General features: G+C 35.4%; 3 protein-coding genes, 2 long non-coding RNA genes and 1 other non-coding gene across 9 annotated transcripts in view; 3 read left to right on the top strand and 3 right to left on the bottom strand.

Moving 5' to 3' along the window:
- Positions 1–6942: 6942 nt before the first annotated feature.
- Positions 6943–7698, bottom strand: LOC114188316 (uncharacterized mitochondrial protein AtMg00810-like). Its single transcript, XM_028076914.1, has one exon. It carries the CDS (start codon positions 7696–7698, stop codon positions 6943–6945), a length of 756 nt encoding a protein of 251 aa, XP_027932715.1.
- Positions 7699–20662: 12964 nt separating this feature from the next.
- Positions 20663–23090, top strand: LOC114191670 (endochitinase A). Its single transcript, XM_028081008.1, has 2 exons — positions 20663–21934; positions 22046–23090. Exon 1 carries the CDS (start codon positions 20778–20780, stop codon positions 21900–21902), a length of 1125 nt encoding a protein of 374 aa, XP_027936809.1. The 5' UTR covers positions 20663–20777; the 3' UTR covers positions 21903–21934; positions 22046–23090.
- Positions 22416–22494, top strand: LOC114165704. Its single transcript, XR_003599760.1, has one exon. It is a non-coding gene; the product is annotated as a small nucleolar RNA Z122 (small nucleolar RNA).
- Positions 23091–26357: 3267 nt separating the features above from the next.
- LOC114174574 lies at positions 26358–32111 on the bottom strand. 2 transcript variants are annotated; one of them, XM_028059411.1, is made up of 3 exons: positions 31800–32111; positions 28003–28177; positions 26358–26604 (listed from the first exon to the last, which is right to left on the bottom strand). In XM_028059411.1, exons 1-3 carry the CDS (start codon positions 32014–32016, stop codon positions 26580–26582), a joined length of 417 nt encoding a protein of 138 aa, XP_027915212.1. In that variant the 5' UTR covers positions 32017–32111; the 3' UTR covers positions 26358–26579. The 2 variants fall into 2 exon arrangements, with proteins under 2 accessions (XP_027915212.1, XP_027915216.1); XM_028059415.1 differs by having other exon boundaries at positions 28013–28177; positions 31800–32107.
- A 5635-nt stretch (positions 32112–37746) lies between these two features.
- On the top strand, positions 37747–41750 carry LOC114169561. 2 transcript variants are annotated; one of them, XR_003601046.1, is made up of 3 exons: positions 37749–39417; positions 39506–40615; positions 41277–41745. It is a non-coding gene; the product is annotated as an uncharacterized LOC114169561 (long non-coding RNA). The 2 variants fall into 2 exon arrangements; XR_003601017.1 differs by having other exon boundaries at positions 37747–39417; positions 39506–41750.
- Positions 41751–71192: 29442 nt separating this feature from the next.
- The window catches only part of LOC114163880, a 1937-nt gene continuing 1040 nt past the window's right edge, over positions 71193–72089 (bottom strand). The window contains exons 1-4 of one of the 2 annotated variants that reach the window (XR_003599537.1): positions 72028–72089; positions 71841–71957; positions 71413–71490; positions 71193–71318 (exon numbers count right to left, since the gene is read on the bottom strand). The exon at positions 72028–72089 is cut by the window's right edge and continues 1040 nt beyond it. This is a non-coding gene — a long non-coding RNA (uncharacterized LOC114163880). Of the gene's footprint in view, positions 71491–71840; positions 71958–72027 lie in introns of both variants that reach the window. The other variant, XR_003599493.1, reaches the window with a different exon arrangement.

Below are 72089 nucleotides of genomic sequence, written 5' to 3'. Positions count from 1 at the left end.
ATATCATTTTATGTTTTTGTTATAACATTTTAATAAACTTTTGACTTTGAAAAGTGACTAAAATTATCAAAATAAATTCAATCCCAAGAAATTTCGAAAACCTACCAGATGAATTAGGTTAGGACTAAAATAGTTGTTTAAATTAAATTAAACTATTGTCGTTGGTGGCCAAAATTAACTTAAGTAGATCTATTCTATAAAATAGTAATAATATTTAAAAAATAAATGTAGTAATTTTATATATATATATATATATATATATATATTATAATTTATACATCAACTTAATTAGTATATCTACAATTAAATTAATTTAATTAATATGATATCAATTATATTTTTTTAAATTTATTTTATAAAGCAAGTTTGGTTGTAATTTATTTAAAATATTAACTAAGTTAACAACAATTTATTAAGTGGAATCAATATAACCAAACTAAGATAAGACAACTCATTTAACAATTTCACAACTTCAAATTCATTAAAAAAAATGAAAACAAAAGATCAAATATCAATTAAAGCTACCTACCTCTAATGCGAGATTATTTTAGCAAATAGAATGAAGGTTAACCACACACTAACATTATACAAAAAAATTCAAATTACTTTATGTCCATTGAATAAATTTTAATTTTAATTTTAATATATATATATATATATATATATATATATATATATATATATATATATATATATATTTGTATATGAGAAAATTAACAATATATGAAAAAAATATGTATCCACAAATAGAAAGCTTTATATTGGAAGTGATATTCTTTTTATATATGCACATTAATCATATTTAGTATGTTTTTTTTTTTTTTAAACAAATACTACTCCAACAAAATTTTGGTTTTACTATTTTATTTTTAACAAGTAAAATGTATTTGTTATCCGTAACGTCCCATTTAATAATTAAATTTTAATTAAATGAAAGCGTCACACAATATAATATAATGAGCAAAGATTCGGAGTATTAACATCACTCCATATAATTATCCAAAAATATTCAGAGGAAACCAAGGCACACCAAAATGCTAATACAAAACAAAGTACAAGGATCGACAGTAAACGATTAATACTAAAAAACAGGATGATACATGGGTCATGGCCCTAAAAGAAAGCTGGAATCCAACCCAGAGAGGCTAAGCAGCGGAATCATCATTTCCATGTTGACCACGAGTAGTTCTCACATCTGCCCACATAAATGAATTGATGATCATCGCAAAGAGAGAAGACCACACACATACAACCAAACAAGCAAAGGGTAAGCTAGAGTAGAAAATAGTTTATTATACAGTTGCATACATCTTCATAATCCAAAATGCACATGTCAACCAATCATGTTATGACCCACACAATACACTAAGACTCGAGACACGACTCATCCGGATACATATAATTAGTCATATTCAACGGATGCTTGCACTTGTGGTGGCCTTCCCTACTCTACCGAGCTAATTGTTACAATATTTCTTTCTTCCACACGCAAGGTTAACCCTTAAAGTGTTTCAGGCCTTATGCTACTCTCACCACTTGAGTCAGTGCGTTCTATGTGAGATTAACTGACTCTTTAGAGTGTTAGGATGCAATCCTTACCTTGAATCTTTACTAAATTATATAAATGGGGCACCACCATGAATTCCCACTAACAAGGGTCATGGAATTACGTCCCGACCAACTGAGGCACCACCATGAGGTCTCACCTAGAGGCTCATGGAATTACGCCCTAACCACATACAAATCATATTTCACCACCCAAGTATGTAATTGTCACGCATACAAATCTCATGCCAACATTTATAACCAACCTTCATTTATATTCCATACCAAAACCATACCAAACTCATCATTTTTAGCCCATGAACCATTTCATACATGCAACATGCCCAAATCATGTTAAACTCATCCATCACAGGCCATAAATCATCTCACTCATACATAATCACCCAATTCATGCTTTAAAAGTATAATCAATCCAAACATATGGCCAACATCCAAGAACAGAGAAACAACAGAACAAGCACACTCCTCGCCCAACTCCTCACTCAGGCAGAAAGGTCTCACTCAGGCAGAAAGGTCTCGCTCAGGCGAGAAGGTCTCTGGCTCAGGCGAGCTCCTTTCGCCTAGGCGAGGGCTCGAAGAAAGGAATAATAGCGTTGTCATGTACTCTCGCTTAGGCGAGACCTCCTCGCTTGAACGAGATGGACTCTCGCTCGAAACAGGAGCTCGTCACCTGAGCGATAGCTCGCACAAACAACTTGGGCGAGTGACTGTTAATCTCGCTTAGGAGAGACAAGCTCGCTTGGGCGAGAAAACCAGAACCATCCATTGTTCGCTTATGCACAATTCAACCCTTTAACCACACCAATCACACAATCCATATTCATACCATCATAACTTCACTCAGGCATACAACATCACGAAAAGGCAACATAACTCATCAAATATGTCTTAAAACGCGAAATCCTAACTTCCTTTACCCAAAAAGAGCTAGCAAACTACTTCGACACCTAAGCCCACAAATACAACAGCTCCAAGAGCAGATTTAAGAGCTGAAAATATTGACCAAGACAAAAAAACAAGGTTAAACCCATGAATCTTTGTTGACTTACGAAAATAGAGTTGAAGGAAAGAGTATAAGGGCTGGTGGTCAACTTATGTGGAGTGGAACGAGCTTGTGCGAACTTGACAATGGCAGAGATCAAAACCCTAGCAGAGCAAGTGGTAGAAAAATCTAAGAAGAGGGGAGGCTGTTTTCTAAAAAATGAGAAGAATGAGTAGGGTTAGGGCAGTTTAGGGTCCTTGGTTCCCTTTGGGCTAACCCTAAGCTCAACTGATTTAGGGCAGCCCCTTTAAAATTAGGGTAGAATGAATAGTGGGCCTTACATTATCAAAAGTTAGTACTATATAATCAAAATCTGTAATATATTACAATATTAAAGCATATTATTACTATTTGAATCTTAAACCAGTAAAAATGCTAATATTAGTATTTATTACCATCATATTGATTTTATTAAGAAAATTATTTTTATTTTATTTTATTTTTTAAACAATAAAAATATATAAATGAATAATATATATAAATAAAATGGTGGGATGGTGAGAAACTTTCCTAAATTTAATATAAATAACATATCAATATAATTTAAAAATATATATATAAAAAATAAAAATAATTTTTTTAGGGAGTTATGACTTCCCCATGTCATATAACCAAGTACTCAATTAATTATTGTTGTAGATTTGCAAATTCATCAATGTAAAGTCTCAATTAATTTGTTGATGTTCTCACTTTTAACCAAAATACAGTTTAATTAAAAGTGAGAACTTTTAGATTATCCATAATAAATTCAACCAAAATACAATCTTAATCAAATTTTACTATACCTAATCATGTCTATTCTTTTATCTTCTCATCAAATAAAAAACTTAATTAATCAAAGTAAAGTCTTGACTAATTTTAGTTTGAGTAAATAGCTTTAACCAAAGTAAAGTCTCAATTATTGGCAAAAACTCATTTAATCACACGAAAGTTTCTAAATAAAATCTAAGTAAAGTCTCAATTAAACTTAAAAACCTTTGAACTCATATGATCAACATGCACATAGATATAAAATCATTACTTTTTACATGATTCAAAGATAAAAGACATAGATGAATGAACAACACAACAATAATGAAAAGAACAAAGAAATTACTTCGTTCTAACCTCAGAATTCATAACGAAATTACAATGGAACCAACTAAGAAGTTTAGAACTCTATAAAAAGCAAAAGTAAAATAAAAAGTGAAGAAGAAAGTAGAGAGAGAGAGAGAGAACGAAATTAGGCCCCCTAAGGGTTCCTACACTCCGAAGTGTCAAGCTTTTTCCTTTGCTTTCCCTTGGTCTCTTTATATAGGCCTTGATTGGAATTGAATCTTATATTTTCTATTGCTAAAATCTCTCAAATATCTTTTAAATTAAAGATAAAGATAAATATTATTATAAAAATCTTAATACAACATGTATCTTAATATACATTTCAACATGTATCTTAATATACAATGTTATTGGAGACATAATGAATATCAAATACAACATATATCTTAATATACATTTGAACATTGAGACTAAACTTCATTGATAAATATTTAAACATATGATTGTTTGTCTTTATTGCTTATGGTTATGTAAATAAGATGTTCAAAGGTTCATCATGATTCAATTAGTTATCAAATTCAACTCTAATTTGTTAGTTGTTATATTGAAGATATTTCAAAAGTCAATTTATACCCATTTGAACCACAAAAGATCAATTTATTTTAGTTTGGATTTAAATTTGTCTTCAAATCAAACCATTTTCAACCCTATAATACTTTTATGCTTGGTTGAAATCACTTTTTGTCTAAAACCAAACCATGAATAACCCCAATAGAAATAATCTGCAAACATTTGGTGGTTTGTGTCAAAATAGGCAAGAAAGCAATTCATGTTGCATGAATGAAGCTTTGGACAAGGTTTATGAATCCCATCACTACCGCACGGTGAAATAATGGACTTTTGTGGCTATGGTATTCCTATATGCTCACATTCCCTATCTTCAATAAGCTCTTCCTCATTCATATTTACATGAAAGTCAAATTAGGTGAATTCCAATTAAAAAATGGAATTTATCCATAAATACAGTCCAATAAACCTAAGATTGAAGGTGTTAAATATGAATATAAATATGCTTACCATATCCTATAAACATATACCCATTTGTTAAATTTTATTAAACTTGTTTTGAACAACCAAATTTTCTTATAGTTATCTCTAACCTTTAATATAGTCTTTTCAACTTTGCTTAGTTCCATTGGCACAAAATTACTGTTTCAAAAGCAACATGAAAACAAGTTTGCCTTCATTATTGCAATTGTAAATCCAATATATCTCTATTTACATAAACCTTTTTTCAACATCACAATATTGTGCTTGCCTAATTTGTATTGAAGGATCTTAAAAACAATATTGCCTTGTACTATTGCCATTTATGTTGTATTCACTTAGAAGGAAACACTATTACAATGGATGGAATGACGAGTGACATTTTTGTTCATTTCCACGGATTTGCGAGTGAGAGTGAGTAACGATTTGCAGGATTAATGGAAGATATAATCTTCGTTCAGGGGAGAAGAGTTGTGGGTTAATATTGTAGATGGTGGGTGGTATCACAAAATTACCCTACACAAGTATGCATAATTTCATGTTGTAGATGTTGTCTTTTTGGTTTGCAACGGTCGTCGAAGTGGGTGTTTGTTGTGGTGAGAGGCAAAGTAGCACCGTATGTTGGTTTGAAGAAAGAGGACAAGGAAGGTGTTGAAGGTGACGTCGTATTCGATGGAGTGGGCGATGTAGTCTGTTTTGACGACTTGTTCATTAGGCTCATGGCATCAACGATCACCCGCCGGGGAGGGATAGGTTGGAGAGGCCGAATTTGGTGCGGTCAAAAATGAGGACAATGTTGTTTGGAGGAGCTGCATGTCCATGGCAGAGAAGTTGTCACTAGTTGTAGCTGTTGGAGATGATGACACAATGTTCATGCTCTTTCTCAAACATATGTTGTTAATGTTTTCTTTTACGAATTTATTAGTTACAATGACAATTTTGTAATCTTTACTTTTTATGTATTAAAACATTTTTTTTGTCTATCACATCCATCAAATAATTCACAAATTTTCACAAACTTTACCTTCAAATCCACTCACTTTCATCTCCAAATGCCTTATAATAAACAACACAAACATTACCTTCAAATCCCCTTAAATTCATCCACTCACCCTCCTTCAAATTCATCTTTCAAAGTGAACACAAACTTAGAACCAAGTAACGAATATCTTTTGATAGACATGATACCTAAATATGTATAACATATTTCTTCTTAGTTAAACATTGTGAGAGCAACAACTAGGGGTCCATCATATCTTATATTGAGCTTAAGTGCAATATCTTGAAGCATTATGGTCAATCCTCGAGTGGGGAGATGGAATGTATAAGTCTCATATCTCCATTTCTCCACCAAAGTGGTTACCGAATAGTAATCCACATTTATATGCTTTATTTTTTTCAATTTCAACAAATTCAGCTTGCCCTAATATGGGAACTTCTAAGGGATGTCAGTTTAACACTAATAAGTGGTTAAGAAATAATATGTTGCCACTACTAGAAGAAACTGTATGGGAAAAAACTTTACACCCTTGTAGGGCATATGTCTTAAGTTTAAATACAAGTGTGTTAATGCCTGACAAAGCATGCAACAAAGTACACATCAAATTCATAACTTTTGAAATTAACAGGGGTCTAAAACCCAAAAAATACTGAAAACTAATTATTGACATTACAAGGTTTCTGTTATAACTCAGTATATGCGTAAAAAATCAAGTGTTTATTCAAGTATGAAGGCATTGGCTTTTATAGCCTACAGACTCAAAAACAAAATAACAGACTTAATGTTGTTACTGCAGCATTATAGGAGGCCTAAAATAAGGAAACAAATTGACCTGGTACATCCTATAAAATAGGAATAGTTATTGACACGTAAAACATAAAGTAACTGACACTAACAATCCCTCCCTAAAGCTTAGCTTACTTCATCAACCTTGAATACTCCAAGCATGCTTCTGATTTTTTCAAATTGATCAAGTTTCTAAGCTTTGGTCATGACATCAACGATCTGTTCTTTTGTACTGCAGAATCTTAATCTAACTATCTGATCATTAACTAAATCTCTGAGGAAATGAAACCTCACTGCAATGTTTACTTCTGCCATGAAAGACATGATTCTTGGATAGTTGAATAGTAGAATTGTTGTCACAAAGAATCTCGGTGGGTTTTTGTTCTTCTCTTCCAATATGTTACAGAATTCTTTTGAGCCAGATACATTGACATGCACAATGTGCTACAACAATGTATTCGGCCTAAGTGGTAGAGAGGCTTACCACTGGCTGTTTCTTTGAAGCCCATGATATAGCTGCAGTTCCCATCATAAACACTGATCCGGAAGTGCTTCTTCTATCATCTGGATCTCCTACATAGTTGCTATCATTGTAGGTTGTGAAATTTATCTTTCTTCCTTTTTGATAAAAGAAACCGTGTTCAATGGTTCCTTTGAGATACCTAAAGATACGTTTAATTACTGCCCAATGGGACTCTTTAGGATTGGCCATGTATCTACTAATGACACTGACTCCAAACATCAAGTCTGGTCTTGTAACTGTCAAGTACATAAGGCTGCCAATGGCTTGTTTGAATTGTGTAGCATCGACTGGACTTCCTGTTTCATCCTTAGATAGAATTGTTCCTGGTACAATGGGATTCTTGATGGGGTTGCTATTTAACATGCTAAATCGTGCAAGAATTTCACGTGCATAGCGCCTTTGACAGATAAAAATTCCTGCTTCGTTTTGTATTACCTCAATGCCAAGGAAGTATTTCATTTTGCCCAAGTTTGTCATATCAAATTCTAGCTGCATCGAATGTTTGAATTCTTCGCAAATATCTTTGTTGCTCCCAGTAAAAATTAGATCATCTACATACAAGTTAAAAATTAAAATATTGTTTCTAACCTTTTTGTGTGAACAAGGTGTGTTCACTGGAGCAACATTCAAATTGTTCTTTAACAAAGTACGCTTCAATCTTGTTGTACCAGGCTCTTGGGGCCTGTTTGAGTCCATATAGGGCTTTTTTTAGTTTGTAAACTTGTCTCTCGCGGTCTTGCTTGATATATCCAGCGGGTTGGTAAACATAGATTTCTTCCTAAATTTCACCATGCAAGAACACACTTTTAACATCAAGTTGGAAGACTTCCCATGCATTTTGAGCAGCCACAACTAACAATACTCTTACTGTATCGAGCCTAGCAACAGGAGTAAAAATCTCTGTGTAGTTAATTCCATGTTTCTGAGCGTAACCTTTGGCTACCAATCTGTCTTTATGCTTTTCAATCTCGCCTTTTTCATTTAACTTTGTTTTGAAAATCCACTTCACTCCAATGGGTATAACTCCATCAGGTGGATCCACTAGTACCCACGTGTTGTTTCTTTCAATTGCTTGTATTTCCGTATCCATCTCCTCTCGCCATTTCGAACTAGTTTTGGCTTCTTCAAATGTGAGAGGATCTGCAGAATCAGTCAACATCATTGCCAGTAGATCCTCCTCCTCTTCTACGAAGAGATTAGTCTCATAATCTCCCAACCATGAAGGTTGTCGATGAGTCCTTGTCGCCCTCCCTTGAACTAGAGTATTTGTGAAATCTGATTGTTGCGACTCTGTGGTTGCCATATGTGGAGGTGTAAGCTCTACATTTTCACTTTCTTCTCCATGTTGAGATGTGACCACTACATTATCATCTTCTTCTTCTTCTTGGCTACTTTCGTCTTCATTTTGGCCATTCATATTAAGAGCAGTAGGCGTAGATTCTGCTCTTTCTTCTTCCCAATTCCAGCTTTTGTCTTCTTCAAATATCATGTCCTTGCTGATAATAATCTTTTTGGTAATCGGATAAAAAAGTTTATAGGCTTTTGTTTCATCACTCACACCTAAGAGGACACATTGATGACTTTTATCATCTAGCTTGCTTCGTCTTTGATCAGGAACGTGAACATGGGCAATGCATCCAAATACCCTGAAGTAGTCAACCCGTGGTTTGAGTCCAGTCCACATCTCCTCTAGAGTTCCATGATCTATGGCAGTGGTAGGACTCTTGTTTTGCACATGAATACACCATTTGACAACCTCAGGCCAGAAGGATTTTGGTATTTGTTTTTCATAAAGCACTGCTCTTACAGAGTTCATGATGGTGCGATTTTTGCGGTCTGCAACTCTATTCTGTTGAGGGGGTGTAGGCAGCTCTCAATTGCCTGGAAATACCTTGCTATTTGCAGAAGTCTGAAAATTCCTTAGACATGAATTCTCCACCCCTGTCTGTTTTTAGGCAAGCTATGAACGATCCAGTTTCTTTTTTAACACATGCTTTGAAGCTCCTGAAGCCGTTGAATGTTTCGAATTTCTCATTTAAAAAGTAAACACATGCTTTACGAGAGTAATCATCAACAAAGCTTAGTATATACCTTTTATTGTTGTTTGAAGCAGGAGAAATGGGACCACACAAATCAGCATGCACCAATTGGAGTTTAGTGAATGCACGCCAAGAGCTTTGCTTTGGTATAACATTTTTGTGTTGCTTGCCAACGAGACACGTAGTGCACGTAGTCGTAGGAATTTTTAGTGAAGGTAAACCAACCACCATTTGCTTATTGGCAAGTGTGGTAAGTCCTTTGAAATTGAGATGCCCGAATCTTTTATGCCATAGTTATGTCTCCTTTTCTACAATGGTGTCTTCAATTTGAAAACACTTAGAGTGTTGAGAGCTCATTGAAGCGTGAAACATGCAATTTCCTTTCATGGTAGTGCAGATGACTAAGCTTTTGTCGGGATGAAATATCTTGCATGTATTATGTTTAATCAGAATGGTGAGACCATGTGCTTGAAGTTGACCGAGACTAAGAAGATTGGTCTTGAGTTCCGGCACATAATATACATCTGAAATGACATAAGCCACGTTATTGATGTGTACCTGAATGCTTCCCTTTGCAGCTACTTTCAATGTAGTTTCATTGCCAAGCTTGACAGTCTTATTGAGTCCTTCTTCATGGATTTTAGTGAACCAGAGCTAATTTCCAGTCATATGGTTACTGCATCCAGAGTCAAGAAACCAGTCTTCCACTTGACCAAACTGGATTACCTCTTCATATGCAACCAATCGAATCTCCTCTTTGTCTTCCACTGCTTCTCCAAAAGTTGCATAATGAACTTGCTTATGTGCTCCAGGACACTCATACTGATAATGACCAAGCTTGTGACATTGAAAGCACTCAACAAGCACTTTGTTAAAAAATTGTCGTCAACAGCCTCTTCCACGTCCGTGACTGCCTCTTAGGGATGTCAACGGGGCGGATAGGGTACGGGTAATAGCTCCCCCGTACCCTACCCGCTAGATAAATATTTGCCCCGTACCCGTACCCATATCTGTCGGGTATCCGTTATGCAGGTACCCGTCTATTTTCTTCATACCCGCGGATATCCATGGGTACCCACGGATATTTACAAAATTATTTAAAAAATAAATATTTAATCATAAATTCAAATAAAATAAAATAAAATACATCACTGTCATAAATTTTAAATAAATTTTAAACTAAATCAAGTCCATACAAGTCCAAATAATTATAAAAATAAATATAAAATGACGTTCAACACAATGGAGATTCTTTAATTAATGTTTTGATCAACAAGTTCACTCTCTCCGATTGATTCCTGAAAAATAATCAAATAATAAACCTCTGTCACGTGTCAAGTATTCTTATTTTGATTTCATCATTTGACAACAAGCATACCATAAACGCCATTATCTATATATGGTTTGATGTATATGCTAGGCTTGGCAAAATGGGCCAGACCTGACGGGTCGACCCGTCAACCCGCTCAAAAAAAGTCGAGCCGGGACAGAAATTATAACCCGTTAGCCCACTCCAACCCGGCCCGCTCAGCCTGGCAGCCCGTCGGGCCAGCCCGTGAATTCAAGCGGGCCAACCCGCAGCCCGTTTACAATTTAAAAAATTGGACTACATCAGTGGGCTGCATTTGTTTTATTTGTCACCAGCAGCAACATCATTCTCTCGAACCCTCTCGAACACTCACACCAACATTCTCGAACTCATACCAACACTCTCGTCTCCCACCACCACCACTGCGAAAAAGTGAACCCGCCAATGACCACCCACTACGAGCAGCGACCACCTGTGAGCAGCGACCACCACTGTGAGCAACAACTGCCACCGCGAACAACAACAACCATCGCGACACCATGCGACACGATGGAGAGCGAGATCGGAAAAGGAGGCGCGCATCGACAACAACCACCACCTCGACGCAAGGGAGAACGGGATCGTGATTGGAGACGCACAGCGGCAGCAACCACCACACTTCCCTTCCATCACTCTTCCTTTCTTTCTACTTTGAGAACCCTTCTTCCCACTACGAAAGGTTGTTGATTTCTGGTGGTTGTGTTCTGGTTGTGATGTATTGTAGGGTTAGGGTTTCTACTGATTGGGGTTTTCTGTATTGGGGATTTTATAGATCTGAAATTTTGCACATTGAAATTTTTTAGGTTGGGGGTTTTACATATTGGGATTTTTACATGTTCTCATCCTTTTTCTGTGAAAATCCTCTGCACGGTGCACTTCATCTCCATTTTTTATGCGATCGGAAACATAGAAAGAAAAAAAAATTAAAAATGGTGGGTCGGCCCGTTAGCCCGCCAACCCGTCTGGTTGCGGGACGGGTTCTATTATTCAACCCGTTTCCAGGTAGCGGGCCAACCCGGCCCGACCCATTTTGGACGGGTTAGTAACGGGTCGGGTCAAAACGGGCTGGGTTGACCCGTTTTGCCATCCTTAGTATATGCCCAATTTCAAAGAATGAGAAGAGAAAAATGTCAAGGGATGTACTTGGAAGAAGACAACGTACCAATACTTGAAGTTGGAAGAATGAAGACAGAAGACAAGATGTGTAGCTTATAAAAAATTAGGACAAAATGTTTTTACTAATATATATATATATATATATATATATATATATATATAAGGGTATTTTTCTGAATTAAAGTTTAGCGGGTATAGGTATCCACGGGTACAGATACTATGATACCCGTACCTGCTCCGTTAATATGCGGGTATCAAAAATACTCGTACCCACGGGTCGTACCCACGGGTAGCAGGTATCCATTTTTAATATCTATTTCCTACCCATTGCGAGTTTTATCCGCAGATACCCACGGGTAGTGGCAGATCTTGACCAAGAGTTTTGGAGGGGCCATAATAATATAATTTTTTGATCATTTGATTAGACCATTAGTATAACACTTTAAAAAATGTCTCTTCTATAAAACAATTGGATCGTTAGATTGGATTATTAGTATAATGCTTTAAATACTTTAAAAGATGTGAAGAAATATAATTTAACTTGTTTTCATCTTTACGTGTAGCTTCCTTTTACTACTTCTACAAAATAAATTCATTATTTTATTCTTCATCGATATGCTTTTTTTAAAATATATTAAAAAATAATTTATCATAATCTAATAAAATATTGAGAGACATAAGTATTAGAAGAAAAATATATTATAATCAAGTCACAATTAAAAATCGGTTATAAAAAAACACATAATACATTATTTTTTTTCTTCTATAATAATAAAAAATAAGTATACAAAAGGCTCATGAGATAAAAAATAATTTTAATAACTATTAAAATAATATTTCATCATCAAATAAGACAAGAGAGAGTTATATTTTTTTTTCTTCGAGAAATGAAGGAAACAAATGAGAAATGAGAGTGAGAGATGTGTCTAACTTCAATTTTCTTCAAAAAAAAAACATATGATAGTGAGAGATGAGTACAATTTTGTTAAAATTTTAAAAGGCAATGACAGAAGAAAATAAAAAATATTTTAATAAATGTTTGATTTAATTACTCTTTTGATTATTGTTTTCAAAAATATAAGTTGATCTTCCAATTTTAGTTTCAATTTAGTGACAATTTGATATTTTTAGACGAAAACAGATACTAGAAGACTAATTAAACCTAAATATATTTTTATTTTTTATTATTTATTAACATTAACTATTGTATTTTATAAAATAAATAAAGAGACACAATTTAATTATCATCAATTTCTAAAATATACTATTTATAGTTTTAAAATTTTCAAAATTTTTAAAAATTAAAAAAATGGATATATAATTTTAAAAAAATCAAAAAATATTTGGGGCCCCCTCCTTGCTCCTATGAGGCTCCGCCTCTGCCCACAGGTACGGATATTTTTGACATTCCTAGCCACGACCACGATTGGACTGGAACGATCATCATGTGTCACCTTTAATACTTGTTCTTCTGGTTGAGCGTGCTGCATCCACTGTTCATGCACTAGTAGGCTGCCATGGAGTTCGTCAAGACTTAGGGTACTCAAGTCATTAGACTCCTCAATAGCACACACTACATAGTTGAATTTTGTGGTTAGAGATATGAGAATCTTACTGACCACGGTGCTGGAGTTCATAGTTTCACCATTAGACTTCATTTTATTGACAATACTAAGTGTACGCCCTATATAGCTATCAACCTACTCGCCATCCTTCATGGTTAGGAGTTCAAACTCACGTTGTAGTGCTTGCAGTTGAGCACGTTTCACTCTTGTTGAACCTTGATATTTCTGCTGCATAGATCTCCATATGGCCTGTGATGTGCTTTTATTCATCATTGTCTCAAGAATTTCTCGATCGATAAATTGGAAAAGAAAGTTCTTAACCTTCAGACCTTTAAGACGTGCCTCTGTTTCAACTTTCTGTTGTGCCTCAGTTGGTGTGATACCAAACGTTGGTATGCCATCTTCCACAAGCTACCACAGTTCCTTGCTTTGTAGAAAATTTTCCATAGTCATGGACCGAAAATCGTAGTGCCCATCAAATCTTGGGATGGCAGGTTGAACAAATTTTTCTGCAGTAGACATGACTGTACACTCACAATTTTCACTTGATGCTTAGCTCACATTGTATCAGGCCCCTTGATGTTTAGCTCACACCATATCAAGTCCCTTGCGGAGCTCTGATACCAATTGTTATAACTCGTAATCAAGTGTTTATTCAAGTGTGAAGGCATTGGCTTTTATAGCCTACATACTCAAAAACACTAACAGTTTCAAACTCAAGGTTACTGCAGCATTATAGGAGGCCTAAAATAAGAAAACAAATTGACCAAGTACATCCTATAAAATAGGAATAGTTATTGACACGTAAAAACACTAACAGTTTCAAACTCAAGAAGTAAATGAGATTTTAAAAATCTTCAATCCATCTTCAAGTCAATATAACAATTTTATTGCGTAGTTTCCAACTTAAGGTACGTACTAATATATATAATATGAGTGCGAAATTCATGTGAAAATTTTCGTGTTTGTGGCCAACAGAGAACTTTGCCCAAAGAACCTGCTCAAATAATAACGTCAACCCAAAAAAATAAGCACCACCAAAACATCTAATACATAACAAACTTCATCCTTGTTGCTGCTTGATGCTCAAGATCATTGTGGAGACTAAAACTTCAAAAATGCAAATAACACTAATAAAAATATGGATTAATATTACTCAAAATAAAATACTGTCTTATAAACTATTTTCAATCTAAATTTTATATTTATAATACTTTTTGATACCATTAAAAAGTCACACACACACACACACACACACACACACACACACACACACACACACACACACACACACACACACACACACACACACACACACACACACACACACACACACACACACACACACACACACACACACACACACACACACACACACACACACACACACACACACACACACACACACACACACACACACACACACACACACACACACACACACACACACACACACACACACACACACACACACACACACACACACACACACACACACACACACACACACACACACACACACACACACACACACACACACACACACACACACACACACACACACACACACACACACACACACACACACACACACACACACACACACACACACACACACACACACACACACACACACACACACACACACACACACACACACACACACACACACACACACACACACACACACACACACACACACACACACACACACACACACACACACACACACACACACACACACACACACACACACACACACACACACACACACCACACACACACACACACATATATATATATACCATAATAATAACATTATTATTTGTGATTTAGTATATTCGTCACATAAATAATACATAATTACTTTAAAATCATGTTAATATAAATTAATAAAATTATTTGAAATGTTAAAGGTTTATATTAAAATGTTGATCTAAGTTATTATATAATAAATTAAACTTTTGATGGTTATTACTAATTTAAATTATACTTTAAGTTTTTTAATATCAATAATTAATATTAGTAATTTAAATACATGTGAATAAAAGTTTAAATTAAATTAGATTATTATTTTACAACTATATTTATTAATAACACATTTAATGATCTATATAAATTATCAATATAAAAAATTTTCTAATTCATATTCTTATTAATAATTTTAAATTTTATAGAAAAATAAATATTAAAAATATATTAAAGAACTAAAAAAATAAAGATTATTATGGTCACACATAGGAATGTCAACAATGGGATAGGTAGGGTACAAGTAGTAGCTCCTTCGTACCATACCCGCTTGATAAATATCCGTCATGCACCCATATCCATATCCGTCGGGTATCCGTTATGCGGGTACCCACATAATTTTCTAATATTCATGGGTACCCGCAAGTATTTAAAAAAAATAAAAATAAATATTTAACAACATATTTTAATCGTAAATTCAAATAAAATACAATATATAACATTCATAAATTTTAAATAAAGTTCAAATAACCCCATTTAAATAATGTTGAATGATAGTTTTAAAAAAATGATTTTTTTAGAACTAATTGATAAAAAAATAATACATTCAAAATTAATATATTAATATTTTAATCATGTTTTTTACATTTTTTTAATTTAAATTAGAATATAATAAATATAAATATCTACATATAAAAATACTATAATATCTATATCCACTCTATTAATACGTGAGTATCAAAAATAACTGTAATCATAAATATATCCGTATCCGTTATCGGCATGCACCAATCTAAATACATCCTAGTCATACTTTCTAATCTTACAAAGAATGATTCTAAATGTACTCTAACATCAATCAAATCGTAAAAGACGTGTTAGAACAAAATTTAGTGTCTTTATTATGGTTTTAATTATTTTATCCATAAAATTTTACTTTTTCTGCTTTTATGTTGTATTTTTAATATTCTTCTTAATGATTATTGACTCTAAATAATACTATTTGACTAAATGACACGAATAGTATGTACAACTATTAAGCTTCACGAAAATAAATATATCATTTAAGTTAATTGATAAAAAAATCCAACAACTTCTTTTATCCACAAACTTAAAAAAAAAAAAAAGTCTTTTATATTTTTTCCCAGTTTTCGGCCACTTTTTAAATCCAAACACCACGATTATGCACCGAATATGATAGAGTTGAATTCATTGATACAAAGATTAGAAAATGTAACGTTACAGTTAAATAGATAAAATTAATTTAAATAAAATGTGACATATATAAAAATATTCAGAATACGGAAATTTGAAATATGACGTACACAGTATCCCAACATATTCATAACAAAAGGAAGAGGCTCCACATGGCCTAAACGAAGTACAGAGTCTCGTCAAGAACGAGAGAAATTACTACTACTAAACTCCAAAAGTTGTGGCCCCCAAAGTGAGCCCGATAGTCGTCCAAGATTCATCAAACTGCAACATCTCTATTATTATTACCACTGCCAAAGGTTCTGACATCTGCTCACATCAATAAGGTTGATGATCATCGCAAAGAGAAAACCACACATAATCATACAAATAAGCAAAGGGTAAGCTAGTGAAAAAGTCCTCATATCATACACTCAACATACAATTACATATTCAAGCATAAATATTGGGAAACCACACATGATATACCAAACCATTTAAAATTTCCAATACTAGACTATCCGAATACGCTTAATGAGGTACCACCACGAGACAGTGAAATTATGTCCTAGCAGTGAGGCGTCAACACGAGGCCTTCGCAGAATTACATCCTTACAAGAGGCACCACCACATGGCCTTCGTGGAATTATGTCCCGGCCTTGAGGCACCACCACATTACCCTCGTGGAATTACGTCCTAATCTTGAGGCACCATTGTGAACTCTCACCTCGAGGTTCATGGAATTAGGTCCAATAGCTAAGGCACCACCATGAACTCCCCCTAAAAAGGCCCACAGAATTATGTCCATATGATGAGGCACCACCACAAGCCCCGCTACAAGGGTCATGGGATTACGTCCTACGCAAACCTTACTCATACATTATCAACCAATCATGAAGTTCCTATGCATACCATTAACATGTCATTTAGTATACATGACCAACCATCAATCATATCTCATGCCAAGCTCATTACCAATTCATTAGTTCCCACCCATAACATACATAGTACATGTATATCCACCCCCTTTATATAATAAATCAATGAACCAGCCAATCAAACAACCAACAACATTCATGAAACGAAGCTAGGTCTCGCTTAAGCTGGGAGTCCTCGCAAGCGAGAGGAGTGCTCTCGCCCAAGCTGCAGAATCTCGCTTAGGCGAGACTGCAACAGTGGCCCTGGAGAATTTCGCGAGCTCTCGCTTAGGCAAGGTTGTGTCGCCTGAGCGAGACAGTTCGTCACTAAAAAACATAGCCTCCTGCCTGGGCGAGCGCTCGAGCAGAAAACTGGGCGAGTTCCTGCTATTCTCACCTAGGCAAGACGAGCTCGCTTGGGTGAGAATATCAGTTCTCTCCCACTATTCCACGCGCGTTCAACCAGGAACTCATTCACCACAACACCCAACGCATTTTCACAGTATCATAAGCAATACACTATCACCAGAAACATGTAACAAAACCAAAAGCATGCAAAGAGCGAATTAAAACATGAATCCTAGCTTCCCTTACCCGGAACTAGCTAGAAAGAGGGTTCAACTCCAATAGCGGGATGCAACAGTTCCAGGGACTGATGGGCAAGCTGGAACAGAAAAACGGAACGAGTGTTAACACAAACTCACAACGAAAACCTAGCTAGAAAAGTGAACAACGAACGGAAACAAAGGGGTGTATGAGTCGTAGAGTACTTACACGAATCAAGAAGATGAACTGAGCTCACTTGATTGAGATTGGGTAAATCCTAGCAGAGCTCTGGAGAGGGGTTAGGGACTTGACGACTGCGTTTTCTCCAAATGAAGAAAATGGATTAGACTAGGACAGACTTAGGGTCTGGTTCCTTTCTTGGGCCAGCCCTAGGCCCAACCAACTTTGGAATAATCCTTAAGGATTTAGGCATTGGACCAACTTTGAAACAACCCTTAAATATTTAGGCACAAAAATAATTGGACCTTACAGACAAAAACAATTAAAGTAGAAAAAGAATCTTAGCAAATTTAAGAAAAGATATAGGTATCTCAATTAACTTGTCATAAATATATTTTGTATTTTAATCTTGTGATATTCCCGATATAGATTATAGATTTTGACCATTTTAATAAACTAGTTTGTTATAAATTATACCAGTGGAAACGCGCACAAGTGTTTCTCTTTATTTTTAATTTTAAAAATAAATATCAACAACTTTTTAAATTTTATTGTATATTTTTTTATTTATTTTGTAGATAATTATTTTATTAAAAATATTTATTTTAGTTTTAAAACAATTAATTTAAAAGATAAATTAAATGAATAAAACAGTTTAATCAATAAAAACAGTTACTTAAAAATAAAAATATAAAACAATTGTTTTAATTAAAAAATATATTATTTATTAAAGGATAAAATTAAAAATAGAAATATGGACACTAAAATAAAATATTCTTTTCTATACATACATAGATATATAGATAATTTAAAAAAGAAAAACTTATTTTAATTTAAAAATAATTAATTTAAAAGATAAATTAAATGAATAAAAGAGTTAAATCTATTAAAAATAATAAAATAATTATTTTATTTTTAAAAAACAGTTATTTAGAAAAGGATAAATTAGAAATAAAAATATGAACACCATAATGAAATATCTCTTTTTATATATCACATAAATAAACATTAAGTATGTATTTTTAAAATATGTATGATATTATTTTAATAAATGTATAATGATATTATAATTTTATTAAATTAATATACATGATAAATTTATATTTATCGAGAATAAAGTGGGAGAAATGAAGAAAAGAAAAAAAAATAATAGTAGATGAATAGAAAAAAAAAGTAAAAAACAAAACATAATTATTAGGACAATTTTGTAAAAAACATGTAAAAATATCTGTTATTTTTAGAGAAATGATAAATAATTTATTATAGAAACTAAAATAGGAATAATAATTATGAAGAAAAGAAAATTTATTTTTATATATAGTTATAGAATATGAATATATATATATATATATATATATATATAATTCTATTAAAATATAAGTAATTAATATTATTAATATAAATTTAGATTAATAATGATATATTTATTTTATATAATAAATATGTTTATGATAAATTATTATATTTAGTATTAGTAATAATAATAAATCACATTTAATAATAACAATAAATTTATAATGTTATACTATATTTACCCATATATTTATAATACTATTTATAAATTAATAATAAATTACATTTACTAATAACAATGAATTTATAATGTTATACTATATTTATCCATATATTTCTAATACTATTTATAAATTTAATATATATTGAATATTTTTTAAATATTAATTTTCTAATTAATACTAGATTTATAAATTTATTATCAATAATAAATTTAAATTAATAATAACAGCCAATCACATTTTCTTTTCAATTAACAATAATTAAATCATTATTTTTAACATATCATAATAATAAAAGTGTTAAATTTGATATTGTTAATCCGCATCGAAAATAATTTATATTCAAACCTATCATTGTTTATTTTTTATTATATTATGCTACAATTATGTTGAAATAATTATTCATAATTATTATTGCTCAGAAATATATATGCTGTCAAATCTTTAGTAATACTAAAAGTAGAAATTAAATATTAACCTTTAGTATTTTAAATATTTTATTTAATTTAAAATTAACATGAGTATAAGATACTTGTAAATTATTAATATATATATATATATATATATATATATATATATATAATATTATTTATGAACTGAAAATATTTTCTAATATTTTAAGACTTTATACATGATTTTCTATTACAAAAAATATATTAGATATAACTTTTAATATTATATTAATTTATTACATATAAGGAAACGGGCTTAAGAGGATAAGACCAGTGGGACACGGTTTCGAAATCAAAATTGACTCATCAAACAAAACATCAGATAAGCATGAACCTCAAAAATACAACAAAATTTCTACAAATAAATAATAAATAAATAGGTTCATTTATGTAAAGAAAGAGAATGTGTCATTGGGTTATTTATTTATTTTTTAATTTGCATTTCATAAAAAAAAAAAATTCCAACCGAGTCTCGTGCTGCAAATGTGGAAGATTTTGTTTTAAAAACATAATTGCACCAGAAAATTGAAGATTTTTATAATACTGAATTCATAAAATATATATAATAAAATTTTTTTTTCTGATATTTTGTAGAAATGATCCAGCTAATAGTGTATTATAAAAAGAGAGACTTAACTATTAATTTTGTAACAGAAAAAAAAAAAAGGTTAAGAGACAAGTATGGAATAATGATGAAGTGAAATTTTTAATTTTTTTGTTGAAAAGGAGAGAGAGAGAGAAAAGAGGGAGACACGTGGCCCTAGTTTCCATGTAGGCTGAGAGAACTGTTATATATGCGTCTTCTTCTGCCACCCACCATTGCTAACCTTAACCTTAACCTGCACCAACACACTCTCTTCTTCTTCTTCGCTACTTTCTTCATTCATTCTGCAACTTCTCTCAAAAACAAACACACCGTTGCATGATCCTCTCACAATGGCTTCCGCCTGCGTCAACAACATTGCAATCTCGCCGGAAACAACCTTCCTCGACCTTCCTCCCTGGCTCTCACCACGCGGATCCGAACCCGAACCGGACTTCGAGTTCCCCCTCGATCCCCCCGCCACCATGCTCCCCGCCGACCAGCTCTTCTCCGACGGCAAACTAGTCCCTCTTCACCTCAAAACCCCCACTATCACAACCACCACCACCACCTTTCAAACCCTAACCCTAACCAACGCCGCAACAACAACAATCTCCCCACAAACTCCCAAATCCCCTTCTTCCACAGCCACCACTACGCCTACCGACCCCTATGTCTTCTCCCCCAAAGCCCCACGCTGTTCTTCCCGCTGGAAAGACCTCCTCGGGCTCAAAAAACTCTACCACACTACCACCCCTACCAAACCCTCCCCCTCCACCACTTCCAAATCCCTAAAAAACCTCCTTCACCGCAAAACGGCGTCGTCTTCTACCACCTCCGAAAACGCGCCACTTCTTACCAACTCCTGTGACGCCGAATCCCTCTCAATCTCCTCTCGTCTATCTCTCTCATCCTCCTCGTCCAGCCACGACCACGACGACCTCCCTCGCCTCTCGCTTGACTCTGAAAAATCAAACCCTAACCCCAATATGACCTCAAACGTAAACCCTAACCTCAGTCAGATCTCGATCCACCGAAACCCTAACCCTAGAATCCGATTAGTCAAACCTCGCGCCGGGTCCTTTGACTCCAACAAAACCGTTTTGGATCAGCCTTCCCGCCCTGGGAGGAGTCCGATCCGGAGAGAACCGGAAACGGTTGGGTGTAGGGGGGTTTCCGTGGACAGCCCTAGAATGAACTCTTCGGGGAAAATCGTGTTCCAGAGCTTGGAACGAAGCTCGAGTTCTCCCAGCACGTTCAACGGTGGGCCCCGCTTCAAGCACCGTGGCATGGAACGTTCTTATTCAGCTAACGTCAGAGTCACGCCCGTTCTCAACGTCCCCGTTTGCTCCCTCCGCGGCGCGTCTAAATCCGGTTCTGTTTTCGGGTTCGGGCAACTGTTTTCTTCTCCGCAGAAGAAAGAAACGACGGGGAGTAACAGGGGGCATCACCAAAGTGGTAGGAGTAATCGGAATTGACGTAAATACCCTTCTTTAGAGCAAGATAAAGGGTAACATATTATTGACTAGGCTTTTTTTTGTTTTTTTTTCACCTTTTTGCCACTTGATCAATCCATCTCTCTGTTCTGTTTTTATCTAATCCCGGAATGGAAATATTGCAGGAAGAAGCACGGTGTTGATTTGGGGGTTTGGTTGGTTCATTTAATTTGATTTTGTTAAAGTTTTAGGTTGATTAATGTAAATACGCGAGGTGGGGTTGGATGGATTTTTAGATGCCCTTTGTTGTTTTCTCATCATGATGATAATTGATAAAAGATCCGTTACTGTGTCTGAAACAGTGAGCTCTTTGGTTGTTCACGGCGTTGTTATTTTTTTTTTTTTTAAATTCATAGTGGGAAAGTAGAAAGTGATTTTTTTTATTAGTATTGATTAAAATGTTTCGAGATCTGTGGGGATAACATGTTAAGTTTATCTCGTGTCTGTTTGTAGGTTTTGTTTTGTGGTTATTGTTTTTTTTATGTTGTGAAGGGTTTTGGGAAATGATGCCAAAAATTCAAACAGAGGCGCCAGCTCTGCTGAATTATTATTTGCACGTCAGTCTGATCCCAAACCTTATTACAATGAAGTTTTAATTAAAACTTAAGTGACCAATTATGGTCTATTTTTAATCTATGATGTGTGGTTTACATGGATATATTGTATTTTATTTTTCTGGGATGGGATTAGTTTGGGGCTGGTCCACACACCTGAAGCTGATGAGTGTGTGACCTTTATGGAAGATTCAATAGGGTGGGGACAGGGTTGTTTTCTCTCCTTTTAATTTTTTAATCAAGATGTGTATTTTGATCTTGGAGATGGGATGAGTTTCCCAGAAGGGATTATGATCCTTGAATGAATAATCTAACACGATTTCACTATTAAATTTGCCGTTTGTGTGCGTCCGAGATATTGATGGAGGGGTGGAACAGAAGAGCCTGAAATTGGGTGATCTATGTTTGTTGTCCGTCAGGGTTTTATGGTTTGTTGGATGAAGTTGTTTGTGCACTTGATGATGGATCCATTGGATGAAAAGATCTGAGTGATGGAGGTGATGGGGTCCGTTGGTAATTAGATATGGTAGGACCATTTCCTGTTTGTTAGAAGCAATTTGATATTTGGTATAAGCAAAGTGCATAATTGAGGGAAGGGATATGTTGAAAAGTTGAATGGCTTTGGACCCCTTCCCCTTTTCCATCCTTTATGGTGATAGTAATGGTTCTATTTCCGTGGTACTATCACGGGTCTTGGGGATTAAACTCCTAATTAGATTGGACCCTCTGTCGGTTTAGTTGCCTTGGTTCATGATCCATTTATTCCCATTTCCAAATCCCAAACTTCATCCCTTTTTTTTTCATATATTTATCTATATCTTTACACACGCATCATGTACCCCACTAGTACCAAGCTGCGATCAAACAAACAACTCTTCAGCAACGGCAACGAAAAGTGCACCAACCAAGGAGATATAAAATAATGATGCTTCCATTTTTGTTTTGTTTTTCTAGTAGTTAGGAACAGGCTAAAATCACGTGGCTAACATGTTGCCATACTCGGGCTATATTAGCCACCATAAAAGCCAAAACCCATGTGAAGAGAGCGTGGTCATTTTTAATTCTCTGAATAAATAAAGTAAAATGAATCTTGTATCGTGTCTGCATCACTGTAGACTGTCTCTGTAATGGAGGAGGAATGAGTAAAGCGATGAAAGGTTATTAATTGGGGATGTTTTACTTTCAAAATTGAAGGAAAAAGAATTGTTGATGTGATAATAATTCAATGTTATTAATCGGAGGAAACAATAGATCTGAGTTTGTTTTTCACAAAATTCAGTTGTGGAAGTGGTGTCCCATCTTTCACCTGAGCGCATGCTCTGGGGTCTGGGGTTCTGTATACTGTGAACTATTGATTCGACATTTTCTCATTCCAGCCGTAGCATAGCATGCTATATCTATTACACCCCAAATAAATAAATAATTCTCATTTCAACAAAGAAATGAAAAACATAATGTATGATTACTGCTATTTTGCTTTTGATGTTCATGAAAATAAACATCTTTATTAATCGATAATTATCGAAGGAATTAAAATCTAATTTGAAAGATAATGATAAAAATGTTACATGAGAAAGTTGAGACATAAAATTAATGATGATGATATTTTAATTATTTTTCTAACTTATTTTTAATTTATTATAAGATATTTATTTTAAATTTTTTAGTGATGTAATATAATAATTTAATGGTGAATGATGGGTTAAAAGTGGATTAGGTATTATTATCATCAACTAATATTGACAGGTAGGGGGTGCATCGGAGCAATTTATTGCATCCTATAGTGTGTAGAAATGAAGAAAAGCGCGAAAACCTGAAAACCCTACCTAGGCAGTATCGCAGGCATGAGGAGCCATCTTGCTCACCTTTTCTTTTTCTTTTTATATATTTATAGGCTTTTTCGTCCATACTCGGATTTTGATGCATCTGATATGATATATGGGTGAGCTGTGTTGACCAGTCCTAAGCTAGTAGTCCCCATTATAATACCACATTTGTTCCCATTAGAGTTTGGGCTTTGTGACAACGTGAAAATGGATGCACCTACCAACACTTCTTTTTATAGTGATGCTGCCGGTGTCTGTTTACTGTGTCCCAATGCAGCATCGCAAGGCTACTTGTGTCTTTTCACATGTGCAGGGAAGTGCATGTGGTTGTAATTTCAGTAGTATTCCCTAAATCCAAATAACTCTAGATTCTTGCCATATTTTGCTAGTTTATTCGTATTCTTAATTAATTTCATTACGAAGCCAGGTCAGGATTGTGTGACGTGACTTATAATAGTTTGGTTTTTTTGGTTAGTGAGCTCAACTTTATCATTACTTTCTTCTCTCTTTTGCTTTATATGGAGATGAGGATGGATAGGTGCAATCATTTCTATCTTGCGAGGTAAATCAGCTGAAAAGCAACCTCATTAATTACATTAATTAAATACTACTAGACCTAGTAGTAGTATTATTGAATAGGAGGGAGGGGGTGAGTGTATTTAAAGCATGATCTCCTCCCTCTGATTTTCTGTGTCTCATAAAGAAAACAATATGTTTGTTGAATAATAAGGGAGCCTGCAAAAGGCTGATGGGAGAGTTTTGGGGCATCAAAGAGAGAACGTGCTTATGTACAGTTGGGTCTCTGCACAGATTCCCCCTCATCCAATCCCTTTTACCCTATCATATGCATCACTGCCAACCCCAACCCCAACCCCCCCTCCCCCCCTCCCTCCCCTCTCTCTTGCATAGGGAGTGGGTCACTGGGTCAGTGCACAAAAGGGATGAGAAAAGGAGGGTGCTGTTGCTAAAATGCTAACGGCTAAAAAGTGTGAGAATCTAAAGTTGAGGAGGGCAGACACAAATAACAAATAATTTCTGTATAGTGAAAGATAAAACAGTTAAAAAAGAGGGAAGATATGATTAAATTAATCACACTTCATTTCAATTATTAGTATTGACATGAAAGAAATTTGAAGGAAGAGATGACTGACTTGGGAACATATCTCTGTCCTCATCTTCATCAACATTGCAGGTCCCCCTTGTAAGATTGAAGAGCAGGTGAGAGGATGGATGTTTTAGAAATAGAATAATGCTACCACCACCACCACCTGTGAAGTCCGTACTACAGTGTGGGGGCATGTGAACTACTGGAGTTACATCAAAGTATCTTCATGAGCTGGACTGTCAAGGATAATTTGTTGTTGTTATGTTAGCGCATGTCATAAAAACTGCAATGGGCTTGGGTCCCTTTGGAATTTAGTACTGCATGCATTCCACAACTTTTTACGGTTTTACTGTACCTCAATCAGAAGAACCTTTGCTTCCAGCTGAGATGTTATGTTATTTCCTTTCTTTCCTTTTCTTCTTCACTCACTAGTGCAGCAAAACGACAACAGCAAACAAAGCCATGATTCTGGCCACTTGCTTCGGGAAATAAGATCTGCTAATGCTTCGCAAATTTTGCATGTGTCACCATATCCTTCCAATCTTTAAGTATTTTTATATATAAACATTGCACGTCTTGAATATATTACGACTATATATCATCTTCTAGGCATCTAGATGGTCTAGAAGATGCAAATAGTTCAATGAAATTGATTGGGTTGCATTTGCAGACTCTGTCTCACAAGTTCAATGAATGAAACGGGCCGATTTTTTATTACCACCAACAAACAACGTATGCTAATTTAGATGAGGAACCTGTTAAGTAGCCCCACCATGCTATAGCTTCCTGCTTTCCTCATTTTTTCCCCATTTCCTAAATGCAGGGAATGGGATATGTATAGAGAAGCATAAAATTGAAATAAAATGACTACTTGTAAATACTATCAAAGGTAATACAATATTTTCCAATTCTTATATTTGTTAACAATATAAAGTTTATCATTTAAGACAGGTTTTCAGTTTAAAATAAGAATTCCTTAATGAATGAAAAGAATTTTTACTTCGTCAAAAGTAACCCAATTACAGCTTGTTACTGGAATCCTATTCTAAAATCCTTACTCCTTAATGGGCACTAAGCTGGTATGTGCTTGACAAGAAGAATTCAATTTAAGTATACATTACATATTTGGTACATGAGGGAAGAAAGGAAGCTGCTTATTCTGACGACATTTCACCTAGAACTTCAGTGGTTGTTTTTCTCTGCAAAATTGCACACAAAATAAGTTGGTATTAAGAATATGAATTCAAAAGAAGGTTATTAATTATGTCAATGCTAACTAATGGAGTACAAGTCATTCATCATCATTTTATTGTTGGAAATTGTTTGACAAAGAACTATTTATCCACCTACTAGCCACTGTAAATAAAAAAAGAATCACTATATTGTCTGCTTGTAGCAAAAAAATTATGCAAAATGCAAGCTCGACCTTCCTGTCAACTAAAAAGGCACAGCGTGCACTTTGGCAAGTTATCAATATTCTAATTCAGATTGTCACATGCTAGGACTTCTGATCATTTGTGTAGTAGTCAATCCTAATCAGCTCAAGCTACAGTAGATACCATAACTAATAGGGTTGTCAAAATCTTCAGTGGCCCTAGAAGCAGATTTAAGCATAGAGTGGATACTGACCACTTTCCTTATCAGGCCAGAGCAGCCGTGATGCTTGTGGTCTACCCGATAAGATAACTATCACAGTGACTCCATGATTGATCTGGAATATGCCAGCTAGAGTGATTGATTCCAGTTCTCTCATGGCAAGTGTATGTGGATTCAACAGTTCCTCTTAAAGCCTAAAGGATAAAACTCGATTGTAAAGTAAAAAAAAAGTTGTCACGGAGCTTTCTCCAACTAAGAGGAAACCAGGTCAGAGCTATGAGCTAGGCTAAGAAGAGGAGTCTCAAGTCGTACACAGTGATGCAAACTGATGTAGTTCGGCTTAACTTGTCAGCATGAAAGTGATGAGAGACAAGAACTATTAACTTCAAATATATATAGCACAAAGTATTAGTTTTCCATCGTTTTTACGTGGAAGGGAGCTTTTACTAATTCATTTGATAGAAGAACAAATTTGCAGCCAAGGTTTAAATATAGCCGAGAAGATTACACTTTGACTGTTGACAAGCTAGTAAACCTGGACAAGTTATTCTGGTACAACTTAACACAAGCACAGAGGCACAAGCTATTTGAGATGATAAAATCAAATAACAATTATATTAATCACAACAATAAGGAGATTTAAATAAAGCAAAAACAAAATTCCTGCCGTATAACAGCAATATTTGAAATCATTTGACCAGAGTCACTTGCCCCTACTAAGGAAGAAAATTATAATCTCACATGCTTAAATTTAGATTTTGTCATGATGAAATATGTAACAATGACTGGTAAATTCATCTAGAATCTTTCGGTTATAGATTGTTGAAAAAAATGGTCAGAAAATTAGACTGCAAATTTTATCTAAACATTGCACAGCGAAATAAAACTGTAACTGACTAAAGGAAGAGCATACACAAGGGGGGAAACCAGCAACAGCAAAAAAATCCAATACTCAGTTACTAATTATTAGAAAACGACCATGAAATAAAGTCTATGGAGACCTGTCTATACCATGAGCAGTACCAACAGATATCATGCGATCTATATTATCAATCCGCCCTTGTATGGACTTTAGAAGTGAATTCAGGGATGAAACTCTTTTCCTAACACTAGAAATCTTAGCAGCATGCTGCATTATGAATGGCAAAGGTGCATCTTCAAGCAACTGATCAAGTTCTGCCAAAGAAAAAGATGAATTTCAGGTCAGCAAACTGGACACCTAGTGTAATAAGAAATTAAGACATCTTAAAGTAATAGGAGAATCTTTAGTAGTGGCATAAGTTTGACATGCTAATGAAGACAACATGGAGAGAGACTACAAGAGCACTAGAATTTTGTCATCATGCAGACAAGTATATAAGTTAGTTATCTTGGGAGGAGTGTAGTTTATTTTACATTTTAAAGTCAGTGGAATACTTAATTGGCTTTATACACATCTAACTTTCACGCTCTGTTTTCCACACTTCATTAGTAAAACACTCTTTTATAGAGGTTAAGCAAAGCATCTTTCACAAAATATGCTACACTATACCCATATAGATGTTTTCACTGACATGGAATGAGTCTTCTCTAGAGTTATAAAATAAATGTTCCAACCAAGGCATTAATTCAAATAGATATTAACTTTTCTGAGTAAAACGTTCCCCACCGGGAGGTGCTATGAAATCAACCCTCTACAGAACTTTGCTCATATGGACCACATAGTTCGTTGGCATAACTGTTTCCAACATCAGAATTTTATAACAGAATTCTCAGTTGCAAACAGTAATTTAAGAAAGAAAAAACTGGAAACAATTAGCCCATCAGGAGCGTATAACTTTCCGGCTTAACTTGCTTATTTCAGTATATGCATCATGCCAAATTAATAACAGAATCGTAATGCAAACATTATTCGAGAGTGTCCAATAATTTTATCTAGCAGCGCCATAATATAAATTCTTCTTCCAATAGCAACTAAAGCAAGCAAATGCATAAAATTAGCATTAAGTTGGCAAATATACGAAAAAAGCAGAGACTATAACTACTGTGCAACTTTAGATACTGTGCAACGAACAAAAACTCTAAGTCTAACCACAGAAATTAAAATCCCGTGCACCTCCAGTACACTAGACAATGCCTCTTCATGAATTGCACGTTCTTCCTTCTTCCAGTATACTTAGAATAACAAGCAATACTTCTTCTCTTCATGGCTTTTCCAAGTTTCCAAAATATAAAGCTTAGAGAGACTGTGGCTAAAAGTTATGACCAAGTACTAAAGGTGCCTACTTTTCTCACTCAAGACTCAGGTTTAAGTTGTTTCTAACGTTTCCAAAGTATCTGGAGAGACAAACCTAAGAACCACAAGCAAAATGGTGGGATTAATTGTTTTCTCTCTTGACCATATAGCATAGTAGTCAGTAGTTCACTACAGTGGAAACATTGAGCAGCCTTAGGTCACTACAGAATTAAAATAGTGGAGCAATTCTCAGTAGCGGCTGCAAGAGCTGAAACTGATGACAGAACAGAAACCTTGTTCAAAGCTTCATTCATGCAGCATGAATTGCTTTCTTGCCTGTTTTGACACAAACCACCAAGTGCTTGCCGGATTGTTTCTAGTGGGGTTATTCATGGTTTGCTTTTTAGACAAAAAAATATTTGAACCAAACATAAAAGTATGGAGTTCAATATGGTTTGATTTGAAGACACTTTTGAATCCAAACTAAAACAAACTGATGTTTTGCGGTTCAAATAGACACAAATTGACTTTTGAAATATCTTCAATATAACATCTAACAAATTAGTGTAAAATCTGATAACTAATTGAATCATGACTAACCCTTGAACATTTTATTTACATAACCGTAAGTATAGAGAAGCAGAAGACAACATATGATAATAATTGCATCACAAACCTATTCTTAAAAAGTGGACTTTAAGTTTAGTTCAACTTCTCAAAATGGTTTGATAAGATGAAATTTTCACCTTACTTGTATATTATAATTTGACTATATCTCTGGACAATGTGTGATCCCCGACACCCATTATTAAAAAAGAAGTATATAATAAATCATTCACAATCAGTTAGCCACATATAGTCAATGTCATTCTCCAACTCACATAGAATCACATATTATCATTGAAAATTTCAAAATACCATTACATAATGCTACAAAAAAATATAATCACATTATTGGAGTGGTTTGGTTTAGTTTAGTTTTAACAGCAGGTGAAAAAACCAATCTAAACCACAATTAAAGTTGTTCTTTTTACGGTTTTGGTTTGATCAATTTTTAACTTTTTTTTTGGTTCAGTTTTGAAGTTCAAAATCTGTTTGGCTCCATTTTTTACATCCCTAATTTCAAGCCAAGCATTTTTCAGCACAACCTAGGTTTACCCACTTTTCTGTTTTGTACATACTCTGTTTCGTCAATTGCTTGCACTTCCTTCATTGCTTTCATTTCTCACAAAAGTCTTAAGATTCTTGCCTTCCCTGCTTCTGTTCTGCCACTCAACCCTGTTTATTTTTTCTCGTGTCCTCCTCCTAAGTACTCCTTAGTCTACTGATCACCCCCTCTGTTCTATCTGTTTTTGTGCTGAATTATTCTGTTATTTTAAACATCAATTTCACCCTGAAGCAATCATAGTATCACCTGCTTAAAAATCACACTTGATTTCTTGATTTTTGTTCTGATTGACTTGTGTGTTTAGCTTAAGAATATGATTTTCGATTATTTAATATATCTTCGAATTTGTAATCTTTTATTTTTTAGCATTAATATGTGTGGTATACATTATTTACCTTGTATCGATATTGGGATCCTGCTATCCACTATCTCATTGTAGTGTTTGTGAGGATGGTTGCTATGTGCTGCTATTTGATATCGATAACAATGAGAAAAACGTCACCTCTGTTTGTTGTATATCCACAAAAGTTCATATTCCGGTATTAGTTCCATCTATACAATAATGAGCTTCTTTCGGACACCAGTAAGTTGAGCACAATAGTGTTACAGTTTAGTACTAGAGTTACTACTTCACAATTTCATATAGTAAGTAGAACAAGAGGAATTTCTTCCCATGAGAAATCCACTTGATCAGCTCACTCAAATATACATACAATTTGACATGGACCTCAATTCACCAAGTAAGCTGACTAAACTTTTGGATTAGATTAGCTTATTTTATTGTCTGCCCGAACCCAAAAGAACCTGTTACCAAACATGCTCTAGGCCTATGTCCACAACCACAAGCAAAGTTTGTTCAATTTCCAAAAGCCATAACAGAACTCACTCTCATAAACTAATAACGTTAACCGTTCAAAGACAGTAAAAAAGAAATTCAGAAAAGCAAGGGCAATATCATAAAAGTATTATGAATTGAAAAGATAAAGAAAACTACAATTACACAGAAGAGCCTTATATGATAATTTTGTTTGGGTGAACCATCCTCGTGTGGGGGGCTAAGACTAATCTCTGGAATAACTGAGATCCCTTTAGAGGTTGACCAGTTTGAATAACAAATATATTTCATATGTGCATATCAAACCTTTGATTACGTGTTTAAGGGACAGGGCTATTTGCCAACAATTTAAGACCCTGTTGATGCACACGAGCCTCATATTCAACTAACTATAACCAACCATATAACTAAATCCAATTTTCAACCAATTCAACACATATCCAAAGCAATAATAACAACAAGGTAAAAGTAAAAACTACTTGCAATGCACTGCTTATAAATTGAATCGTTCTCAAAAGCAAATAACAATTGAAAACCTGGCACAATGTTGTTAAAAAAAGATGAAGAAACAAAGATAAACCTCCCGTGAGACGATCGAGGACGGAAGAGAGGTGGTCCTGACTTCGGAGAGTTTGGTTAGCTCTGCAATCGAAATCGGTAATCACCGAAGAGAGCATGGAAGACAAGCCTCTCGCCAACACTTCGGAGCTCTGCCGGAGGGGATCGTCGCCGTCGGGAGCGTGGGAAGTGGAAGGCTCCGCCTCGACGACGACGCTGTCGTTTTCCTGGGTTTCCATTGTGGTTTGATTGAGTTGGGTTCACGGAGGAAAGTGATGTTGTGACTGAGAAGGAGGATTGAGAAAAGCACGTATATGATTATTTTCCTTCAAGTCTCGGTGTGCATTAATTAAAAAAGAAAAATAAAAGCTTTAGAGCATATGCGAGAGGTACTTGAGGTCAACAGAAAGGGATGATTATGATGTCTAGTCTGTCTAGACTGGATTCTACTGCTTTGGGCTTCCTTCGTTATAGGGCTATGGCCCATCTATTTGATTAGCCTCTAATTTTAAATTGGAGTTATACTTATGTTCCAAGACCGCGCTGCTATATTATCCTGTGTGACGTATCTTTTAATTAGGATTATCGATTAAATGGGACGTTACAAAAATAAACTTGAATTTATAAAAAAATAAAATATAAAAATAAGATACTAAAATAATTTATATTAATAAAAAAAATCAATGAAAAAAATTATGAATCTATTAATAAATCTTTAAATTTATTGATCAATATATTATAGACAATAAATAAATAAAAATATTTTGATTTACTCCAAAGCTTTTATTTTTCTTTTTTAATTAATGCACTTGTGGTGGATATCTCTGCTCACCCCCAAGCTAAGTGTTACAAGTGGTACAATGTCTCAATCCCCACACACAATTTTAGTCCTTAATGAGTTTCAAGCCTCCTACTACTCTCACCACAAGAGTTAGTCCGCTCTAAGTTAGACTAATTGACTCCTTAGAGTATCAGGATGCAACCTTACCTTGAATCCTTACCAAATTCAAATTATATAAATGGGGCATCACCATGAACTCCCATTAACAGGGTCATGGAATTACGTGTTACGTCCGAACATTGAAGCACCACCATGAGGTCTCACCTAGAGGCTCATGGAATTACGCACTGACACAGACAATCATACTCAATCAATCAAGTATTATTTATCATGCACATAACTCTCATGCCAACCTTTATAACCAAATCCACATTCATATTCCATGTTGAATCCATTCCAACTCATCCTTCCCAATCCATGAATATAGAATTGTACTTCATACCAATACCATGCCATTTTGATACCAACCATTTCATTGAAATCGCATGCCAAGATTTATCCAAGTTCATCATTCACAATCCATGAATCACATCACTCATGCAAATTCATTCATCTCATACTTTATAAATGCATACCAAGACATACATATATCACAAAATAGTATTCATCCCAAATAAATGAGTGCCAACATTTAAGTACTTGCGATTCCATACAATCAAGCACAACCCATAACCATAATTCTTACACCAAAATTCCTAAGAAAATTTATTATCACAAAACCAAAAATCATTGCAGTAATGCGTGACACATTTCTCAAGCTACAGACATTTAATCAACGATCCAACCTGTCAAACCATAAAATAGCATGTTATGAACCAAATGTCAAAATTTGAGCTCCATCCAACGGTTAATGAGTCAGGAAAGTTAATTTTACTAAAACTGCGCATATAAAAAAAATACACAGTAGCCCAACGAGCAAGTCAACTCGCCCAGCAACTGAGCGACGCATCAGAATACGAGAAATAACGTCAAATATCACAGTTTCATGAATATTTGAACCCCTAACTCAAAAATATACCAAAAACTAACGTTTTCCCCAAACTTTTCTCATATTTCACAAAATATTAATCACATAAAATAGAAATAACGTGAAACCCTAACTTTCCTTACTTGGAAAGGGGTTAGCAGAGGACTTCGACACCTGAACTGTGACGAACAATAGCTCAAGCAATAGCTTCGAGGCGGAACCCTAGCAGAGCTTCACAGCTACTCAAAGAGGAAGTAAGGGAGAACTATTTTTTTGAAATGATAGAATGAGTGGGTTAGGACAGGTCTTGGGTCATTTAGCTCCCTATGGGCCAACCCTTAGGCCCATTAGACCTTGGGACAACCCTTAAAGATTGGGGCTGAAATAAGAGGGCTTTACAATTATCTTATAGTTAAACTTTTTGGAGTCTCCTCAATTACTACTAATTTGATAAGAAAGTGGTTTAGACATCTTAAAGATTTTCTATATACAATGCACACACCAAACTTATATTTCAAAAATATTTCCTTAAGAGACTTAAGGAGACAAAAGAAGCTCAAGTTCTTAATAATAAAGTCTTTCCTAACCAAACTTTACCTCAAGTCCTCTAGCACTAAACGCCTCAAAGGGAATTAAGTGTTTGATAAGCAAGTATACACACTAAACTATAAGCAAATAAAATCAATTAAGAAAAGCAATAAATCTAAACTATGATGGCTAACTATAAGACTAGAAGACACTTAGAACCTTCAAAGCGCTCATTAACTTCTATGATTTTGAGAGGTGTTTTTGATTTTTCGTGTAATTTTTATCTTTTCATTAATCATAGGAAATGATCATTCATATAATGAGGATTAAATATAGTATTAATGATTATTAAATATTAGTTATTAAGAATTATTCTGGAATGCAAAATATTAATTCATCCTATAAAAGGATACAATTACAATACAAATAAGATAAATGAACATGATAGAAGATTGAGTTTTCTCCTTGTGATAGTTTTTTTTTGTGGAGTTCTACGTTATAAAAACCCTAATTTTTATCTTATCAGGGTAACCTGTGATGACCAACCTCATAACTTATCACTCACCTTCTCATCTTTCTTGAGTGTGACATTAATATCTTTCCCCAAACTAAAAATCAAAATGATCCTACCCCTAGTTTCTCATCAGTTGGTATTAGAGCATCAACTCTTGATATTCAATGATTTTTTTTATGTATATACTTTCAATTTTTATTTCTATTTTTTAAATTTATGGCAGGCATTGATGCTAAAAGTGTCCCTCAACTTTATGCTTATCACAAATTATTTGTTGATGAGTTTGTTTCAAAGATGAAGAGGAAATTAAAAAAGATTTTTGAGGAGAGAAAAATGAAAGAAAAGAAAGAGCAAATGTATAAAGATAAAGAAAAAAAGATTGATAAATATTGGAAAAGATATGCTCAAATTATGATGGAAGAGAGTTAATGAAGAAGAAAGAGAAAGAAATTAAAGAAAATGAGTTGAGAGAGAAATAAGTTAGAGAAAAGGAGTTAAGAGATAGAAATATTAAAGAGAAAGAGTCTAAAGATAAAGAAAGTAAAGAAAAATAGTTGAGAGATAAAACACATTCAAAGGAGTTGAAAAAGAAAGAAATTCAACAAAAGGAGCTAAGAGCGAAAGAAGTTCAAGAGAAGAAGTTGAAAAGAAAAAATATAGAAGAAATAGGAGAAGAATAAATAAGTAAGAAAAAAGTGACCAATAAAGAGGAAGAAAAAACATGATAATAAAGATAATGTCTTATGATTGTGCAAATATTGTTATTTTGTCCATTCAACAACATAGGGAAGAGTTTTTTTTAGACGGCTCAGTAACAACGCATCATTTGGCATCATTGATAATGTCTATTTTTACCTATTTTTGTATGTTTTTTGTTATGAATAATACAACTATTTCTTAGCTTTTATCTTGTTTTATTCTTAAGTCTATTGTGTTTTGTATTATTTTGTTTTTAGTTGTTTTATGCTTGTTTTACCTCTAATATCTTTTTTTAAATGTGTAAAATAATTGAATAGGGAGCACTTCTAGTGGAAGAAATCAAGTAAGAACTCAAGGGAGCATGTTTTGGACAAGAAAGGATCAATTTGAAGCAAATACTCGTTCGGGCACCATTGAGATCACGCCTAGTGCTTTAAATATAGAATGTTGTCAAACTATCTTGGGTTGAACGCCCTTATGCCGAACGACAGAAAAGTGCTAACTAGTGCTGAAGAACTTGCGCTGAGTAGTGGAAAATGGCATTGAACAGTGGAAAATGTGAAAGAACTAGCGCTAGGCGATGGAGAATGACGTTAAGCGCCATCTTAATAGAGGCCATTGGTCATGTTTTAACTGATGGCACTAAGCGGTGTTGAGATGGCCTTAAGTAGTGACATTGCTGACATGTCGAAATGGGTTATTTATTCATGCTTTTTGCAAGGATTTTGACTCATTCCTCTTTTTCACGACTTCTCTTCACCTAGGGTGCTTGGGAGAGAGGCCTTGAGAGACTGTTCAAGGCCTTGTAAAAAAAAAATTGTTTCCAAAAACATTTGAAAATGAGTTTTCCTTACAGTAGTGTGCATTTAGGTTGGCATAATAGTGTGCATGTAAATAGGCATAATAGTAATGAGTTGCATCATACCATTCATAGTGACATTCCATTCTTTGGGGAAGATATATGACCAATATCATTTAGAGATTGGATGTGGGATACAGGAAGTTGGTGCAACCATTGTTTAGTAAATATAGTCAATTTGATATTCTTAGGTATGTTACTTATAGGTTTATAGGACGTGCATGTGAATGGTGGCAAAAGAGACAATCAAGAGTGCAAAAGGGGAGAGATTCATGCATTAACACATTTTATGAATTGAAAGCATGCATGTGGAAACATTTCATTCCCCATTCATTTAGGATTACTTGAGAGCAACAATCTAGGATAGAAAACTTCATTGACATAGGTGATGCATTCACCCAAAATCTTGCTAAGTTTTCTAGACTAGAAAAAGATTTTAAGAACAATTTGGACTTGCTCTTGAGTGAACAACGAGAGAGAGAAAAACAAAAAGAGAGCACGAGAAAAGATTGAAAAGCTTCGAGAGTTTGATAAGCAAAGAGTAATAGAAAAGCTTGAGAAGCTTCGTGCTGAAGCAAAGAAAAGAGAACAAGAGGAATGTGAGAAAAATGAGAAGAAGAAAAGAGATGAAGAAGAATAGGCAAAAGAGGAGAGTCTTAAGAAAGCCAAAGAAGAGAATGAGAGAAAAGAATTAGAAGAAAGAAAGAAAATAAGACAAGAGAGTGAACTTGAAAGAAAATCACAAATGGTAGAGTTAAAGAGCATGTCAAAAGACAAAAGGGAATTCATTGTTAGGGATTTGGTGTACCATCCTTCACCAATTCCTTCCATAAAGACCCAATTTCCAAAAGGAGTTCTCCCATCTTTAAACTCTTCTCACTTTTTCATTAAATCTTTTGTTTTGTTTCCTTCTCAAACTTTTTGTTCTCCATCTCATTCACATATTTCATCCACCTCAAAATGTTGTGCCAAAACACACTTTGACTTTAAAATTCTTTTCAAAAATCATCTAAGTCAAAGTGTAAGATACTCTTTTTGTGAAATGGGCCTAATACCAACTTTTTTCAATTTTATAAGCCCATTTTCACACATTGCACAATAAATTATATTGCATGGTCATTATGATTTCATTATAATTTTGTTTGATGATTATTGCAAATTTGTTTTTGATCTTGGTGGAATCTTCATTTTGGTTGCTGTGAGCCTTCCACAACCCTCTTGATCTGGGACAGATCCTCTTCAAGAGAGAGGGGATGATGTGATCCCAAGGTTTATAGCATTGGGCCAACTCCTAGGCGCATTCCTTTTAATTCCTTTTAATTTCTTTTATTTTTAATTAAATAAAGTTTGTTCTAATTGGGCTTATTTTGTTAAATGCAGCCTTTAAATTCTGTTTGAGATTGGACCTTGACGTGCTGCAGGCCAGCTAGGTTCATTCACACATGATTCAACTTTTTAAGTGTCATGGGGCTTAAGCCCAATTTGTAACGTTTAAGCACCAATACGTGTGTCTGTTGGGTCACTCCTGAATTTAAGCTACTGCCAATTCATCATACAACATCTGTGAGTGGTGTGGAAGCATGGGTTGAGATACTCGCTTCAGGCAGCCCAATTTCTTTCAGACCTCACGCGTTCAATCCATCTGCAACCAGATTTTCCTTTGCATCCACGACAACAACAACTCTCAATTGGGCCTGACATACAACCCAATTACTTCAAACCCTTGCAATCTGTTTCATGACAACAACCACTAAGTCATTTAGTTTCCTTCATGCTGTTTTCAGAAGTCACAGCCAGAGTTCTTCCACCAGCCGCTAGGGTGGATCTTTCAACCCTTCACGTGTCCTACACTTTCCTTTAGGGTTTATTTTTGTTAGGTGTTTTTATTTGTTGTTTCCCAAACTTTATTGCCGTTAGGTTTTGCTAGACGACCATCCTTGCTAAAACTTTGTTGGTCACGACAGCTTTGCCGTTAGGTTTCTTCCATTCTCTTTTCGGTTGCCTTCCTCTATAAAAGGCAGACCCATCTTTGTAACAAACCAGCTTTGATGAATGCGAGATTGGTTGAGATTAATCCCCCCTTTCGTCTCAGCTCAAACCCTAAACCCTAGATTAGGTTTTCACCTCGTCGGGTTTACCAAACAAATGAGAAACCAGAGCGATGCGAGTGTTAATCTCCAAATTAGAGTCTTCCGTTGCGTTTCCCTTATATTTTGCGAGTTTCAATTGGTAGAACACCGATTGGAGAGGCTTTCCGACGAATCCCACGACGGAGCAGCCTCACACTACAAAAAAATATATTTTTAGCAGGGATTTATTTATTGGGGTTCCAAGAACCTCCAGAAAAAACTAATTTTACAGGAGGTTTTAATAAACGTCCTTAAGTATAAGGGGTTTGCTAAAGAAACCCCAGTAAATTTGAATCTTTCCTTTTTTTTTTTCATTTCCCATTTTTTTTATAATATTTTAAAATTTTAATTAGACGTACTTTCTCATTTTAATCGTGGCAATCTTACTTAGGAAAGAAGGAGACTGTTATCCACCGTTCTCCTTCGATGCTCCACCACCGTTCTCCTCGATCTCCACCGTTCTTTTCTCAATGCTTGAATTTAATGTAACGAAGATCATTCTCTCTACTGTCAATTTCGTTTCTCTACTTCTTATCATTCTTTCTCTTTCAATTTCATCTCCCTACTCTTAATTTCGATTTCGTTTTCATTTTCATGCGTTCGATTTCAATTTTCCTACCTTCGATTTCGATTTCACTGCGTTCGATTGCGATTTTCCTACCTTCAATTTCGATTTCATTGCCTTCTATTTCAATTTTGATTTCACTACGTTCGATTTTGATTTCCTGCTTTCGATTTCATTTCTCTACTTTTCATTTTGTTTTCGTTCACTCATGCCCTAACTGACTGTTGCTATTTTCAGGTATTTAATTGTCCCATAAGATCAGTTTCAGCCACTCTTTTATTTTGAATTAAAGAATCTTCACATGACTTCGTAATTCAAATTAGCTTCTCTACTATTGTATCATGGTATCATGCTTAGTTAACCAAAAAAATTTCATCTCTATAATTGTATTTTACTCTCTCTTTTGAGGCATGTTTGTATATAATTGTCCCCATTCTCCTCCTTCCTCTGTTCCTGATTTTTATTATGATGTTGAAGAACATGGCATTGGGATTGGTATATAACATTGATGGAGAAGATGAACAACCCTTTGCATAATGTAATGGTTTCTATTTTTGTATTGTAAGGTGTGAATTGTGGATGGTATTATGTAGGTTGATGTTTGTGGATTGGTTCTGTGTGTGCAGGGAAAAGTGAAAGTGACGATGGTGTTAGGAATTGTGAAGATGATTGCGAAGAAGAAAATGGGTTGAAGGCGTGGTGAAGGTTCATTGTCTTGTGTTGATGAAATTAGGAAGGAGAAGAAGAATTAAAAATGAAGGGGAGAATGTTACCCGTGTGTGTGATTCTATGAAGAGAATGATGTTTAGAGAATTGTAGGATGAATAGTTTTGAAATGATGATTGTCGATGGATGCTGGAAATTGAAATGAAATCGATGAAAAGTGGAATTGAAGTGGGCATGGGGTGCAATGAAGGAGTGGAGAAGGAGGTGAAAAATGAAAACTTTGTGATAGATGATGATGATGAGTATGGCAAATGGCATGTCGATCAACTTGTTATTGCTTTGATTGGTGACCACTAGAATTACAAAACTTAGAGCAACATTTATAAAAAAGTTAAATGGTATAATTTCTTCATACAATTTGTATTTACTACCAGTGGGAATTTGGAAACTTATGTTGTTTGAGGTTCTTCCATTGCTTAAAGCTTGAGGCTTGTGCCCACGTCGAAACCCATAGAATGTAATTGTTGTAGTTGATTTGGATAATCCAAAGCATTTTACACCATAAATTTTGATAGTTGTCTTGTTTTGTTTAAGGATGATTCCTTTCATTATTTATAGAAAGTAATATGTGCATTGTTTTCCTTTACCTTTAGAAGTTGATTATATGTAGATAACAAAAGTATTGTATTGTCCGCATGACAACTTTTAATATCATTTGGGATAGTAGAAATCTTATATCCTGTAGATTCAGAAATATATTCAAACTCAAGCTTACATTGACATTGTAGTTGAATTGATTGTTAATTAGTTTAGCTAAATGAATAGATTTAGTGGCTAGTATGGCATTTCGTCTCTTGATTTTATAAAATGGCATTGTGTTAATACATTGCGTGGTCGCTGTAATTGCTTTAATATTTTGTTATCATACATAGATCCATAGGTGATATTATATCAGTCCTGAAAGCTGAGAAAGAGGAGATGGAATCATCACTCGGCAAAGAGAAACAACATGCTCTTCAATTAAAGCAAGAGTTGATGGAAGTTAAGTCTCGTAACACTAACCTTGAAAGGTAAACTATATTAATTATTGAATTTACTTTTTTAGTTTGGAATTATAGAAATGTATTTTGATAAGAAATTAAGCATTAAAGTGGCTAATGACTACGAGCATTAAAGTGGAATCTCCCTATAGTTGATGAATTGTGACGATCCATTAAAATTCTTTGCATTTTTTTTGTTTCAAAAAGAGTTTAATTTCTCTTTTTAATACCATTTTCTTTAATAGGAATATTCTTATTTTATTAAAAATTGACAAGCAGACCAAAATGTAAGATTGAAGCATTTTTTTTTTGTTTCAAAAAGGGTTTAATGCATAGCCATCCTTGCTGCATTAAACCTTTAAACTTCTATTATTATCCATCACGTGCACATGTCTTTTTATGCCCCACACACCTTGAAAGGGTATCAAGGGTTGCAAATTCTTTTTTAGTGGGTATACTCTTCAAGATTTATTATTTGAGACGTATTTTTACTAGGTATTAAGGATTTCTTTATTTTGGGAGTGTGTATGAATATTATGCTTGGGGATTGGTGACTTTGTATTCCATATGTAGTCTTGCAGCTTTGTCTAAGTGTAATTTTTTCTGAAAATGTTTGTGGCCAATTTCTAAGACTTTGTGTCTGAATCCATCACCGACAAGATTTGGTCTAATAACCTTGCCCTTCTGGTAGAACAACATGTGGAGTGCACATTTCATCTTAAACAAGCAGAACAATTTAGCCAACAAAGGTGTAGAAATTGAGAAGATTATACCTATGGATGCTACTCCTCTTGGAGTTTCCATCCCGTGCTAATATCAAGTTGTGAATCAGAATAATTGGGCAAGAATGAAGATGAATTTAAATTGTCAGACCTAGAGCAGGTATAAGAAGTTGTTATGCAATGTAGTTTGAGGGATTGTCATTTATGTACATGAATTTAATTGGTTGTCTTTGACTAGATGGGTTGGCTAGATAAATACCTCATTTGTTTGTACATAGGAAATAGAAGGTTTGTTTCATCTTTGTCGCATAATGAAGGAGAATCACTGAACAATTTGATTGTGATATCTACTATTTTATGGTTGAGGTTATGTATACTTCAATTTGTTTCTTTAATGCTGAAACTGGACTTTATCTAATAAAATAAGCTGGTTGGCTCTGTCCGAATATGATTCTCAATTTCCATTTTTCTTTACTAAACGTGGCAAGTTTTGTCCTAGTAATTTAATCTTGAGGCCTGAGAATGTATGCAGGGATCAGTGGTGCATGTGTTGTAGTGTCTCGAAACTCTAAAAACTCATTTTTCTTATAATGCTGCATGAGAAAATATCCAAAGTTATTCTAGAAAGCATTTCAAATCAAGTTGAAAGCATGAAAAATGTAAAGTTACAGTTCTTTTCACATTTTCCACTTTAGAATGTTAGGTTTTTTAATTGCTCTTGAATAATGACTATTTAACTATGTTGCATACCTGAAGCAAAACTATTGTTTCAAAGTTCATGAGGGATTATCGAATAAGAATACAAGCACTTGAGACCTTGACAATAGGGACAACTGGGGTTTTCGGAACCCCATGCATTACTAGGGGTTTTCGGAACCCCATGCAGTACTAGGGGTTTTCGGAACCCTAGGCATTAATGGGGGTTTTCAGAACCCCAAGCATTAACGGGGGTTTTCGAAACCCTCAGTAAGTTGTGCTATTTCCAGGGGTTGCTAAAAACCCCCGGTAATCCGTTAGCGACGCTTGCACTTCTGGGGGAATTTCAAATCCCTGGTAAAACCATTAGTGGGGGTTAAAACCTCCATAAACGCCAAATATAACCCCCGTTAAAAATAATTATTTTTGTAGTGTCATCACATGGCTTTATCAATTCTTTCCTTCAAGCTTGCTTGTGCCAAGATTCTCCCCCTGAATTGATGAAGCCAACATCCTCAAGTTGAATTGATGAGCTAAGATCCATAGAGAAACCTGAAAAAACTTTTGCATACAAGATACCAAAATACCAAACATACATCCAAGCAAAAGCGCACAAGCATACATACATATCACATATGCATATGCTCTCCCTATTACTAATAATGTGATTTAACTTCAGATTTTAGATTAAGTTTGCAGTATTACATTGTTCCAGAAGATTTATTTCAGGTTTTCCAATTAAATACAAATTTACTCCTTTTTCTCCCCCTTTGGATTCATCAAATGAAAATAGATTCATAGATCAATTCTGAAAGATGAAAATTTTCATAAAGGCATTAACATAAGGTTGTATCAAGGCAACTGATACGCAATACAAACAGAGCAAAATGAAAACATAATGAAAAGTGCATCATGAAGCTAAGACTGATATAATCAGTCGATTGAAATACGAAAACAACTAATTAAAAAACTAGAACAAGTAGGCCGACACACAAAATGCAACACAAAAATGCAATGCATGACCTATGAGTCATCCCTTTCACTCATTCTCAGGGTTGTCTCTATTCTAGACATTGGAGAGGAGGTCATGAACATTATGCAACTGATCATCCAGGTCTTGGAACATTGTTGTGCAATAAGCATGATGTGCATTTTGTGCCATATTGAGATCTTGAAGTTGGTTGAGAACCATCCTCTCAAACTTGGAATATGAAGTTCCAGTGTTCTCAGGAGGGTGATAAAGCTCAATTGCCATGGGTTGGGGTTCATCTTCCCCTTGATTTCCTCCACTATTTCCTGCTTCATGGTCATTGGCTCCAACTTCAATATTTGCACCATGATCTCCTTCAATCAGCCAAGTGTTACCTATCTTGCTGAATCTCATCTTGTGCATATTCAGTGTGGAAACATGATTTAGAAGACCAATAGACTCCTCAAGCTCTTCTTCCACATCCACACCAAAGTGCTCAATGAACTTGAGATAAGCACCACATATGGAAGCTTGAAATCCGTGAGCCTTTTTGCCTTCATCATGTGGTCATGGATGGTGTATGTCCAGTCCACCATCACACCATTTTGAATGCAATACATCACCACAAGATCACCTTCATTTAAGGTTGCATGATTGCTTCCCCTAGGCATGATGATCTTGGTCACCACCATAGCTAACAACCTTTCCTCCACATGAAGCCTTCCCACATGGAAATTTCTAGTTTGCTCACCTTGATTACGCACACATTGGTTGAAATATTGTATCTTGTTGAACTCATCCACTACACTAGTTTCACCCTTGCGAACTTGCACACCTCTTTTCCTTAGGCCATCCACATCCTTCCATGTTTGCCTAGCGATTTCCATCTCCACACCTTTGACACTTGTTTTGAGAATGTCATTGCTGAACTTGAGGTTGGCATAGAACACCTTCACCAAATCTGGATACACCTTGCCCGAAAGTTCAAGGAATGTCTTCAATTTTTGAGCTTTGAGATGTTGCTCAAGGTGCCAAAATTCTCTGCCCTCAGCCATGACATGTGTATCACCTTAGAAAGGATTATTTGCTTCCTATTGATTTCAATCAAGAAGGTTCAAATTCTGTCTTCATGGCCTTCAAACTAAACTTCAAGTCTTCCATGATTCAAGGCATTAGAAGAGGACGAAGTAGGTGGGGTGGAGTTTTCATCATCTAAGGGGGGTTGTTTGTTGTCTTTTAGGCATGGTGAATTGTAGGTTTGGCTCTTGCTTGTAGATGAGAATGCCAATGCATGATGCTTATGCAAGTATTTATAGAATCAACATGTTGATTTTCAAAATCAGTCAATTAATTTGGACATACTTTCTGTTTTCAATGCAGTACAGGAAATCAAAATCAATTAAATGTTAGGGAATTTGTATCAGAGTGTGCAATGATGTGTTTCCCATGCGTTTTATGAACAATCCACTAACAAATAGTTCACATCTAATGCATGAACATTGGAAATCATGTGATTAAAGCACTTTATGGTCAATGCAATATGAAAAGTTGATTTTAGCTGATGTAATAACTGTTACATGCTGCTACTACAATAAAAAAAAGTCATGTGATGGATACTCTGACTGGGTCAATCAATTAAAATCAATTTAAGCAAATCCACATTAACATAAGTGATTTTAACACATAAAAATACAGAGTCAGTGGACTAAAACTGTACCAGACAACTGATTTTTGGTGTAGTAGCAGTTTTAAGTGAAATCTATATGTTGATTTTGCAGTTTTAGTTGACTGAAAATTTCAGATCACACAAAATTCACACCAGACCAATTTAAATGAAATACATGTGCTATTTTGCGAGAATTAGCAGATTGAAACAGTTCTATAGCACAAATTATGCATATTTTAACAGTTTAAGTGAAATCTATATGTTGAATTTGCAAATTTAGTTGATTAAAATTCTGCCAGTTCACAAATTATGCAAATTTTATCACTTTAAATGCAACACACACACACACACACACTTTAAATGGAATTTGGTGTGGTGAAAGGAGAACTAGACTAGTGGAAGGTGGCTAAAGGAAATGTCTCTAGCTTAAGTGCTCTCCAAATAATAGAAGAGTGGAGTGATCTCAATACAAAAATTCTATTAGAAATTTCAAGAGTGATTCCAATAGCTTAAAATTTAGGCTTTTATATGAAAGTAAATACACATAAGTCCTCTTAGCCTTTGGATGAGAAAAGGAGAAGGAGGAAGCTCAAGGCCATTGGATGATGCCTTGGAAAAGGAGGAAGCATTCCTAGCCCTTGGATGCCTTGGATCCATGAGGTGTAGGAAGGAATGTTGACTTCCACTTAGTCCACCTTGGACCTTTGGTAGCTCATGGCCAAATCTCCTATTGGGCTTAGTCAAGCCCAATTTTATCAATTCAACTACACATTGTTTGACTTATTATTCTAGAAAACAAGGCCTACACAATGGACCAATCTTATTGCTATTCTATTGCTCTTCCATACACCTCTTCAAATCTTCACATCTTCTTTGACCCATGTGAAGAGTGTGAGAAGCCCATGTGGGTTTGGGCCATCTTGGATGAAGCCCAATTGGATCTTTTTGAGCATGCCCCTTGTTATTGGGCCTCTTGGTGGGCTTTGGGATTGAGATGCATGTGGGCCATGGATTGGGTCTTGAGCATGAATTGGGCCTAGGTGTTGGCCCAAGCTATAAGCCTTGTTGGGATCACATCATCTCCTCCCTCTTGAAGAGGATCTATCCTCAGATCAAGAGGATTGTTTAAGGTGCACAACAACTAAAGCTGGGTTCCACCAGGATCAAAAACATATCTACAACAGTCATCAAACATAATTTCAGTAAAATCATAAAGACCATGCAATAGATATTGACAAAAAATGTGTGAAGATGGGCTTTTAAGTTTGGAAAAATGTGAGATTCGACTCATTTCCCAAAAAATTGTGATTTTCACTTTGACTTAATTGAAACCTAAAAGGTAACTTTAAGTCAAAGTTTGGTTTTGAAAAATCTTTTGAGGAGTTTGAAATAATGAATGAAGGTGGAAAAACATTTTTAGAAAGAACCAAGACAAAAGAATTAATGGAAGATAAGGTAGAGTGTAAAGATGGAATTACTCCCTTTGGAATCTTGATCTTCAGGTTTATGCAAGGATGTTGTATCTTTACTGCCCTAAATAATAGTTCTTTTACTTCTTTCCTATTTTCTTTTTAACTCTTCCTCTTTTCTTTTTAATTCTTCCTCTTATCTTACTCTCTCTTTTTCTTCATACTCTTTTCTTTCTTTTTCCTCCTTATCTTTTCTCAACTTCTCTTCTACCTTTTGTTCTTCTTTGTCCCTCATTTCTTTCTTAAAATTTTCTCTTTCCTCTTGCTCTCTTTGTTTTTGGAATGCTCTTTCTCTTTTCTTCTTCCCATTTTTCTCATATTCGTCTTGTTCTCTTTTCTTTGCCCCAGTACGAAGCTTCACAAGCTTTTCTTTTACTCTTTGCATATCAAGTTGGCAAAACCTTTCAAGCTTCTCTCGTGCTCTATTTTGTTTCTCTCTCTCTCTCTCTCTCTCTTTGTTCACTCAAGAGTAAGTCCAAATTGTTCTAAAAATCTTTTTCAAGTCTAGAAAACTTAGCAAGATTTTGGATGAATGCATCACCTATGTCAATGAAGTCTTCTATCCTAGACTGTTACTCTTTAGTTATCCTAAATGAAGGGGGAATGAAATGTTTCCACATGCATGCTTTTAATTTAGAAAAATGTGTTAATGCATGATTTTCTCCCCTTTTTCACTCTATACTACCTCTCTTGCCACCACTCGGATGCACATCCTATAAACCTAGAAGTAACATGCCTAAGAATGTCAAATTGACTATATTTACCAAACAATGGTTGCACTAATTTTTCTGTATCCCATATCCAATCTCTAAATGACATTAGTCCTATATCCTCCCCAAAGAATGGAATGTCACTATGAAATGTATGATTCAACTCATGATTGTCATGCTTATGCAACCTAGGACTATATGTAGAATATATACTTATGGTGATTGAATGAACTTATGAAACTTTAACAAAGTGTGGTAGAGGAAATCAATCACAAGTGGACCTCCAGGTTAGGCGAGGTGAGTCTTTAAGACTTCTTAAATACCAAGGCCAATCCTTGCCAAGATGCACTTGTAAATGGTTTCAAAGATCACACAATTGTCTAAGTGCTAAGTAAATAGAATCACTTGAGTCACTAAGCACAAAACAGGCAAACAAGACTCAAAGAAATTTAACACTAAAAACGGACCCCTAATTGGAAAAATTTAGAGACTTTGGTCTCACAAATCAAGCCACCATGCAACATGAAAACATGAATCTAAACTATGCGGCCTAAGGCAAGTGAGAAAGCACTTAGAACTTTCAACACTCTTACCACTAAAAATGTTTCATTATAGGAGAGAAAAGTTCTACTTAGGAAATGGGATTGAACACCTTGTAGTTCCCTAAGACACCTAAGTAGGCCACAATTACAATGAGAAAAAATAACTAAAATTTGGAACACAAAGTAGGTGCTAAAATGAAGTATCCCGCAAATACAAAGGATGCCAAAAGAATGGCCAAAAACAAGTTTAGAAACTCACAATTTTTTAGGCCATTTTACCAAAATAATTTGCACATAAAGATACTTCAATTTGCATCAAATGAGTGACCAAAAGATGAAGAGAAAATAAAGCACAAAACTACAATGGAAACAAAGCAAAAGAAAGTGTCGAATGGTGCTGCCAAAATAGGAGTTTCCTAGAGCTTGATGGCAGTTTTAAAGCCTTAGTTGATGGCCAACACTTAGAGCACGAATTGTGGAAAATTTGGAGACACCACACTCAAGTATTTGGACATTCAAAGAGCACCAAAATAGCACCCAACAGCTGCAAAACAGTGAAGAAAAACAGCAAGAAAACTATGCCAAAATAAAATGGTTACAAAGGTTGTAGGATCAAAACTCTCAAAGGTGAGGGAGAGGAAGCAATTATAATGAAAACACAAAGCTAAAAGTTTACTTCACATCCACCACCTAAGATGCTACCACTAGAATAGCAACCAAGCTAAAATTCATACCAAACACTAAATCAAATCCAAAATCCGAGAGGCATTGCAATTGAAAAGAAGCAAAGAATAAAGCAAGAAAAACTAATTAGAAGTGCTAAACCAAAGTAAATGAACATGTAACATGACTGAAAGAGTAATGAAGGAATGACAAGCAAGAAATTAAGGCTTGAAAGAAAGGAAAGCACATCAAAAGGAATCCTAGAATGGAACTAGAATGGATTAGAAAAACTGAAAACAGAAACTGCAGTGCTCATAAAATGCTTATGGTATTCATTGCATGTGTGCCAATATGAGGGAACTAAGCCACTCCAAATGAAAGCAATTGATGGCAATATGGATACACACATAGACAAACAAATGTATAGAGCAAGAGCATTGAAATTTTGAAGCAAAACACACCAAAAACGCACTAAACAATGATTTTCCCGAAAACACAACACCAGAAAATGCTGACAGATGCCTTAACTTTGAAGATTTATCATATTTTTTGTGTTGGACATATTTGAATGATTCTTTTTGCTAATTTTTTCCCAGATGTTAAGAAAATTAGGCGAAAATCAGAAGGTGATCCAGTGCTATGAATTGTTCCAGTTAAATCAAACAAGAAAAGTGTGTGTCGGGACACAACTGAAATAGCAACAGATTTGCACTAAAAAACGTAGAAAGTTGCTTCTACTTCAAAAATTTGTCTAAAATTCAATTCTCAGCATAATTGAATGATTCTTGTTGGAGAATTCGTCTAGGACTTAGCTTTTGGAAGCAACAATCAGATTAAAATTTGGTGCACTGAGTCACTCGTGACACCTCTCAAACAGAAGGTGTGTAGTGGAAAAAAAGTTGAAAACTGGAGCAAAAGCAGAGTGAAAGTGGAAGATGTTCAATGGACAAATCAATTCGATTTGTAGCTCGATTATGATCTAAAATTAAGCATAGATCAAGATGAACATCTAAGGCACTCTAAGGCACAAACCAATCGGTGAAATGACATTAAAACAGTGAGGAAAGCTGACTCAAACATCCACACGCATAGCATGAAGCTTCATTGCGTTTTTGAGTGGATTTTGGCACGATTTTACTCAAGCAAGTGTAGAAATTGATTTCAAACAATGGAAAATGGGAGAAACATGTAAAATAAAGCATTATCAAGACTTAGAACACAACTTGAATGGTGGAAATGTAAAAGAAAGAAGAATCACCGAACAAAATGAAAGAAAACAACAGCCAAAACATAAAAATAGTGCTGGAAAATAAAATGGATTCCTAAGAACAAATGTGACCCAAAAATCATGGAGATTTACAATTTGAATCCATATAATTCAAGTAGACTCATAAATGTTTGGTTGATTTGAAAGAAAGTTGAAGAAAACTTAAGGAAAATGGAAGAACAACACAAAAAATGAAAGAACACAGTGAAAAATGGATGAACAACACGGAAATTGGAAGAAAAACACAAGAATAGACTGAGAACCTTACTCGAACTTGAGACTCCAAGCATGAGTGGCTCTTGATACCAATTTAATGGAGCTCTAATGTGTGGTGGCTGGTAGGAACTCCATAGGTAGCGAAAAATGGCATGGAGCTCTAATGTTGTAAACCTTTAGCTTAGGTTCTCTCAAAATAATAGAAGAGTGGAGTGATCTCAACATAAACATTTTATTGGAAATTTCAAGAGTGATTACAATAGCCTAAAATTTAGGCTTTTATATGAAAGCAAATACACATAAGCACTCTTAGCCCTTGGATGAGAAAGGCATTCAATCTTGGCCTCGGAAGATGGCTTGGAGAAGGAGCTAGGCTTATGGCGATGCCTTGAAAAAGGAGGAAGCATTCCTAGCCCTTGGATGTATTGGATCCATGAGGTGTAGGAAGGAATGTTGAATTCCACTTAGTCCACCTTGGACCTTTGGAAGCTCATGGCCAAATCTCCTATTGGGCTTAGTCAAGCCCAATTTTATCAATTCAACTACACATTGTTTGACTTATTATTCTAGAAAACAAGTCCTAAACAATGGGCCAATCTTATTGCTATTCTATTGCTCTTCCATACACCTCTTCAAATCTTCACATCTTTGGCCCATGTGAAGAGTGTGAGAAGCCATGTGGGTTTGGGCCATCTTAGATGAAGCCCAATTGGATCTTTTTGAGCATGCCTCGTTATTGGGCCTTTTGGTGGGCTTTGGGATTGAGATGCATGTGGGCCATGGATTGGGCCTTGAACATGATTTGGACCTAGGCGTTGGCTCAAGCTATAAGTCTTATTAGGATCACATCAAGGATTAATAATTATGGAGGTGTACGAAGTAAATGACACAGAAAAAAACACAACCAATTCTACAAAATAATGGGGGGGCAGAGATTAACGAGAGAGGTGCGCGGAGTGAAGATTGTCCTAGACCAAACTCCTTATTCTCTGAAGACCAAAACCCTAAGATCTCTCCATTCATCTTCCCCCTTTCACCTATCTTTCTGAACAACGAACACAGCTCCAGTCCTGAGGCCACGCACCAATTGGAGCCACCACCAACGACACCGGCCACCGCTGGAGGCCTCACCGACGACGCCATCGCCCTACGCTCCAATCTGCACGAATCGCTCTTGCACCAGCGTCAACAATGTCTCCTCCTTCGTTTCTTTAGGGATTCTTAGATTGTGCTATAATTGTGACTCCCACGACGGCACCCACTCAAGCATCAACTCCAGCCGTCGTACACCTCCTTTAGGCCAAAGCCACCGTCGTTGGGCTAGCCTTTGCCAAAAGGCCACACTCTTATGCTCAAACTCTAACTCGCCGGTGGCATTGACTCTTCCTCCTTTGATATCTTTGTTATTTTGTTGTTATTTTGCACATGGAAGGGGATTATTTTCTTGTTCTTTTGGTTGGGCGTGATGGTTGTACAAAGTGTTGAGGAAAGAAAATAAGAGTCGGAAATTGAATCTATTATTTGGTGATGGAGGTCTGTTAGTGGCGGATTGGTGTGGGTTCGTGATGAAAGGGATGATGGGAGAATTTGTGTTGTATAGGAATAATGGAGTGGAGTGAAAATGAAAGTGTACCACACCTAGCCGGCCTAGCCAAAGACGCCAACACTTATCATGCTTTACCGACATAGCTATACCGGTAAAGGCTGGGGGACTGGTGTACCACACCTAGCCGGCCTAGCCAAATAATAACCATAAAACTCGTCTATGTAACCACCAAAGACGCAAATAATAACAATCACCATATATATGCTGAGCAAATAAAAGTAACCGGCTTAAGCCGCTAAAAGAACAATAGCAACCAAACCTGCTAAAAGAGTAACCGGTCTAGGTCGATAAAAGGTAACCGGTCTAGGCCAGTAACTTTGGGAAACTAAGCAAAAACTTGACAAATTCAAAACATTACTGGTAAGACCCATAAGGCCCACAATGATCGAACTAAGGGACCTGGGCTAAGGCCTAAGCCCACCTACGACCCAAACAGGGCCCAGTCCATGACGTGGCTGATGAGTTCAAATTTTTGCCCTCATTTAATATTTAAATTTGGGGATTTAATTGAATTTTTTGTGCTTAAAGATTGATTTAATTAGGATTTGTGATTATTGGATTTATTGAGTAAGTTTGGTAAAAGTGGCGTAAAAATTGATTTTAGTTGCATAAAATATTATTGGATATTCTAACGTTTGTTAATGCAGCTGGAATTTATTTTTGGTCAATTAATAATGTGATTTTGAAATATTCAAAGTTACAAAATAAGTCCAAAATCAAGAAATTCTGAAAAAGAATAAATCAGGAGCTAAATGCACCCCCAGATTTTATTTGCACACTCCTTCCTCAAGTGGACCACAAAAACCTGTTCTGCACCCCCAGTTTTCACTAAGTTGCACCCCTCCTACCACTTAAACTCCACTAAACCAGATCATGCCATGTGGCAATCCCCACCTCTTAAAATTAGCCAACCAAAGCAAGCCACGTGGCAACAATCCTTGCACTAACAAGCTGTCCAATGGAAGGCTGCCACGTCATCATCTTCATCTCCCAAAACCCTAACCCTAATTTTCTCCTCTCCTTCCACCTTCCACGGTAGCCGCCGCCGCCAACCTCGCCGGCCACCACCTCCACGCCGGAAAACGCAGGAGCAAAACCAGCGGCAGCAACAACCTTCGCGTCCAGCCGCTCTGCGCGCCACCACCATCTTCCTCATTTCGCGCAGCAACGGCGGCGCCACCATCTCCTTCTCGCGCCTCCACCATCTGCGCGAACCAGCGCCGTCACGCCGCAACCACCATGCCTCTCCATCTTCTCCATGGCAGCAGCGAACGCGAGCATCTACCAGCCGCGTCCATCTTCTCGCACAGAACGCACCTGCACCTGTTCGTAACACCACCGCGTCGCATTCCAATCCCAGCTTCCTCCTCCATCTCTGCAGCAACCACCGCAACATCGTCGCACACCGCCAGCGCAAACAGCGCGCATCTTCTTCCTTCCTCTCTGCGCCACCTATTCGCATCTGCACCTCACGTCGTCACAACAACATTTCTGCACTTGTTCAAGTAGCCAAGTCGCCGAAATACAGCAACAACGGAAGCCACCAGTACCTGCACCAGTTCCGGCCACGCTGTATCTGTCGCCACGCTCGCCGGAGAAGAAGCCGGAGCAGCCGCCGTCAGCCGCGCAGCCAAGGAGAAGAGTGTGAGAGAGAAACCCTAATTCTGGAGAGAGAGTACTCCGCGCCACGTGTCAGCGTCTGATAGGCAGTCAACTGGTCAACTCTGGTCAACTGGTCAAAGTCAGCAGTCAACTCTGGTCAAAACTGCAAATATGGTTAAATAAGAGGGGCAGAATTGGAAATTGGACAGGAATTAAGTTGCTAATTAATTAAATAAAAATAAATGATTTTAGCAACTGACAGATAAAGCCCAAAGTCCAGTGGAAGCCTATATAAAGAGACTTAAGGGAGCAGAAAAAAAAAAAGACTGACAATTTACAACTGACAGCTTAGACACTTAGAACTCTCTGGTTTTGGCAGATACCGTCTCCACCACATCTCTCATTCTTTCTTTTATTTTCTTTCCTTCATATCATCATGTATTCCATCAAAGCCATGGAGGGCTAAGCTTTTAGGGTTGATTCCACTGTAATTTCTTAAATGGATTCTGAGGTTAGATGAATTTATATGTTTTGTTATTTTGATTATTGTTGTGGTTTTTGTTTATCTATGTCCTTTGCTTCTTAATCGAATAGAAAATAATGATTTTAAATCTACATACATGATAATCATATGAGTTAAAAGGTTTTTAAATTAAATTGAGACTTTACTTTGATTTTGTTTAGAAACTTTCATTTGATTAAATAAGTTTTTGCCAATAATTGAGACTTTAATTTGATTAGAGGTAATTACTTTAACTAAAATTAGTCAAGACTTTACTTTGATTAATTAAGTTTTCTATTTGGTAAAGAAACAAAAGAATAGACATGATTAGGCATAGTAAAATTAATTGAGACTGTACTTTGATTGAATTTACTATGGATAATCTAAAAGTTCTCACTTTTAATTGAGACTGTACTTTGGTTAAAAGTGAGAACGCCAACAAATTAATTGAGTCTTTACATTGATTGATTTGTAAATCAACAACAATAATTAATTTAACAATAATCTCTAGATAACCAATGAAGAATCTTATTTAGAAAAAGCAGTGGAATTGACCTATTTACTATTACTGTGTTTACAATCTTTCGTGTCATTTTCTTTGCATATCAAAACCCCCCTATTTTTATAGTTGCTAGTTTTAAATTGCATTTTTGAGAATCAAATATTTGAGATCAATTCCGTATTCATTGTGAGACGACTCAGGGTTATCTTAACCCTAACTATTTTCTTCACTACAAACTGGCAATACTGAAGTTGCTAAAGTAGTGGTAATTTGATCGCCTAACGACAGCGATATCAGTGGCCAAACATAATTAATAATCTATAAATATGCATAGACCCCACGAATTAAAGGTACGCATTCATTACTCTCCTAATCACGAGATTTGTCTTTCTAAGAGATTTTGCTGACTTGAGCTTCAGAGTCTCTTCTGCAGGTAACCCCCTCGGGTTCAAATCAATTCACACCAAGATATCCACAGGCGACACGTATCGACCGGGAGGAAGCCTACCGAGGAGATTGTGGACCGAAATAAGGTAACGCTTGTGTCTTATACATCTTATTTGTTCTCTGCAGGATGATGGACGACAATGTGGATGACCATGTGAGTGCTGCTTTTGGGTGTATGTTTTTTTTTATGTTTTATGCAGGTGCGACATGAAGATGATGGTGAACGAGAAAGCGAGTGAAGATGTGTTCAACAAAATATATCTGTTTGGGAAGTTGTGTGTTTGGGTTCTGATTTGGCAATTTCTTGCAAGTGGAAGGTGATGAGGGAAAGAATGGAGATTACCAAAATAAGAGCGTGTGATACTTTTGAATCAGGGTCCAACAGACAAAATGTAGCAAACATAATATTTATTGAAGGTGTAGGGCTTACCTCTCGGAGCTCTTTAACTTGTGTTGTAGCCCCAAATCTTTCCTTGCTTGAACTGCTTGTTTCCTTTCTCCTTTCTTGTTGCCTCTCCCCGCTTTGTTGCTCTGGCTCCCTGTGATGGAATTGTCTCCCTTTTGTGATGAAATTATGTTCGAGGTCTTCTAAAGAGCATATGAATCTCCCCTTTTCTTGTTTTGTTATCTCCCCTCCCGATGCTTGGAAGTTGTGTCTCTTTTCCAATGGCTCTACTTCCAGCCACCCTATTAGCATTGCTACCTCTATTGCTACGAGTGTCATGGGTTCCACAATAATACACACAGACATCCAATATTTCTGTTTTTGTGCTAATACGTAGAGTTGGGGTAAAATATGAAGATTTGAATGTTTTTCTTACATGGAGAGGGAAGGGTCAGTAGAGGACTTACGTTGACTTATAATTTCCACCTTTTCAAATCATCTTAATTTTTTTTTTATTTTAATACATAATATTATTTTTTAAAAGCAAAACGAAAATAATAAAAAAGGGAAATAAAATAAGATAAGATGAAAATTTAAATATAAATTAAAAATAAAATGAATATATAAAGTAAAATAAAAAAAACAAGATGAAAATAAAAATAAAAATATGTATACATAATAGAAATAGAAATAAAAATATATAAAATTAAAGTTAAAAAAAGATAGAAAGTAAAAAACAATATATATATATATATATATATATATATATATATATATATATATATTTATACTCTATGTTCACTTTTTTGTATTTTATTAATTACTTTTTAATATTAAAATTTTTATTTTTTATCCGGACGAAATTGAGTGTTACAAGAATAAAGATATACCTTTTCTAGCTTTACACCATAATCCATAAGTTGATGCTTCAACCATATGCTTTGAGCACATGCATGTCCACCTGCTATGTACTCAGCCTCAGCTGTAGATAGTGCTAAACATGATTATTTCTTGCTATTCCTTGATATTAGGCTTGATCCAAGTAGATGGCATGTGCCACTTGTGCTTTTCATATCCAATTTACACCCTGCATAGTCAGAATCTGAAAAAACACTAAGAATAATGTTAGATTCATTAGGATACCAAAATCCAACATTAGTTGTCCCTTTCAGATACTTGAAAATCCTTTTTGTAGCTTTGAAGTGTGATTCCCTTGGATTAGATCGAAACCTTGCACACAAGCAAACTCCAAATTAGATATCCGGCCTACTAGCGGTTAGATATAGAAAAGAGCAAATTAACCCTCTATATTTGGTTGAATCAACTTGTTGTCCAGTTTCATCTGCATTCATAAGGTCATTTGTGGCAATTGGAGTGACAACCCCTTTGCAATCCTCCATTTTAAACTTTTTCAGTAGGTCAAAACAATATTTTGACTGGCTTAAAAATGTCCCATGCTTGAGTTGCTTCACTTGCAGCCCTAAGAAGTAGGTTAGCTCATCCATCATAGACATCTCAGATTATCCCTACATAGCTGCAACAAACTCTTCACACATGGAGTTATTATTTGATCCAAAAATTATATCATCTACATATACTTGAACAAGTATTACATCACTTGCATGATTTCTAATGAAAAATGTTTTATCAACCGCACCTCTAGCACATCCTTTAGATAAAAGAAAGTTGCTTTACCTATCATACCATTGTCGTGGTGCTTGTTTCAAACCATATAAAGCCTTTTTCAATTTGAAAACATGATTAAGATATAGGCCATTTTCAAAGCCAATGGGTTGTGATACATACACTTCTTCATTTAAGAAACCATTCAAGAATGCAATTTTCACATCCATTTGAGAAAGTTTGAAATTACACATGCAAGCATAGGCTAACAATAACCTCACAACTTCTTGCCTAGCTACACTTGCAAATGTTTCATCAAAATTAATACCTTCCTCTTAATTATAACCTTTAGCAACTAGCCTAGCCTTATTCCTAACAATGTTACCATTTTTATCCATTTTATTTTTAAACACCCATTTAGTACCAATCATATTCATTGCATCAGTTTTAGGAACAAGAGACCACACATAATTTCTAGTGAATTGATTAAGCTCATCTTGCATAGCAACAACCCAATTACTATCACCTAATGCATCATTCACATTCTTAAGTTCAATTTGAGAAACAAATGCAACATGTTCAAAGAATACAAGCTTGCGTTTAGTGGATAATCCTTGTTTTATGTCACCAATTATGTTGTTCTTTGATAATCCCTTGGGTTCAATCCACTCCTTGGGTAAGTTGTTGTCTACAGCTTTTTCAGCCGACTGAATTTCCTTTTCAGCTGTCTGATTTCTTGTAGCAAATTCCAGTTTTGCAGCAGTTTGCTTTTCCTGCAATATATCTTTTTCATCTGCAATCTTAGGCCTTTGATCTTGCTGCACTAGGTTAGTTTCATAAAAAAAAACATGTACATATTCTTCAACAATCATTAGTCTCTTGTTATAAACCTTATAAGCATGACTATTTATAGCATAACCTAGAAAGACGCCTTCATCCGCTTTTGAGTCAAATTTGCCAAGTTGTTCTTTTCCATTATTTAAGATAAAACACTTACAACCAAATACTTTTACGTGATTTAGAGCACGCCTTCTATCTTTGAATAACTCATAAGGTGTTTTCTTTAAAATTGGCCTTATCAACACACGGTTTAAAACATATGAAGATGTGTTGACTACATCAGCCCAAAAGTACTTGGGCAATGAGGTTTCATTAAGCATGGTTCTAGCTAGTTCACCTAATGATTTGTTCTTTCCTCAACCACTCCATTTTGTTGTAGAGTTCTAGGAGTTGAAAAGTTATGCTTTATACCATGTTTTTCACAAAAATGCTCAAACTTTTCATTTTGAAACTCTTCACCATGATCACTCCTTAGAGAGACTATTTTAGAACCTTTTTCATTTTCTAAAACCTTGGCAGGTTTCTTAAAAGCATAAAAGGTTTCATTCTTGGCAGCTAGAAATAAAGTCCATGTAAATCTAGAGAAATCATTAACAATAACCAATGCATAGTAGTTACCACCAAGACTCATAGTTCTAGAAGGACCAAATAGATCCATGTGAAATAATTCTAAGGGTCTTTCAGTTGAAATACAATTTTTGGGTTTAAAAGAAACTTTAGTTTGCTTTCCCTTTTCGCATGCTTCACATATCCTATGCTTCTCAAACTTAAGTTTTGGTAGCCCTTCAACCAACTGTTTTTTATTTAGCTAATTCAAATGATGCATATGTATGTGACAAAGCCTCCTATGCCATAACCAACTATCATCCTCTTTTGTAAGCAAACAATGAATACTAAATGATGCATGATGCAGATTGAGCAAGTATATATTGTGGACTCTCTTTCCTACCAACACAATGCTACCACATGCATCATATATAAGGCAATGGTTTGGTTCAAACACAACTTTAAAACCTTTGTCACACAATTGGCTTATACTTCTCAAATTGTGCTTTAGCCTTTTAACTAGAAGCACATTGTGGATGTTGAATGAGGCTCCATTGCTTATGACTCGACCTCTAAGTATCCTTCCTTTGTTATTGTCACCATAAGTCACAAAGCCTTCTTCCTTTAGTTCCAACTTTGTAAACTTTGACTTATCATCAGGCATATGCCTCGAGCATCCACTATCTCAGTACCATAGGTCTTTCTTTTCTTGTTTTATGACCTACAAAACAACATAGCATTACATGGTACCTTTTGATAGTTTGATTCCAACATGGTTATGCCTTTCTAGATCCTTTTGGGATCCATTTCATAAATCCCTTAGGTACATCATATTTTTTTAGCATAGCAATTCTTAAGAACATGACCTTTCTTCATACGATAGTTGCAAGAAATGAATGGCATAGCATTTGGTTCACTCTTGGAAAAGAAACTTGAGAACTTCTTGGTTTTCTTTTCATGGATAGGTGTATAACAAAGTCCAACCTGATGTGATCCCAACAAGGCTTATAACTTGGACCAACGTCAAGGCCCATTCCATGGCCCACATGCACCTCAATGCCCAAGTCCAATCAAAGGCCCAATAACAAGAGACATGTCAAGACATAAGATTAGACTTTAATTTAGGCCCATTGTTTAGGTCATGCTTTAAAAATAAATTGTAAAATTACTAGTAGTTTTGGGTCATAATTGATCTAGCTTTTGTAATTGGGTTCATTCAAGCCCAATTACAAAAGTCTAGACCAAGTTTGCATCTAGCCTTAGCCATGAGTGCACATTTAGCACATGTGTTAAATTAGGAAAGTGTGACATGTCACATGGCATGTGATCCACTTTTTATGGATCTTAGATCTAGATCTAGACACATGTACTTCAGATGGCCACCTTGCATTTGCATTTCATTTAGTCTTGCATTTGGTTTCATTTTAGGAGATGCTCTCTATTATAAATGAGAGACTCCACACTCTTTATAAGGTTACTCTTGAATTTTTAATGCAAATACATGTTGAGATCACTCCATGACTTGCATTTTTTAGAGTCCAAGTTGCTAAAGCATTCTCCTAGATATCTCCTCTAGCCCTCCTCCCTAATTTGGCCTAACCTCTTAGGAACCTTCACCAAACCACTTTCGTTGCCACTACATCTCCAACCTTCGGTGCTACATCCATTTTGCTGCAAGGAAGCTTCAATCAACCATCAAATTCCACCATGGAGCTTCATTACAACCTTCCCAAAAACAAAATTTTGAGAGCCACGAACAATTTCCAAGTTTGCTTTTCCTCTTGTGAACTTTGCACAAGTTTTCAAAATATATTTCACTTGATTTTTCAAAGTTGTGCAGTTTTCACAAGGTTTTATAGCCAATTATTTTTTTAGAACAATCGACTGAATTACTGTAAATCATTACCAAATGTTTGAAATCAGTTTTTAAGTTGACTGTTTCTGATTCTAGTTGGCTAACTCTGTTTTCTAGCCAACTATTTAATCCTTTTAGCCAATTGTTCATGACAACAATTTTGTTAGCCTCACTATGCAATTCTTCAAAGTCATGCAACAATTGGTAATAGTCATTTTTATCTTTAGATGACAAGGAACTCACTTGGCTTGATGAGGATGATTCATATTCGGCCTTGAGGCATAAATTTGCTTCCTCACTTCCTTCTTGAGACGAAGTGCTTGTTGAATCATCATTGTCCTCCCAAGTTATGTAGGCTCGTCTTTCCTTGGCCTTTTTCTCTTTTTTCCTATCACCAACCTTCCCCTTTTCTTTGTTAACATTAGGACATTCAACCTTGATATGTCCTTGCTTTCCACAATTATAACATGAGAATTTAGAAATATTACTTGAATCATTTTGTTTAGAAGTGTACCTCTTTTGATTACCTTTGTTGCCTTTCCTTATGAGATACTTCCCAAATCTCTTGACTAGTAGATTCAAGTTCTCATTATCACTTAACTCAACAACCTCTTCCTCGGTTTCATCACTCTTCTTGGAGCTAGCCTTAAAGGCTATGGTTTTTACCTTTTTCTCACTTGACTTAAGCTCACTTAGCCTTTGCATTTCAATCTCATGCTCTCTTAGTATGCCAAACAGTCTGTGGTGATGATGGATAAATCCTTGGATTCAGAGATGGCAGTCACCTTTGGTTGCCAATTTCTATCAAGACACTTTAGCACTTTGATGTTTAGCTCCTCTTTGTCAAATTCTTTGCCTAGACCCATGAGATGGTTGACTATGTGAGTGAACCTATTTTGAAATTCATCTATGGACTCTCCTTTTTGCATCTTGAAAAGTTCATACTCTTGAATCAAGACATGCTTCCCTACTCTCTTCACTTCATTCGTCCCCTCATGTGTGACTTCTAGGACATCCCACATCTCCTTTGCATTCTTACATTGGGAGATCCAAAAAAAAATCATCCATACTTAAAGATGAAATGATGACATTCTTGGCATTGCAATCATATTGAGCTTTTCTCCTTTCTTCATTCGTTCATGCAATCCAAGGCTTATTCACCTGCTTATTTTCAACAAGACATTTTGGAGTATATGGTCCATTAACTATTGCATCCTAAATCCCTTTGTCTATATATTCAATGAAAATTTGCATCCTTATTTTCCAAATCTGATAGTTTAGGCCACAAAACATAAGTGGTCTATGAATAGAGGCACCTTCTGCAAAATGGAGTTTATTTTTAGCCTTTTCAAAAGATTTTTTATCAAACTTGAATATCTTTCAAGAACCTTGCTTTAGATATCAATTGTTAGTTTTGAAATGGTGATTTAAGCCAAGAGGGGAGGGGGGGGGGGGTTGAATTGGCTATTTAAAACTTTTTTGAAAGCTTAAAACTCTTTTCAATTGAATCAAATAGACTGGAAAGTTAGGATGTAAAAGCAGCAGACCAGTACACTTTCAATCGTTTAAAAAAATAAAACAACAGACTAATTTGTTCTTGAGCTATGAAATAGTCGATTAAAAAGACAAATCAGTCGGCTAAAATACTTGAGGTTTATGTAGAATGCAAAATTCACAGTTTTAACTCAAACAACAATCTTTTACATACAAAACTTGTTCCAATAAATATTTCTAACTATTATACAACCTCAGATTGCATAAGAACGCATTAAAATACAATAAGAAGTGGATTACTTGATTTTCTTGAGATTTTAAGTGATTCAAAGTGAGTGAGATGAGGGAAAGAGAATTACAGAGTTGTTTTTATATTGGTTCACTCAATCATAAAGCTACATCTAGTTTTCCAGGACAACCTGAGCTTGGTTTCCATTATATTCAAAAGTTTTACAAATCAAACACCACGATTAGACTTTTGAACAAAGAAACTCACAAGATTTTTGACTCCAAACAAAAATCTAGACACACACCTTGCGAGAATCATACTTACAGACTTGAAATCACATCAGGCAAACCAACCAGAGGCATAAGAACATCTAAACTTGATGCTGGTTGCCCTAGCCAACAATACATGTGTTCTTCAAGCTACTCACAAGCCAAAATGCCTCCAAGATCAACCAACATCTTCAAACAACGAGTTGCAATTGTATTTTGCAGAGAGAGAGTTTTCCAAAGAGGAATGACAAAGTTTTGTGCTAAAAAACTCAAAAATATGACTCTGCTCTCGAAAACACAACATATATAGTCTAGTTTAAGTGAAATCAATCGATTGAATTTTCCGTACAATCAACTGATTTCTCTTGACTTAAGTGAAATCAGTCAATTGAAAAATAATTCAACTGACTGAATGCATTCATACCAGAAAGTAGATACTGCAAGCCTTTTAACCTATTAAAATACATTTTAACAGATTAAAAGAGACACACCAAGACTAACAAGACATCTAACCTATGTCATATAGTCTACCAACATGATATAACACCAAAACATTACATTTAACATATTATTTCTAGATTTAACACTCTAAAAACTTAATCTTCAAGTGGATCTTCATCAATCTTCATCAAACACTTATGATCTTTATGCACATGGCTTTATCAATTCTTTGTTTCAAGCTTGCTTATGCCAACAATGTCGTAACTTTAGATAGTGAAATTATATTGTACTTACTCAATTTTAGGAAGTAAATAGATAAAGTAGGATTTGTAGAGCAGTTTTAATTTTAGCTGGCCTTTAGGGAGGATTTCTAGGTTTGGATAGGTGAAATTTTGCATGCTACATACTTTTCAACAATTAGTATTAATTTTATACTTATTTGACTGTTTTAAACTTGTAGGAAGTAGTCTACATAGATTAAGGTTTCTTGTTTAAGGTTCTCCTATTAGTTTGCTATAATTAGTTTTTAAGTAGTGTAGTTTCTAGGTTGTTATAGGCAGAATTAATGTTCCTAATGTTTAGTTTAGTTTCTTAGCACTTATAATGTCTCTACATAGTTTCTTACCTTTTTCCAAATTCTAGCTTAGTTTTTATATTAGGTTCGTACCTACGTTTGGTTTTAGAGTTAAATTTAGTTTTAGACTTTATGAGTTAGTTTTATAGAATTAGCACATAGAATTAACTTAGTCAGTGAATCTAGTGCATTGAGTTATGTCTAGTTTTGATTCCTTTAGGTGAATACAAGGCTAACTTGTGTTTGGTAACTTTTGTGCAGGATAAAACATTCAAAATAATGGTTGAAATTTGATTGGAAATCTGAATTCGTGGAATCCAGCAGCTGCACACAAAGATGAAGCAAAATTGAAGAGCATTTCTAGGATGGAAGTTTGACCTTGGGGTTGACTTCCAAATATGTAGGCTGTATTGTGATTCAAGAGTTGGAAGCCCTCAAGAACACTAAAAGGCATTGGAATATAGCGAAATTGTCAAGAAGGAAGCACTCATTCCACCAAACATAGTTATTTTAGTTAGCTTTTGGTATTGACTCTTAGGTATTTTTAACTAGAGTAGCTAGTTGACAACTAGGTTTGTTAGTGGCTGTATATAAGACTCAAAACAGAAAATGAATCATCCATTCAATGATGTAGACCAAGTCTATAATTAATTTAGTTTAATAAAAACTTATTCAAATTTAAATGTGCCACTAGTTTGCATCACTCGTCAAACTTAACTATGGCACTAATTTATGTAACATAGTTATTTTTTGGCCATTGAATTTGGCTCTAAAGAATGTTATTAGCTTTAAGAGTTTGTTCAATTTAACAATTCACACTAGCTTTAAGACACAAACCAAAGACATTAAGGCTTCTTCAAAACTAGACATCAAGGCTCTTGTGAATATATATATATATATATATATATATATATATATATATATATATATATGCGCTTTCTATTTTTTATTTCTTCTAATTATTTGGGTTCTCAGGAAACTCATTTGCATCTCTAATATATTTTTCATCTTATCATAACTATTTATGTAATTACGCTAAAATAATGTATGTCAATTAAAAAAAATTTATATCTCACATTTGAATATTTCTATTATTTTTATTTATTGTATATTTTTCTTTCACGTAAGAATATTTAATACTCTCAATTTAAGTATTTAATAGCATAAACCTTTCATTTAATAGGTAGTATAAAAAAAATATCTTTACTTATTATTAATAATTTTTGTTTCATTTGAAGAAATTTTTTGTTTCGCTAAAACAATTTTCGTTATTTCTCAACCATTGAGTATTTATTTTGTTCTTTCCGTCATTTTGATCAAGTGATGTATTATAACTTTTATTAGTGTATAAAAAAGAGATTCATTAGAATTTAAAAAATTTAAGTAAACAAACATTTAAAATATATTTTAATTTGAATATTTGTTTTTTTTATATTTTTTATATGTTTGCAAATTTAATAAATATTTTGGTTCTCATGAAATTTTATTTGGTATTCTAATCTAAAATGTAAATAATTATAATTTATTTAAGAGTATTTGATATCAAAAAAGCAACCATCCTCCTAATATTGAATATTTGATAATATAATGTTTCCTTTACCGTAATTTTTATTATTTTATAAAAATTAATATTGAAGTAGTAAAACGGGTACGGGTATGGGTACGAGATTATATCTGTTACCCGGTGGGGATGGGGATGAGACAAAAGTTTGATACCCGTTGGTTTTGGGTATGGGGATAAGGATGAATTTTTTCTACGAGGATAGGTATGAGATAGTGAAACCCGTCCCCACCCCGCCCTGTTGCCATCCCTATTCAAAACAATAAGTTCAGAGTTCATACCAGAATCACCAAAATTGAATCACCTAGACTGTCCAATTGTAGTTCAATTCCAGAATATTCTTTCTCTAATTAATCATAATCAAATTGGCACCTAGCAAATCAAATAAACCAAAATTTCTCAACTAGGTACAACATTTCTAAGACCAAAGTGCAATTAGAAACAAACATAATTAATAAGTAAGTAAAACTGCAACAGTTCAGACAAAGTAACAAATATGTAAGAAAAGTTATACAAAGCCAAAAACAAGTTATGTGTAGCAGGTTTCCATAAATCTGCCAAAATAGGGAGTAGAGAAGTCCATAAATCTCCCAAAATCACTTTATATATATTCAAACAAGTTAGAAACAAGTTGATTAAATTATGCGCAACAGAAGTTATTCAAGACTTGCTATAAATTTGCCCCAAGTCCATAAATCTGCCTCAATGCCATCTCAAACACTAACACTTTAAATGCATGGCCACCCTAATAAACTCTTGACAACACTCACGTGAAATAAAACTGAATTTGACTATTCAAACAAAAGAAAAAACAGAACGTGAAAGCAAAAACATTGATTTTAACGTAGTGCAACTACCTTTAGACAAACCAATCATGTGGGAAAACCAAAAAAGGACACATGCACAAATATGTAAACACCAATACACAAATTTAACCATGTTCAAGTAGTGATGAGTCATTATTTTCCTCCATTCCACTAGCCTTTGTGTACCCACTTTATAGTTGTTTAGTGCTTAATTATTTATCTTTAGAGTGTTTTCATCTGTTGGGCTTTATTAGGACACTGTTCCGAATTTGGGTTAATTTCACATTATTTGGCCTAATTTTTGTTTTTAATTATTTTTAGGTATTTAGGTGAAGCAATTTTGGAGCCTGGACATTAATCTTCGGATGAAGAGAGTTGCCACGTCATTTCCACATCATTGCCACGTTTGCGCCATGTTAGTCAGCCTGTCCACATCATTAGGCCAACATTTTCAGCCCATAGTGGCATTTTTGTAATTTTGAGTGACAGAATGACATTTTTGTAAATAGGAGTGGCAGATTTGATGTGACCACGTTCTTTTAGGGTTTTCTAGCATGACAACCATTTCATTTTCTTCCCCCAATCTGTTTTGACGTTTTGGAGAGTACCCATGCTTAAGGTTCATGCATTTTGTTGATTCTTCCATAAATTGGAGCAATTAGTAACGTTTTATGCACATTATCTCTTTGAATTTGTGTTTTTTGTCTTATTTTGTCCTCTTAACTATGCATTTTAGTTCGTATTTCAGTCTATGGGCAACTAATTTTCGTATGCATTGATTCCTTGCAAAGAATGAAATGAAACCTTGAGATTAATGTTTTGTTCGGTTGTGTTTTGTTATTTCTTTTTTGTGGATTTGCGTGTGCATTTTAATTGAAGAACCTAATATGTTTTTGCTTAATTTTCAGAGTAGGAAATTCGTTTTAGTTGATTTTCATGCTTAATGAACTGTGATAAATTCATGAACGTTTGCATTGCTTAATTGCATGTTGAATTTGTGGTTAACCTCTGCTTAGTTGTTTAATAGCGAGTTTCATGAGGAATAACAAAACCAATTCAGTTTGTAATCTCTGATGGGTGAAATTTCATTCGCAGCAAGGAATCGTTGTTGTTTTCGTGACTGTTTAATAAAAACTGCAATTACGTTTTAGTTATTTTGTGTTGAAATTGAATCTGCCAAACCCTCTATGTTATAGGTGTTTTGTTTGTCTGGAAAATGAAGCTTTGAACAAGAATATTGGTCGTTGGGAGACGACTCTGGTTGGTTACCACATATTGCATTTTTCTGTTTTAATGTGGTGGGATACAACCTTTATCATGTAGTAAGAGTAAAAGAGAAAAAGAAAGCCCATTCATGTCAAGAAAGAAATACATTCACAACTAGCTACTCATTACATTAAGGCTACCAAGTGTTGTAAGACCCGAGAAATTTAAATAATTAAATAAATAATTATTTAATAAATGTGGGTAGTGGGAGCTTTTATGTCATTTAATGCTAACTTGTGTGATGTGGAAAAGTACTAGCTTAGGTGGTTGAGAGTACTTGGTTGTGTCGAGAGGACTTGGGTTGGAATCCTTTGTATTCAATTGTGTGATTATTTTTGTTGGTATTGTTTTATTGTATGCTTAATCGTGTTGGGTGGCTGGGAATTCATAGATGTATAAGAATTGTCAAGAAACATGAAGTGGCTTGATGGTTGTGCATTGCTTGGTAATGGGATGGACGTGGGTTTGAACCTTGGCCTATGCAAAATAACTTTCTTTTCGCTAAAGTCATTTTTGGCATGTTCTGAAGGGCTAGAAACCCTAATTTATGGGAGGCAGCTAGGAGGGATTGGAAATCTTGATTTGATGGTCATTGAATACTCCCTTAAACTCACTTTAATAGAATTTTCGTTTTTGCTACCATGAAGCCCAATTAAAGCATAGTTAAGAGCTTCATTAAGGGGGAGAGAGAGAGAGTTTGAGGCTGCCATTGTAGCTCATTGTGAGGAGAGAATTTACAAAACATCAACTATGCAAATTGAGTGAGAAGGAAGGCTGGTATGTGTATTGAGTGGAGGCAAGAGGGGAAGCCTTTTTGTAGAACCAAAAGCAACGCTCGAATTGTGAAAGTTTGATCAAGGAAAACCAGGTTAGGGGAGTTCCACCTGTTGTTAAAGTTTAAATTTGCATGATTGTGTATTGTATTGAATGGTGCTTGAGGTGTATGTCTCTGCCATGCTCTAATTCTTTTCGCGTTTTTGGATTTTTCCAGAAACCGCATGGCGGCACATGAACTGCCGCCAGGTAACACATGTATCTGAACCCAATTTTCTGGGTTTTCCTATGAACCACCTGGCGGCTAGGTGCGACCCGCCAAGCGACGTGTACTGATTTGCCTAGTTTGTAGTTTTGGTGGTTTCTGCGATAATTTAGATGCTCGAGTTGATTCTTTACGTATGCGTGTGTGAATTTGAATGTGGATAATTTCTTGTGAGTTAAACTTTATATGAAATTGGTATGAATTGAGATCCAATTGGGGGTTAGGGTTCATATGGGATTTGAAATGAGGAAATATGTTTGGGATTAGGATTGATGTACTATTTGCATGAAAATAATATTGAATTGGATTGGCAGGAACTAGTGTGATATTGAACATTAAAATTACGTTAGATTCTGTGTTGGAATTATGATTTGGGACTTTAGGGTTTACACAGGTGTAGGAAAAATATGGACAGAATCTAGATCTGTATACATCGCCTGGTGGCACATTAGTAGGGCATTTTGATATTTTTGGTGCCGGGATACGTGTAAAACATACGAAATTAAATAATTAGTGATGATTGGGATAAATGCACACAATAAAATAAGGCTTCTGGTTGGACTACGATATGAACTGTGTCTGTTTGAAGACTGCAATTATATGCATTGTGTGCAGTTGATTTAAGTAAATGGAGGATATCTTAATTCGTAAAATGATGGTTGCATAGTGGATTGTATCATAGTTAAGTTAATAGTGTGACCTTAATTGTAAAATCTATGAATTGTTGTATGGTGATTCAGTCATAGAGTTATGACTGGATAAGTGTAAAAGTGTTATGAATTGTGTGTTGTATGTTTAGGGGTTCATGGGAACTTGTTCAAAAGTGCCAAAAACCAGTAGCATTGTGTTACTAGTATGACGCTTGGTGACGTGGAACGAGCCGCTAGGCGATAAAGATCCAAAACAATGGCAGTGACCACTGGACTCGCGTGGCGCCTGCAGCAGGGGATCTTTCGCCAAGCGAAAATGGGGGACAGGAGCACTGAAGGGCGTTTGGCGCCTAACGTTGTGTGATACCGCCAGGCGGTCTGGAACCAAGTTTTGCCTAGTGATGCGAGTGGTGCGCCAGACAATTTTAGGTGCAGAGTTGGATCACGAGGAGGATTCCTACACAGCTTTGAATGAAGGTCATGATGTATTGGGGTAACACATGACCACTCGAGGTTGTAGCCTGGTGGTTTTGGAAGTCCAATGGAGTGTGTGAGATCGTGGCTCATACGGATGGGTTCCGGAAGATTGTCCTATTTAGTGTAATTGATGAATTTGGTAATCTTGGGACAAATACAGACTGCGAATCATATTGAGGAACCTCACTTGGTGTTGCAAATCGTGATCTTGGCAAATTATTCCCACGTGTGGACTATTAGGTGGTGGCCTGTAGTCGGAGGGGCGAGTAGACATTCGTGGTAGCAAAGGTCGATCATCGTACTCATCAAAGGGTGTAGAATCAAGAGGTGCCCAACGGAAGGTTTGGAAGTTGAGGATTAAGGATTTGGGTGTTAACACAGGTCATGGATTTGAATTGCTTTATTAATTCATGTTGTCATTTTTATTTTATTTGAGCTTACCCTATCTGTGTATGTTTGGCGATGATCATGTAACTTGTTACATGGGAGCAGATGTTGATGCAGGTGAGCACGCGAATGCTTAGAATCAGAGTGGGGTCAACCGGGGAGTTTTACTTAGTGATGTTTATGAACTATTTTGTAATGGATATTATAAACAGTTTATATTTGTAATAATCGAACGTCGTATGGATTTTATAATTGGCACGTTGAAATAAAGTTTTAAATTTTCCTATTTTTTGGAAAGTACTTTCATAATAAATGTAAGACCCAATATTTTCTGCCCTTATGTTTAAGGGCTGCCCCAAATCTAATTGGGCCTAAAGGCTGGCCCATGAGGAGCCAAAGACCCTAAACCAGCCTAACATTCTCCCTCTCATCTCACTTTCAGAAAACATCAATCCTCAAACCCCTTCGTTCTCAACAGAAGCTCTGCTAGGGTTTGATCCTTAGCCTTTGTCAAGTTTGCTCAAGCTCTTTCGACTCTATGTAAGTTGCTTCTTAGCTCATACTAGATCTCTCCTAGTCTTATTTTCCTGTTTACTCTAAGGCTCATCTCAATGCCGTTGTTCTGTTCCATTCTGTTGTGTTTCCAGCTCGCTAAGTCATTCCCGGAGCTGTGGTGCTCACTGTTTGTGTATACGAGTCATTTGGATAGCTCTTTCCAGGTAAGGGAAGTTAGGGCTTTGTGTTTTAAATGATTTTTGGCCTATTCTTGGTTCTATTTGGTGTTGTATGGGCTATATGTTACTATGAACATGTGAAGTGCTTGTGGTTGTTGTTTGGTGCGAAAATGTGACTGCTGCAGGTGAGAACATGGGCGAGAACTGATAGTCTCGCCCAAGCGAGCTAGTCTCGCCTAAGCGAGACTGGTAGAGGCTCGCCTAGGCCTTCTGCGTGAGCTGTCGCTCAGGATGGGCCATCCTTGTTTTGAGCGAGTGGATGCCTCGCTCAGGCGAGGATGTCTCGCCTAAGCGAGCTAGTGCGAATGGCCACTGTTCCAGATTGTCGAGCTCTCGCCTAGGCAAATGGAGCTCACCTAAGTGAGACCCTTTTGCTTGAGCGAGGGCTACGCGAGGGGTAGGTTTGCTCCTTGTTTTCTTTGTTTTGGATATTAATCATATGCTTGGACTGATTATGTCGTTTAAAGTATGAAATGAGAGACTTTGTGTGAATATGATGAATTATGGTTTGTGACTTATGAGTTTGACATGAATTGAATATGATGAGTTGGGTATGAATTTGATATGAGATATGGAGTGGTTCATGGGTGGGCAAATGACGAATTTTGGGTATGATCTTGGCATGTGATTTCAATGAAATGGTTGGTATCAAAATGGCTTGGTGTTGGTACGAGGGGAAATTCTATATTCATGTTAGGGATGGATGAGTTGGAATGGAATTCAACATGGAATGTGAATGTGGAATTGGTTATAAAGGTGGGCATGAGAGTTTTGTGCATGATAATTATTACTTTATTGATTGAGTATGTTTGGTCTGTGTCAGTGCGTAAATCCTTAAAATTCTTTAGGTGAAATTTCAGGGTAGTGCTTCAATGGTCGGGACGTAATTCCATGGCTCCTGCTAGTGGGTGTCCATGGTGGTGCCTCATCTATATAATTTGGTAAGGATTGCATCCTGACACTCTAAGAAGTCAGTTAGTCTCACTTAGAGCGGACTGACTCTTGTGGTGAGAGTAGCAGGAGGCCTGAAACTCATTAAGGGCTAACCTTGTGTGTGAGGGAATTGATTCATTGTAACACTTGTAACACATAGCTTGGGGGTGAGCAGAGGTCTCCACCACAAGTGCAAGCATTCGCTGACTCCGACCAGGTTATATATATCCAGATGAGTCGAGTCGAGTCTTAGTGTATTGATTGAAAGGTCATAACGTGCTTGGATTATATATGTATATTGGACTGTGAAGGTATATTTGATTGCATGATAAAAATCTTGTTGCCTCTAGCTTACCCTTTGCTTGTTTGATTTCTCTGTATGTTGTTCCTCTACCTTTGCGATGATCATCAATTTATTGATGGGAGCAGATGCGAGAGGTACTCGTGGTCAACGGGGAAAGATGATTCCACTACTTAGTCTTCTCGGGCTGGACTTCCTATCCTTCTTGGGCTTTCTTTAGGGCCACGGCCCATGTACTTGTCCGTCTTTAAATTTCTATATGATTCCAGTAAATTGTATAACTTGTTTCTTTTTTGGGCATCGTGGTGTGCCTTGGATAGTAAAGAGTTATGTTTAAACTCCAAGACTGTGTGGTTATATTATAATTGTGTGACACTTCTTTTAATTATGCTTATTAATTAAATGGGACGTTAGAGTCGCGTTGAAGTAAAGTCTTAAATTTTCCTGTTTTTTGGAAAGTACTTTCAAAATAAATGTGATTTATTATTATATTTCTTATTTTAATTTTAAATAAGTAATTTCCGGCTAGGATGTTACAAATGTTATTTGTGAATCACAAAACATCAACATGTTACAACTGAACAAATGCATAAAAACTAGAGCATTGCACATCTAAATTTAAATAAAGTAAATAATAACTAAAGCAAAAAAAACCAATACAGCAAAGTCTTACTTTTGTTCCAATTTGCTAAAAAAGAAAGTACCAAATGGTAAATTCAACCACAATCCATGAACGACGTAGCCTGTAAAAGTATTTTGTAAGCGTGAAGTGTTTTTCTAATCAAGCAAAATCAATATAGGAAAATAATGCAAACAAACAATGAAAAGAACACGTACTAAGGTTGTATAGCCTCTGATTTCATATATAAAAAGGATCGAAAGTAGGATTCCATAAATCACGTAAGGCTTGGATTACTGAAATCAATTTTAGGTCATGAAAAAGCAACAACAATAGTGGGTACATCAAGAATGAGTACATGAAATAAAGGTGCAACATAAGTGGTTGAACGTAAGTACATATGTCAGAATCAGTGTTATTAACACGTGAAGTGGTTGAGAATGATGTAGATGAGCCAACAACAACCATAACAGAAGCTATTTGAATTAGTAGCCTATATGAATTACCCAGAAGCTAGATGTAACCATAACAATTCATTCATAAGCAGTTAAACAACCATCAAACAAGAAACACAAGGTACATTCTCATAATTTAAGAATAGAACACAAATTTAGTAGGGGGTACATTCTCAGACATTGCCACTTACTTTCCTTGATGGTGCAACCACAAATTTAGCAACCTCCCTCGCAGCCTCGCTCACGCGAACATCTCTGCCAATGAATGGGGTTCCCTATGCCTCCCTCGTAGCTTTGATGTTCTTAACCTACAAAACACTACATAATTCAAAACACATGGATGGGATGGCAAAAAGAAGAGAAAAAACCCACACTCACCAACAACTTATCCGTCAACGATGTGGTGGCGTGAGGATTGCAGCAGCGGCAAAGTCACCACA

The sequence above is a fragment of the Vigna unguiculata genome, chromosome 1 (genome assembly GCF_004118075.2).
Source record: "Vigna unguiculata cultivar IT97K-499-35 chromosome 1, ASM411807v1, whole genome shotgun sequence".
Lineage (NCBI taxonomy): Eukaryota > Viridiplantae > Streptophyta > Magnoliopsida > Fabales > Fabaceae > Vigna > Vigna unguiculata.
Note: the sequence above shows the minus strand (reverse complement) of the source record. Positions and strands in the feature narration are given on the sequence as shown.

What these genes read in the sequence shown, in the direction of transcription:
- LOC114188316 (XM_028076914.1), bottom strand. Translation starts at nt 7,698, where the DNA reads ATGGACTCAAACAGGCCCCAAGAGCCTGGTACAACAAGATTGAAGCGT.
- LOC114191670 (XM_028081008.1), top strand. Translation starts at nt 20,778, where the DNA reads ATGGCTTCCGCCTGCGTCAACAACATTGCAATCTCGCCGGAAACAACC.
- LOC114174574 (XM_028059411.1), bottom strand. Translation starts at nt 32,016, where the DNA reads ATGGAAACCCAGGAAAACGACAGCGTCGTCGTCGAGGCGGAGCCTTCC. An exon ending in CCTCGATCGTCTCACGGGAG is followed by an intron (nt 28,178 to 31,799) that starts GTTTATCTTTGT and finishes TTTCTTTGGCAG; the next exon opens with AACTTGATCAGTTGCTTGAA. An exon ending in ACTGCTCATGGTATAGACAG is followed by an intron (nt 26,605 to 28,002) that starts GTCTCCATAGAC and finishes GCAATTTTGCAG; the next exon opens with AGAAAAACAACCACTGAAGT.